Source organism: Helianthus annuus, chromosome 13, assembly GCF_002127325.2.
Source record: "Helianthus annuus cultivar XRQ/B chromosome 13, HanXRQr2.0-SUNRISE, whole genome shotgun sequence".
Taxonomy (NCBI): domain Eukaryota; kingdom Viridiplantae; phylum Streptophyta; class Magnoliopsida; order Asterales; family Asteraceae; genus Helianthus; species Helianthus annuus.
This window is the reverse complement of record NC_035445.2, coordinates 96,609,012-96,681,100: the sequence shown is the minus strand read 5'-3', so window position 1 is coordinate 96,681,100 and position 72,089 is coordinate 96,609,012. Positions and strand designations below refer to the sequence as shown.

Sequence of the window (72,089 nt, the reverse complement as noted above, 5' to 3'; positions counted from 1 at the left end):
TTGGTTTAATCTACAAACAATACATTTCTTTCAATTGAGTATTTCAATACATTATTACTTGTGTTTGATATGATTGGTGGCTCTTTGTTGGATCGTTGCACCTCCATTAGGGACATGCCCTAGGTGGTAATTTGGGGGTGTGACAAGTTCTGTTTTCATATCCATCAATTCTGGGATAGAAATCTGGAAAACGAAATTTTGAAAAACTTAATAATGTAACAGCTGTTTTCGAGTCATATAGAACTACTCGAAACCTCTGTTTCGAGGAAAAGAACTATTTTAAATGTCTCGAAATAAAAAATGGGTAAAATTATGACCGAACTCTGTTTAAAAGCCTTAAAAATTAAGGTTTCGGGTTCCAGAATTATTATTTTATTTTTTAGGGTTCATCATGTGTTCTTAGGAAAATTCGAAATTCCTTTATGTTTTGGAATATGATTTGGATTATTGAGTGTTTTTCCATGTTTTGATCTGTTTTAACTATTAAAAATTTTCGAAAAACTGTAATTAGATCAACAGATAAAATTTTCGAAATATTTGATGAAATTAGATCATCACTAAAACAGGAAACCATATCTCAAAATCCCTAAGAATTCGAATTTTCAGTTATGCTTTTACATTAACAGCTGTTAACAGGAGTTTCGAGATCACTTTTAACGACCCGAGACCAAGATCTCGACTCGAGACCACAAGGTCTCGACTCAAAATCATAAGTGTTCTCAAATCTTTACAACTCGAGACAACAATTTCGACTCGAGACCATAAGGTTTCGACTCGAGACCACTGATGTTTCGACTAAGGGCTTCAATCTTCACAACTCGAGACCATGGTTGCGACTTGAGACCTCATAAACGAGTCGAGATCTCATAAAACATAGTAGTCGAGACCATGATTACGACTCGAGACACTGAGGTTGCGACACGAGACCATTAATGAGTCGAGACCTCATAATGTTACAAGATGAGTCGAGACTTGACTCGAGTTCTCACTCGAGATCTCATAACTGAGTCGAGATCTCACTCGAAACCTCATTATTTTAAGCTATTTAATGTGAACTAAAATTTGGCTCAGGGGGTCCGCCCCGAACCACGTGCGGGGGCACGCTGTCCCCCTGCACCCCCAGCGAACTCACCGCGGAGTTCGATCCGCGCTGACAGGTGGTTTGCTATTAAATAATTGGTTTTGTAATTAGATAATTAACCAGAATCAAATAATGTTTTACAAAACCAAAATGGCTTAACTTGGGTGAGCTTCTAATGTATCACTTCTGTCCAAAGTTGATTTGATACATCTATTTATTGCTCAAGTATAATAAAAGCCATGTTGAGTATGCATTACAAACGTGAATGTCTTAATTTCTGGCCAAAGCTGATTTAGTTCATTCATGTATAGCATTCTTAACAAGTGCATAACTAAAGTGATTGTCTTTTTTCTGGCCAAAGCTGATTTGTCTTCATTTAAGTAGATTTTAATCAAGTCTATTATTTTGATGTTAGTAATAGACATATCACAACCTCTTCACATAACGATCCTTATATTAATGATCCTTCATTAAATTTATGATCATTTCGTCTGCCTTTTTTTTAAGTACCCATAACTTTTCTCACTATAACTTTCTTTTATAAATCAATATCTCATCCACTCTAATTCCTAAACCTAAAATGTTTTGCTTTATTTAAAGTTTGTATAAGAATTAGCTCTTAAATTAAATCATTGATTATCTCTTAAGACACGATAATCCTATTGCTCTCTTCTGATAAAGGTACTATAGAAGAAAAGTAGAGCATGATGAATAGGACAAATCGAACATGATGTCTCTTATGGTAATCAAGATCTCTCTAACATAAATGCTATCACTAAAAGGTTATTCCAGATGAAGTTTTTCCTATGACTAATCTATTATTGTGGAATAATCACAAGAATTCCTAAGATGCATGCCTTCATTTAAAACTATAAACTATAAAGCTAAGTGGTATATGTGGATACATAATAATGTATAATACGATGACCCGTAAAGTTAATGGTTTATGCATGGAAATAAGTACATTTTTTCAATACATTACATACTAAGATTTTCACTTGTACAATTTGATGCCTTATAAATCAACTATAACACTCAAAAGTACCAAAGTATAATGAGTGTGTTGATAAGCAACATATGTACAAAGAAATAAATGTTTAAAGCTGGAAAATAAGTTGTTACTCACCTTACAACCACTTAAAACTTTAAAAGAGGATTGTTTTAAGGTCCATAGACAAATTAGAAGTAAAAAAAAATTCCAACTATAAGGTTCTTCAAGGGAAAATGTCACTGCATACTGACTGTTTAGGGTCACGCACACGGTCCAACAAGTGGTATCAGAGCTCAGGACGAGGGTTCATATAAATATTTTTAGAAAATACAAAAACAGTAAAAAATTCAAAAATACAAAAACATGATAAAATTTTCAAAATCCAAAAACAATAGAAAAATGAAAAAGAGCTTGTGTAAAAAGGGAAAATGATAGTACATCAGTTTGACAGTTACGGTACGCTAAAGATTTGTAAAGATTAAAAGCGTTAAACAGTCTCACTGATGATGTGTCGATAGGTTTTTGCACAAATAGTAGATTTGTTCAGGATATAAACATAAAAATTCAAACTTATTCATTTCGTGGGGAACACTACTTGGATATATAGGTAACCCCTGAAATTTCGTTTGAAAGGTCCCTCTTTCTGAAATATTAGGTCTTTATACTCAGTGATATCTGGGGTATTATTCCGGGAGTTCTGCTGAATGGAAGTTCTGACCTAGTCCCCGAATAATACTTTCCGCATTGCTTGAAACATAGCACAACCCTCAGCAAATTGATGAAACAATAAAATTGATAGTCATTGCTGTTGAAACAAAAGATCCTCTAAAGGGGACACACCGAAAAGTCGAAGCCGTTATCTCTCTGCGTATACGGAAGTATCGACCTGAGCTCTCACGGCCCTCGCATCTTACCCCTTACAAATATTATCTGTGGTATACTCACCTGTAAGACTGAATATTGGGATTCTGGATACGGAAGTATATTCAAGAGGTGGGACACATGAATGAGTTAAAGTTCCTAAAACATCTAATTCGTATCCTGAATAGATTGAAAATTGTGTGAGAATTTAAGTGGACCAGTATATCGACAATCTAGGTGAATTGTTTAATTCTGAGTACGAAATTAAGCTTAACGATACTAGTGACTTGTCTGATAACTGATATGATTCCCTAACACGCTCACCAAAAACATGTTTGTAAATATTGCATTACAGTTTGCATTTAAGTTTCTGCATTTCATTCCTAGTTAGAAACTTTATTGAAAATTCAAAAAGATTTTTTCATTTCTGCTTTATTTTCCGACAAACCAAAGTGGAGAGTTGATCGTTAGAATCTCAAAGATGAAGCAGATGCAGGAAGTTTCTGGACTGAAGGATGAGGAGAGCTTATCTTGATTAAAAAGTTGATTGATGAAAAGTTAAAACAAGTTCATTAACTTGATACTTGTATTTTTCAGAAATTGTTTGAAAAATGTATGAACAAAAATCAGTTTGATTTGTCTAAAATCAACCAAGGTCATTAAGTTGGACTTGGTAGATTAATTGAGTATCAGGGTCATTAACTTGGACCTGACTACTTGAGTGGATTTCTAAAACTGATAGATAATGTGATTTATTGTTGAAAATCGATAGAGTGTAATGTTATATGTTTGAGAAACAAGTTGTGGATTTCAAAATCCCCACGGCATCAAATCGACAAAGTTTGAACCAGAAATTCAAGTTCCAGTTTATCGAGAGGGGGAGTCTGTGAAAGGGGGAGTCAGAATTTTGGATCAACAGTCAAAAGGGAGATTGAATATGGAGCTAGGTTGAAATCCTGAATCTGTGTAGAGAGAGTTTTTACAATGTGAAGACAAAGTTTGGAAAGACACCAAAGACTGAAGACTCAACGTCAAAGACTTCGTCAACATCCAAGGGGGAGTCTGTTGGTGCACTGAATGTCTGCTGACTACGTCTTAATCGAGTCTTAGGTCTAGATAGGTTAGATTGGAGTTTGGAAATAGAAAAGTGGATTTAATATTGTAATTCCGCTTGAAATGACATTTGTGTCATTTCAAGCGAAATCTGATCATTAGTGATTCCGCTCCAATTATACATGGTGATTCCGCTCGAGAATGAACATCATAGGGGTTCTGCTTGAGTTGTTTCATGTGGAATCAGGATACTATATATAGGTGATGTGTTCATTTCATTTGTAATCTTTGGAGCGAAATCAGAGCCGGGGTGCTGTCAAAATTCTGTCAGAAAACATTGTAAAAAGCTTTGATTTCAGCAATAGAGTAGAGATTAAGAGGAAACAAGCTGTTTGACTTTGTTTACTTTGATTCCGCCTCTGTAAACAATGATGAACTACCTTTACTGACTGTTTAGGGTCACGCACACGGTCCAACAATTATGCCATTAGACTAGACATAAGCAACGAGACTATCCATTATTCTAAAGAACAGTTGGATAAATTAATTAGATAGTCACTTACTAATGATATTTAAGTCTGCTAATTTTAATATTCCTATTAGCACATGATTAGTTGACTCTAGTTCTAAACGTTTCCTTGTCAGAAGTCAACAAATAACTAACATGAGAGTTAGTGACAAAATTAAAGGTTAAGGCTATAAGAACCATAATAAGCAGTCTTCTAACAACGCATTTCGATACCTTATATATTCTGAAGATTAATCAGAATATAGTGTCATAATTAAGCAATGTTATGAAGGTTGTGAGGTTTGCATAACCAACATAAAGTCACACTTATCTTAAACTCTCATTTTATTTGTTCTAAATATCTGGATAGAAACATTACTAAGATGAAACTAGATGATACCTTAAACTTTCACAACTTTTGTCATCATGCAAATGAGAATTTGACAAAAGGAGAATGAGACTTATAAATTTCATCCATTACAACCAAAATTCATGAGAAATCATGACATGGTTAATGAGGATGATTTTCATCTAACCTCATTCTAAGTGATTTTTAAATCATGACATTAAAGCCCTAAAATATGACTTGGCTTAAGGAATAAGTATGGGTCCATCATAAGTCATTCATTGACACTCGTGGAACTTATTCCAAATGGAATAATTCATTTATTATTTAAAGACTATCAACTTGTATCTAAATTTTGTCGCATATGGCCCACGGTCTTAGAAGAAATCTATTCATATATATACACTTAATAAGATTTCTATTAAATATGTCCCTAAGTTTCTTATGACATCTGGACATTAAAAAAATCAAATAAAGTTTAACATATATATAATAGGTTCCCACGTTACGTACCTCATTAAACCTTCTCTTGTAGCATTTCTAGAGATATTAAAGATCAGTGGGAGCATTAAGTGTCTTAATAATAACTTGCAAGAAGTGGGGAGTGAAAACTTCATAATACTTCAATTTACACCTCTTGTACAAGACATTGCTCCATCACGACATTGTTCTATTAAAAGTTGTCTCCTTAAAATCTAGTGCTACTCTTACAAAAGTTTCATTGTTGCTTAATTGTGGGCACACTTAGATTTCATACCTAAAGTAATATAATCCTCAACAAGAGAAACTACAACGACTAACGTCATTAATTTGTTTTTCTCTATTAGAATTTGTTGGTCATTAAATATTGACCCTAAACATGCTGAGTTCCTTAAGATTTCTAAGGTCAGTGGGAGCAGTCAAAGTCCTTATCATGATTTGTAAGGAATACAAGAGGCGGGGGGAAGAGTGTCATTAAATTTCACTCCGAATTAACTCCGATTACACCTCTTGTACACTATACTGCACCAACTCTTACAAACTTAGAATCCTGAAAATGATAGCAACCTAACCAAGAGCTAATCCATAAAACTGAAACTTCTAATAAACCCAATAATCAACTCAGGAGGTCATCTAGGTTTAAAAACCTACTAACTTTGATGATTGCATAACCTCCCTAACTAAAGTTGAAACGGATTTTGGAAAAGTTTATTGATCCTATCTATTCAAATTAAGCCATTAGTGTCAATTAATCTTCTAAATGGAATAAAACAGTTTTCTAGTAAAACTGATTTTATGTGTTCGTATAACATTTGGGATTTGATTGAATTACCTAAGAGTGTTCATAACTAAACCAAATCTTGAAATAAGCGTTAAGACACGAAGAGGCATGATTAATTGTCAAAGGTTATATTTAGGAAGAGATAAATTATCAAAGATTTCTTTGAGGATCCTCACTGTTCTAGTAGCTTATAATAGTTTAAAGCTACATTAAGATGAACATTAAAACAATTTTCCCTAACAAATGGCTGACATATTTACATGTTCATAAAACAACCTGAAAGTTTCAAATTAAAGGTTAAAGAACACTTTATTTGTAAGCCAATAAAATCCATGTATGGGTTAATGCAAACATCATAATGTGATGAAATCTTAACGTAATTATTTTCATCAAGAATCAAGTGGATTAATGTAACTACCTCAAGATGAGTGGGAGCAACTAAATAAAACTTGTCTATATAGATATATTCTTTTGACAGGTATATGTTTCATAAGTCAAAGCATTGTTAACACAAACTTTGATATAATATGTGGCACCCGAGGAAAATCCACAGTCATCTTGATCTAACACCTCGCCACTTTTGGATTACTTATCAAATTTCGGGAGGAAATTTCTTTTAAGTTGGGGATGATGTGACAACCCGAACTTTTAATGTTAGTAATTCTTGGTTCCTCGACTCCTAGTTGGCACGGTTACATTTTATGTTGCATTTATTTGCATTTTATGCTTCATCATTTATTAATCATATATGTGTTGCATTAAACATCTAATAGTCTATGGGGTTGCAGGTGTGGTTTTTTCTTGTAAGTTGTACATCCTACTTGTTGTTGTAATATATTAAACATACATGTTCATCTAGCCGTATATATTTCGGGTATAGGGACTCTCATTGGCCCAACTATTATATTAGCCCAGCCCGAGCCCAGATCCCCTTTAATTAGCGATATACATCATATGTATGACCTGATCCCCATTAGTTGTTAGCATATTCCAAATCTTAGAAACCCTATCCCTCATGCAATTGGCGGCAGTTTCCTCCTCCCCATCATCCCATCATCAATAGCAGCCATCAACAACAGTAATTTCTTCAAGCCCTTGGTCATGCTTTCTACCTTGCACTCTCCTATTACATGTTAACAACCTCGCCATGATCATCCACCCGTTACCGGAGTATTATCGGAGCAAGTGAAGTTGTCGGGAGACGCGGAGGATCACGACGGGAACCATTCTTCGACTCTTAAATATTTAATGACACCTGTATTCACGTCTGCAATGAAACATGACTCGCCGAAGACACGAAGGCGTTGCTGGAAGCACCCGAAGCTCTCCTCCTTTCGACTCGGCTCTCTCTCTCTCGCACGAACACTTGGTTAGTATAATCGTCACTGATTTGGTTTTCACTTTGTATGTATCCTGGCTTTGTGATTAGATGTTGTGTGGTGTTGATGTATATATATGCATGAGGACAAATTGTTAGCATAATCTCAAAGTGACCATGGAACTGGAATTCATGATCTCTGGTTGCATGTGTATTAGATTCTAATAGTGATCTTATGATATGCGACTACGGAATCGGTTATGATTGTTAGCGTGACGAACATGTTATGATACCCGGTTGACGGATTGTTAATATATATGTTCTTAGCAAACGCCAATCGGTAGGCTTGGACTGCATGATGTTAATGAATAATAATTTCGTGGACTTCAACATTGAATTGATGTGTTCGAATGTGGCTGTGTTATATGCTTGATTTCTTGTTAATAATAAAAAGCGATGATAGTGTTCTTGAATGTTGATGATATTTAATGCTATAGTGATAATGAGGGTTCACAACCTTGGGATTTTGTGACTGTTATTTATAATTGTGCAAGAGATTGATGTTAATTGGCAAGGGAGTGTGTGGGTTTCATATGGATTTTGGGAAGTTACGTATAGGAACCACTCTTGATTTCTATGATTAATTGCATAACTGAATTCCATAATTTAAGACCGGGTACCCAGTCAACCGCACACACACTCATCGAATGCACACCCACAATTGAATTGCACAGTGTATTGGGCCACTTACTGAACGGATTAAAGGGTGTTGGGCCGCACAACGTTTCTGGTCGCACAATGTTATATTAGTGACACACTTTTGTTGTGACTGCACAGCCCATTGGGCTTGAGGCGCCCTTGGGCTCCCATGCTGTTAGACAGCACACTTACTGGTTGGGCTATTGGAGATGGGTCGTATACGCACACTCTCGGATGAAGTACATGTTAATGGGCCGTTGGGCTGTGAAATTGTTACCCGAACCAGAGGCTTGTGTTAGGTTTGTTTTATAATGTGTTGAGTGATGTTCATGGTCTAAGACATGCAATAGGTCAAATGACATGAGCTGACAAATGTTTTTGTGAAACATGGACAACATTGATTAACTGATACAACTTGTACTATTTGTTTAATGCTAGTGCACTATTTGTGTAACATGTGAAACTGATTCTTACTGGTAACCACGCTAGGGTTTAGTTGACCAACGGGGAACGAGTAATCTTACGTAATATACCGAGCAAACCAAAGGTGAGTTCATTACTACTTGAGCATGCGTCCCGGTGGTTTGGGACAGTCAGTGGGTATCCCGGGGAGGGATAAATCTTTTGGGTAAAACTGGGATGTTGGATAATATTCTCACTCTCTATCTCTTAAGTCCCATCTTTTGCTATCGTGGGTGGTAGCGGGGTATTAGTTGGTAGCGCTACTTAGGTTTGGCACCCTCACCCCGTTCCTGAGAGAGGGCGGGTGTGAACTAATGACCCAGTCGGGCCCAGTGTTTTGATAGGAGCACTGGGAACGGGAAAAACATACATCAGGAGCCGTCTTGTTCAGTATCGAGATATTATCAACATTACTTTCGGATTTGTAATCAATGAACAGAACTAAACACTTGGTAACTAACGTTTTCATAAAACTATGAACTCACCAGCGTTGTCTGATACACGTGTGTGCATGCTTGCAGGTTATAGATTATGTGGATCATGGAACTTGCTGTCTGGGATGCTGGAGTGGTCATGGGTCGTAAAGCATGGGATCACGAGACAAGCCTAATGGTTTTGTTCATACGGTTTATGTAACACTTAACAAACGATTTATGCTTCCGCTGAATACGATGAGTTATGTTTTATTATGCTACATGTAATGTAATACTTTACCTTAATAAATGAAAGTTTTTATTTAAATCATGCATGAGTTCAATGTGATTGGTGGCTAGATCCTGGTACGTCACACGCCTCGCGGAGATTCCCGCATGTGGTATTTTGGGGGTGTGACATAATAGATCTCAGAGATATCTCTTACGTAATAAATATCATAACATGTTGAGATAGACCCAATGGGACATTCGTTTCGTTCCATAAGTTTAACCTAAAATGGGTCCTTACATATGTAACAAACAATACTGCTCTCCTTTAGAGGATAATAGGATAAATGAGATTATTTCCTTACGCTTCATTAATTAGAAGCCTTAATTAAGTTCAAGTCTATACTCATTTAGATATTACTCACATTGCAACACACTAGATATGCTTAGATTAATGTGAAGCATCTAATAGAGTATTACAATATCTTTAGAAGAAACGAGAGGCTATAATTTAAAGAAGAAGTGAGAACTCAAACCGGTTTATTACTTTAATTTTGTAATGTTCAAAGATGAAAAAATGTTATTTCGGGTATATCTTTATGTCAGCAGACAAAACCTATCTCATGGAGGAGTCATAATGGACTGATATCAACAACCTAAGTTATAACGACACAATATAGCCACTAAATGTTGTTGGAAATTTATCAGTGGACTCATAAGTTTATTAACTCCATATAATTAATGTTTTGAAGACTTAGTGTGATCAATTCAGCTACCATGACTCCGTGAACAGTAACAGTTCAAGAGGTGCTGCATTAAATTTCGATACGCAATTAATTATTCGTTTATGAACGAATTGAGGAAACTAAGTTTTGTATCGAATACATTCATGATATGCTTAAGGATCCTATAACTGAAGGGCTATTACCCATAAGTCTTATTAAGAGAGCTCATAGACGGGTATTAATTAATGGCTGTGCGCAATTGCATATCGTACTATGAATGACTAACTATTAGTTAAATTTTCCTCATCAGTTTAATTTTGTATGTCTCTAAGAATATGTTAAACCGGTATAATGGCATATAGACAAATAAAGTTACGAATCAAACAAAGGGCTTATGCATATTTTGATCATAATGATTAGGTTTTAAATTAAGGCTATAGTATGACTAATGGGGGTCCTGAGTCGCATAATGATTCAACGGTTGTATTTCTCTGCTATAGTTCTTGTTTAAGGCTAAAATGAGTGTTAACTCCTGATCAGGCTTATCTAATACTCATAGTAAATGATTACTCGGCTAAGTGGGAGAATGTAAGATTAAATATATATTATTTTATATTTAATCTAGTAGCCATTATAATCATTTACATTATATAGATCAAAATATATAGCAACCTATTAAATAATTAGTAGGTAATTGTTGATGGGCCTTATTACCATTATTAACTAATTAGGGTTTCCTCTTGGGTGCATATATAAGCAGACTTATGTAGAGGTTCTAGGGTTAGACACATAACCTAATTACTCTCATAACATCAAATCGCCTCCTCTCCTAACCGATTCCCCTTTATCAGTTTCTTCTTCACCATCAGTAAATTGTACCCTAAGGAGGAACCAGACCAAGCTGACAATCATGTCAAACGTGTTGTTGCGTACCAGACCAAGCTGACAATCATGTCAAATGTGACAATCCGAACTTTCAAAGGTTAGTAACGTTAGTCTTGTGATTCTAACTTTTCGTTACTTAATTCTCTTCAATGCGCTGCGTTGAACTTTCGGTGTAGCATTAACTTAGTTATTCTGGCATACTAGTATGTTGGGCCGACTACCATTATTTGTGTATAACGAGCCCACTTCTTATGGACCTTGCTTCTTAAACTTGTGTCATTTGTTGGCTCGGTCTCGCAAATCATACCAAACCAAGTCCACCTTAAAACATAAATTCGCACATGTGGGATCACAATAGGAACTTGGGGTCGGCCACCATGTGCTCTTATAGTTGTATGCGGCCTCTTATGTGTCACAGGCCCAAAACCGAGCCCACATTTTCTACCTATTATTCACGTACAATAATTTTAAGATACCACAACTCTTGCAAACCCTATTGTTCCTCAAAATCATCGGCGGCAGTAGACCTACACCCCCCCCACGTGTTAGCATCCTATTCGGATTAAATCAGGTTAGTAGTTCTCGTCTATGGGTATTCATAATTGCATGATCTCATTGATATGAGTTATTGAATTGGACCAATGATTATTCGTTGATATATGTGATCTTGATATGTGACAAACTTATGAAACTTGTTGTTGGGTGAATCACATGCTTGCATGATAGACTGTGTTTAGAATTATATTATAATAACCTTGATGAATACCTCTTAAATTATTAATGAAGTTGCCATAATATAAAATAGATGACACATGCTAGTTGCCAGAATGTTTGTCATTATGAGTTAAGAATTGTTTTACAATTTGATCAGATTGCATGTGAAAGATCATAAGAGGTCCAATAAGCTTTTAATCAATCAAATGTATGTCGGCCATATTGAATTGAATGATTAGAAATAATCAAAAGTATTTAGAACATTATCAGTTTTCATTCAAGTCTACTCAGAAGTAAACATGTGCTATCAACCAAAAATTGTTTTGTGCAATAGTTATTCATCTAGTAGTGGGTGTTGGGAGAAGTTATGGGAATTAACTAATGGATCAGACATATCTTACTAGGGCCGCCACTTTAGTTTGATTGGACCAACAACACTTATCAACTTGAATATTATTGAAACCATCAAACTGAATAATGTCTTATTGAACCTAATTATTGCATGTGACCTCTCTGACAAGTATGGATTATAATCGATTGAGTGTGCAGATTACCATGATTTTGTGAATTAATGAAACTGTGCGTTCTATTTCTGTGTCACATATGTACAGTTCAGTTGATAATTATACCTTAGCAATTCATTAGCAAGTAGGATATCCTGTTACATAATTTGGATTGCTAGATTTTACTAAATTGGATGACTGTTTAATATAAGGGATACTAGATAGTGGGAGTTGGGTCGATTAATTGGAAGTAATGAGCATGAAATTCATTGAGTTGTACATCATAACCTGGGCCGAATACTTGACCGGTTGCACACATGATTAACCGACTAAGGATTTGCGTAACCGATTCCGTGATTCCAGCGAATTGTAGACTAATCACACACTTTTTGCTATGCATAACTGGTTAATACATTGTATGGGTATTCCGCTTAACCGCACCCTCAACTGTGTGAGTCGCACGATGAGTGGTCACACAGTAATATACCGTACACAATTAGACTAGACTGAATGTTGTATATGATGTTGATACATGATCGCACACATACAAGGATGTCGCGCACCCATCCTATGTCGCACACTTGGGCCTGAGTCGCACACACCTTTCACACGGGTCGCACATTACAATGGATCGCACACTAGTTAACGGGTCACAAAAGTATATTGAGTCGCATACAAATAAAGGAATCACACACTTACTTTGGGCCATAGTTGATTGGGCCGCACATTTGCCTAAGGAAGGTTATTGACTGTTAAGTTACTTATTTGAATAATGGACTTTTAATGTGATTTAGTTTATGGCCCGAATGTGTATTATGTGATAATTGATGTTGTGTAAGATGTGAAACCTGTTGAATAACTGATTCATTAATATATAAAACTGATCATTGTTGTAACCATATTAGGATTCGGTTTGATCAACTTGAACAAGTAACTAGTCATACCGAGCAAATTCAAGGTGAGTTCACTACATTCGAGCATGCGTCCCAGTGGTTGGGGACAGTCAGTGGGTATTCTATGGGGGAATAAATCTTTGGGTAAAAACGGGTATATTGGTTAATATTCTCACCTATCATCTTTTGTAAGTCCCTCATCGGGTATTAGTTAGTAGCGCTACTTAGGTTTGGCACCCTCACCCCGTGCCTGTAGAGGACGGAGGTGAACTAATGACCCAGTCTGGCCCAGTACTAGATAGGAGTACGTGGGAAGGGCAGTCGTGTATTTCAGGAGCCGTCATTGTTCGGAATTGAGATATTAACAATATTACTTGCATTGGTTATTGAACTGTTTTACATACAACGGGTAACAAACATTTTCTAAAACTGTGAACTCGCCAGCTTTGTCTGATACACTTGTTACATGCTCGCAGGTCGTTGGGTATCTTGGAAACAGGAACTTGCTGGCTGGAGGGCGAGAGTGGTCATGGTTGCATTGATGGATTTATTTATCAAACATTTATTTACTATGGTTGTTTGGAAAGTATTTACATTATGATACATTAACGCTTCCGCTGAACTTGATGGTTTTCGAATTACTTATGTTTGGATTTTATTACTATTAAATGACGAAACTATATTTTAAACTTATGGATTCAATGTAATTGGTGGCTCATTACTAGGGGTCACACGCCTATCGGGGATACTCCCTAAGTGGTAATTTGAGGGTGTGACAGTTTGGTATCAGAGCCACTGGTTATAGAGAACTTGGTTTTAAAACGTTTTTATAAAACCAGACTATAACCGAACAGATCCGAAATCGACCATGACACTCCGCTCCAGACTGCAAGGTTCGTTTCTCGTTTACTATTGCATTGTATATCTAGTGTCTGCTTATAAATAACATCACACGTGAATGCACACTAAGCACTGCAGTATGAACTTCTATGCTACCAACCCATGTTACGTGTTTCAAGAGTGCGACTCTTCTTGAACTTTCATGATCTATGTTGAGGCGTCATCTGTCTTATTGCTCGAATTTGGGGAACCTTTTTGCGCGAGTTAAGAGGCACTGAGATAAGCATGCAAAATGCCTTATTATTATGGGTGCACACATAATAATAATGTGGGGGTGCATGTGAGTCCTAGTGAGGCTTAACGAGTGTGAGAAGGGTTCCGCTCTGTTAATTGATGTTATGTTAGAACTCAGCAGTCTATGGGAGTCATAGCAGTGATTGTCTCCTACTCGAACATGATCTTTTCACCCCTTCCTGAATCCTTACGAATCTCGATGCTATCGAATATTACCTGATCGCACATCTGAACGCCTAGCGAACGGTGTAGAATGTTAGGTGCTAGAACGAACGTCCCTGAGTTGGATGGCTCAGCGTCAAATGATTGGACTATACTTTCCTCACTTATCTTTGTTTGCTGGAACTTAGCGTGTTGACGCCTTAGATCCCGAAGTGCGATCACTTCTGCAACACTCTCGCGACAAATCGTGTATTACTCATACAACATGCAACATTGATGGGCAAGAGAAAGAGTGTAGTACCTTACCGACTTCAACGTTTGAACGACCCTAGTTATCGGCAATTAACAACAGCGATTTGACTCTGATTGAATCCTTAACGCCAGCCAGCGACTCACGGGAGTCGACTCATACGAACCAATCAGGATAAAATCAATGACGATTAACTGTAGAGTGGATTGTGTAACCGCCCGCACCATGAGTAGTGCCTTAGGACGTGGCACGAAATGTGAAAAGATGGACCTTGTTGGTGAAAGGACGCAGGACACCGTTACAGACAATAATATTAGAGGTAACAGCCGCGGCAACATCAAGGTACTCGTGATCGTAGCTTACAGTATGGAAATGAAGGCGCCTACGACATGGAGTGGCTGTTGTTAAATCAAACGACAACAGCCAAGGGAACGACGGTCGTACTAAAAATCCTCGCAACGAGTACAACAACACGGAAAATGATGCTCATGGAGAGACATTTAGGATCGGCGTGGGCAACGCCAGGATTATAACAACATGGTGGCTTACATGTTCTTGGTAACTAATCACTTCGTCACTGTTCTGCTTAACCCTGATGCTTCATAAAACCGAACCTGTTGTGGAATCAACTAAGGGTAAGTCAAAAGAAACCTTATGTGTCCGTTGGAATGTAAACTCAACCTTGTGGGACGAGTGTTCGACGTCGACCTTCCTTATACTACCGTTGAAAGTTTGATGCAATAGTTAGTACGGATTGGTTATCCATACATCGCAGAGATATTCTATGAGAAAAGAAAAACTTTGTGTACCCCTCTCCCTAGTGGGGAATCGTTAGCTGTTCCAGAATATCATAGTTGTGTAAAGACTAGCACCAATTCTGCAATGAAAGCCCAGAAGTGTCTACGGAGGAACTACCCCGCCAAGTTGGCAATCGTTGCTAATGTTAACGCTAAGGAAAACAGGATCGGGGATCCACCAATTATTCGTGACTCCTTTGGTGTGCTACTCGAGTAACTTTCAGGTTTACTTTCACAACTGTTAGTCGGAATCCCATTTGATCTCATGACAGAGGCAACCCTGAATACTCAAACATTGTACCATCTTGCACAGGAGGGTTGCAAGAACTGTTTAATCAACTACAGGAAATAATGGACATGAGCTTGTCGGACCTAGCTTTTCGCTTTGGGGAGCCCCAGTTATATCCGTGAAGATAAGCCTTTTCGTATGTGTACTGATTATCCAGAACCTAACAGGAGACAGTTAAGAGCCGGTTGCCTCGATCATGTATTGGCAACTTGTCTACCAGTGCGAGGGTCAAGCTTCCATTCGAGGAATGACCAACGAATGAACTATCATCAGATGGGAGTCCAGAGGGGAGAATGTACCCACAGTGGCATATTAGACGCTGGGCGGCCATTGAAACGTTGTATTCCAAAACCTCTGGGCTAATCATCACACCAGCAGCTTTATGAACCACATGAATTGACCGTATTTATGGATAACGTTCTGGACCGTTTCCAAGAGGAAGGAACATCATGGGCGGCATTCGTATCTTATTTTAGAGCTCCTGAGGGAGGAGTCTCTCCGCGCGAAGTCTTGTTAAAGCTAACTTCTGGATTCGAAAGATGCCTTTTTGGTCATACGATCAACGAAGTAGGAATACACGTGGATCTCGCTAAAGACCCATTCCGTTAGATATTGTTCGACACCAAAGATTCCTTCGAGGATGCAGCAATTTCTTGGTCTCACTAGATGCTACCGCAGATTCATCACAGGATTTCCGAAGATCGCGCATCACGTCTTTTCAGCTTTCAAATCCCAACTCTGCAATACACTGAGTATCTTCTCTACCCGAGGGTGCGGGTGATTTAGTGGTATATCACGATGGTTCGAATCAGAGTCCAAGTTACACGCCGATGCAACACGAGAAGGTGATAGCTTATGTAATAGACTTGCAAGGAGAATTGCACGACACACAATCTGCGGTAGAAACCGTGGTCTTTGGATGTAAGTTGGAGGCAGTACTTGGACGGTACCGAATGCACTACTTAGACCGATCACAAGGGCCTCCCGTGTACCCTGGTTTCGAAAGAGCTAAATCAGTTAATGGCGTCACTGGATGGAATTTTTTGGATGATTACGACTGCGAAATTTGAATATGCACGAGCTCTGCATCTCATTATTGACTCTAGCATACCTGATCAGACTCGCCTTGCTCAAATTAAAGGACTGAAGGAAGAGAGTTCTCAAGATTAACTTATGCGGGGCATGGGGGTAACCTTTGGCAGGTCGGACGATACTTGCTACTTCATGGAGCGAATATGAACCTCGCTATACAGTAACCTTAGGAAATGGGTGCAGGCGAAGCACACGGGTCTCAACAACCTATTCATCTGAGTTTTGATAGGATGTATTAAAACCTGAAGACCATGCATGGGTGACCGGGCCTGAAGGCCCATATAGCGACGCATAGGGCCTGAAGGCCCACATAACCAGAAAAACATGTATAGAAATGAGAACAGGCTGCCATGGATTTTGTTACTAGTTAACTTACAACTCGAAACGGAAATGTTATCACCTGGGTGAATATTGATGGACTCACAGTTGTGAATGTTCTTCTAAGAGAGGCAGTTTTTAGGTACGAGGTGCCAACTCCAGTTACCCCTGGATTTGAGCTATGCATGATTTATGTCAGGCAATACGCAACACCCTTGGCTCTTGTCAGGACTAGAGCATTGCTTATAGTCGTTGGGCAAACGATCATGGAAAATGAATTCTCTGGGCACTCAAAGACATGCTGCGAGCATGTGTGTGACTGGCTGTGGTACAAGTTGGAAGGACTTTTACCTATGGTTGAATACTACTGCGGCAGTTATCATCCTTGTAACCAGTCAGCTCTGTTGAGGCATTACTTAGACAATAATGCCAACCTTCTTGTTAGATTGCGATAGTTGACAACTTAATTACTGGTCCAGGACTGGTACTCGAAACTCTTGGGAAAGTTGTTGGATCAGGAGTCGATTGGCGGTAGCGCGTGGCCGTCAGGAAAGCTGCTAAACTTGGGAAATGCTGGAAGATCGCTGTAAGCGATCGTATCGCGTTGGAAGTCTCACCCTGGGAGGGTGTGGAATGCTTGGGAAACATGGCGAGCTTAACTGACGTCACGATGGACCATTCAATGGTCTGGGAAGAATCGGTAAAGTAACCTACAAACTTGAGTTACCTGCTGAGCTGGGTAACATTCATGATGTCTTTCATGTCTCGCAATTAAAGAAGTATTTCTCCGATGAAACACTTGTGGTTCCACTTCAAGAGCTAAAGATCGACGGCAAGGTGCAGGTGTCGAGAAATCCATAAAAAAAAAAAAAAAAAAAAAACCTAGTAGAATTTCAATCGTGAGAGTTCGTTTGGAACTCAATACGAGGACCGGAGTTCGTGTGGGAACGCGAAGATCAAATGAAACTCAAGTATCCTCAACTTCTTCCTGTCGATCAATTTGATATCACTGGTGAATTTCGGGACGAAATTCCTTTCAAGTTGGGGATGATGTGACACCCGGGGAAAGTCTACAGCAATCTTGATTTATCACTTCACTGCACTGTGCGTACTTGTCAAATTTCGGGACGAAATTGCCTTTCAAGTTGGGGATGATGTGACAATCCGAACTTTCAAAGGTTAGTAACGTTAGTCTTGTGATTCTAACTTTTCGTTACTTAATTCTCTTCAATGCGCTGCGTTGAACTTTCGGTGTAGCATTAACTTAGTTATTCTGGCATACTAGTATGTTGGGCCGACTACCATTATTTGTGTATAACGAGCCCACTTCTTATGGACCTTGCTTCTTAAACTTGTGTCATTTGTTGGCTCGGTCTCGCAAATCATACCAAACCAAGTCCACCTTAAAACATAAATTCGCACATGTGGGATCACAATAGGAACTTGGGGTCGGCCACCATGTGCTCTTATAGTTGTATGCGGCCTCTTATGTGTCACAGGCCCAAAACCGAGCCCACATTTTCTACCTATTATTCACGTACAATAATTTTAAGATACCACAACTCTTGCAAACCCTATTGTTCCTCAAAATCATCGGCGGCAGTAGACCTACACCCCCCCCCCCCCACGTGTTAGCATCCTATTCGGATTAAATCAGGTTAGTAGTTCTCGTCTATGGGTATTCATAATTGCATGATCTCATTGATATGAGTTATTGAATTGGACCAATGATTATTCGTTGATATATGTGATCTTGATATGTGACAAACTTATGAAACTTGTTGTTGGGTGAATCACATGCTTGCATGATAGACTGTGTTTAGAATTATATTATAATAACCTTGATGAATACCTCTTAAATTATTAATGAAGTTGCCATAATATAAAATAGATGACACATGCTAGTTGCCAGAATGTTTGTCATTATGAGTTAAGAATTGTTTTACAATTTGATCAGATTGCATGTGAAAGATCATAAGAGGTCCAATAAGCTTTTAATCAATCAAATGTATGTCGGCCATATTGAATTGAATGATTAGAAATAATCAAAAGTATTTAGAACATTATCAGTTTTCATTCAAGTCTACTCAGAAGTAAACATGTGCTATCAACCAAAAATTGTTTTGTGCAATAGTTATTCATCTAGTAGTGGGTGTTGGGAGAAGTTATGGGAATTAACTAATGGATCAGACATATCTTACTAGGGCCGCCACTTTAGTTTGATTGGACCAACAACACTTATCAACTTGAATATTATTGAAACCATCAAACTGAATAATGTCTTATTGAACCTAATTATTGCATGTGACCTCTCTGACAAGTATGGATTATAATCGATTGAGTGTGCAGATTACCATGATTTTGTGAATTAATGAAACTGTGCGTTCTATTTCTGTGTCACATATGTACAGTTCAGTTGATAATTATACCTTAGCAATTCATTAGCAAGTAGGATATCCTGTTACATAATTTGGATTGCTAGATTTTACTAAATTGGATGACTGTTTAATATAAGGGATACTAGATAGTGGGAGTTGGGTCGATTAATTGGAAGTAATGAGCATGAAATTCATTGAGTTGTACATCATAACCTGGGCCGAATACTTGACCGGTTGCACACATGATTAACCGACTAAGGATTTGCGTAACCGATTCCGTGATTCCAGCGAATTGTAGACTAATCACACACTTTTTGCTATGCATAACTGGTTAATACATTGTATGGGTATTCCGCTTAACCGCACCCTCAACTGTGTGAGTCGCACGATGAGTGGTCACACAGTAATATACCGTACACAATTAGACTAGACTGAATGTTGTATATGATGTTGATACATGATCGCACACATACAAGGATGTCGCGCACCCATCCTATGTCGCACACTTGGGCCTGAGTCGCACACACCTTTCACACGGGTCGCACATTACAATGGATCGCACACTAGTTAACGGGTCACAAAAGTATATTGAGTCGCATACAAATAAAGGAATCACACACTTACTTTGGGCCATAGTTGATTGGGCCGCACATTTGCCTAAGGAAGGTTATTGACTGTTAAGTTACTTATTTGAATAATGGACTTTTAATGTGATTTAGTTTATGGCCCGAATGTGTATTATGTGATAATTGATGTTGTGTAAGATGTGAAACCTGTTGAATAAGTGATTCATTAATATATAAAACTGATCATTGTTGTAACCATATTAGGATTCGGTTTGATCAACTTGAACAAGTAACTAGTCATACCGAGCAAATTCAAGGTGAGTTCACTACATTCGAGCATGCGTCCCAGTGGTTGGGGACAGTCAGTGGGTATTCTATGGGGGAATAAATCTTTGGGTAAAAACGGGTATATTGGTTAATATTCTCACCTATCATCTTTTGTAAGTCCCTCATCGGGTATTAGTTAGTAGCGCTACTTAGGTTTGGCACCCTCACCCCGTGCCTGTAGAGGACGGAGGTGAACTAATGACCCAGTCTGGCCCAGTACTAGATAGGAGTACGTGGGAAGGGCAGTCGTGTATTTCAGGAGCCGTCATTGTTCGGAATTGAGATATTAACAATATTACTTGCATTGGTTATTGAACTGTTTTACATACAACGGGTAACAAACATTTTCTAAAACTGTGAACTCGCCAGCTTTGTCTGATACACTTGTTACATGCTCGCAGGTCGTTGGGTATCTTGGAAACAGGAACTTGCTGGCTGGAGGGCGAGAGTGGTCATGGTTGCATTGATGGATTTATTTATCAAACATTTATTTACTATGGTTGTTTGGAAAGTATTTACATTATGATACATTAACGCTTCCGCTGAACTTGATGGTTTTCGAATTACTTATGTTTGGATTTTATTACTATTAAATGACGAAACTATATTTTAAACTTATGGATTCAATGTAATTGGTGGCTCATTACTAGGGGTCACACGCCTATCGGGGATACTCCCTAAGTGGTAATTTGAGGGTGTGACATCAAACCTGTTGTTGCGTCTCCTTCTGGATTCTCTGCTGGCCTGTACTAATGCAATCAGGTATGTTATTTATATGTTTTCCATTATGTATAAACAGAACTGATCAACAATGCATTCTTAGCATCTAAAACATAGACTGATAACACTCCTAGCCAATGACCAATATAACACAAAAACATACAAAAGCCGAGACCATAAGCAAAATAGGAAAAGTTTTCAAGCGTTGACTAAGTGCCTTTGTGTTAGTGTAACAGTAGCTTCCATAAATAACCCAAGTTTGGGACTTCATTTTGAACCCGAACATAGCCACACGAATGATATAGTTGGCCCACCTAATAGCCAGCATTAGTTATAGACTTATAGGCTTACAATTGGGCTTAAAACCCATCCAATGCAGCCAAGGCAAATCCACAGATTAAGAAGTAGAGAGACCCAAATCAGCAGACCACATCTTGATTGAATTGATGCAACCAGCTCTTGCACGTATCTAGCTCAAGTCGCCAGTTTTTGCAACCAAGACACATCTTTAAGATCCAAATGTTAAGTAACTATCAACGAACACAACCAGAAATCTCAAATACACAGCAAAATATCTCCATCATTAGATCTTTCAGTCCCTGATGTCCAAATGTACGCATAGGATGTCCAAATGTACGCATAGGTTTAAACAAATTTTGATTACTTCATTGACATGCCAAAAGAATCGATTTCAAACAAGTGGCAAATAAACGGGCAACAAGCTATGCCACAACCGTTTTTTGAGTAGCAAAACTAATCCAACCAAAGACGAAGCGAGTCTTAAGGGTCGAGAAATTATTATGCACGACCTGTTGGACCATGTTCAGGAAGTTCCCGGCTTCGGGGGCTAGGGAACCAAATTTATCAAACGCAAATTTGATAAACACGTGTTAATTCTCTAAACAAGCTTTCTCGTCTTTAACGACTTTGTTTGATTCCAACTTTAACGTTGCCTGGCCAGCAACAAACTCATTCACTTTAGCCACACTCCTGTAAAATCCAAACAAGCATGTTTTCCCCCGGTCCACCCAAATACAAGAATATCAATTGGCCGAAGAGTAGCCCTCCTATCGAGCAGATCTGCCCACCGACGGAGAAAGCCTAAAACATCATAGCAATAAAGTGCTTCACATTTGTTTTGTTTTCCCAGTGATATTGCTTTTCAACAAGAAGATGTTTTCCAAGTTCTTTAAGTACCTATTGTCTTTCAAATGTTTAAGATTTTTGTTAACATCTTTCCACGTCAACTATTGATGCTACTTAGATTGATCCAAAACTTAGAGTGTGGTTACTTTCTTACATTTTCAGTGTTTCCATAGGGTATGGTTTGGTGAGAACATAAGACACATTTAGTATTGTCGATCTATATGTTGTTTTCTATATCGAGATACTATGAGTTCATCAACTATAGCTAGTTCCTATGATGTTTTACACCATGTATGTTTCAAGATAATGATGATAAACGGCCTGGATGTTCGCAACAAAGATATATGGGGTTTTGATGGTGTTTTTGGGAGATTCAACTTCTCATATATGCTAGCATCATAGCATGTGACCTTCTCTCATTTAACAGACATTTTGTATAAAAAAAATCCAATTTATAAGTCGAGTTGTGGTCTTAAATAGAACCCTCACCACTTAGGAGAGGGACACCAATGTAAGACCTTGATAGTTGAAACCACTGGGTTACAAACCCTTTATTAAAGGAAATAACAAGAATAATGGTTACTTTGTGTTACTCATAAAAGTATGATATTCTTGTTGATGCACGTTTTATTTTTCATATTTACTATTGATCTCTGGTTGTTGCAAGCAATGTAGAGGAGTGGGTCTAACATGTTGGGTATGAGGTCAAACAGGTTTAGATTGAAACGGGTACGGTTGAGACAACTACCAAGTTGTCTGGAAAAAAAAACTTTTGTCCAATTTATAAGATTGTTTTTCAGATGACTACAAAACGAAATCTTAATCTACTTCTTCCCATTGGAACAATTCAGGATGTTAAAAAATAGACTCTTGGAGACTTTCGCATTTTCCCCTTCAGCTATAGTTTTTAAATTTACCTTTATGAGATAAACAGTCTTGGTTTGAAATCAGCAATTAGTCTGTTTGACCTAAAAAGTCAAAAGTGCAAGGAATTGCTGAAATATGAAAACCAAAGGGTCTGATCCCTTGAATTTCAATTCACATGCCAGACACCACAAAACAAGTGGTGGTAATGGATGTTGACAATTGACATACTGCTGAACTCAACAAAAATAGTCTTGATCATAAGGCTGCGGGGTGTGCAGGGGCTTGGGTTTGGGGTATTGCTCGACACGTGGCGAGGGTGGGATCCACAAGCTTATGGTGAAAAATCAGGGGTGTGGTGTGGCTTAGCTTGGCGTGGCCAACCATGTAATTTTTTTTAACTAAAGTAGCCAACCAAAGCTAACCATATTGGACCAGCCAACCAAAGCCGGCCAACTCACCGTGCCCCCCCCCCCCCGCCTCATGCCCAGCTGAATACCCACACTAAAAAGACAACGCCAACCCGGAGTAGAGCAGCTGGCGTTGAAGGACATCCCCAACCCCAACCAACACCCCACTCCCCACAGCCTAAACAGCACTCCTGACCTTTGTTATGTTCCTTGTAATCTGCAAAACATAATCATTAAGACTCTTACATCTGCAACTTGGTCTGAAGAATGAGCTTGCATTTAAGGACACATATGGGTCTTCACTAGTTGACTCCATCTTCTCGAGTCAAGTATTCATTTTTATCTAGAAAACATCAAATTTTTATTGTGATTTTAAAATAACCTATATATTTCAGTTTAAATGTTTTTATATACTTTTGGTTCTATTTACTTACAATCTGTTTTTTATTTTTTGTGAGGTTTGGGTTTATAACATTGCTAGGCTGCTTATTTCAACTGTTCGGCTTTATTGGTCTTGTTAGTGGGCTTATTTGTTAGGACCGGTTTGACTCCGAAACGATTGCGTAATCAAACGTGTGACGTGCGGAATCCGTACACGAACGCGAGCTAACACACGTGATGTAATATAAACTGTGATTCTATCGAATATATCTGAAAATGTACAGCACCTGAATCACGAACAATAAACTTTCTCTCTCTAGCTTCTAGCTCTCCAAGATGTGAAAATGGCAAAAGTTCTAAACCTAAGGCATAAGCCTCCTATTTATAGGCCAAGGCACTTAATGAGGAATCTCATTAATTACAGTTATGCCACCTTGCCTTTTTGACTAAGTAACACTAAATATAACACTATAAATCTCATTTTCTTCGGTTTTCTGCTACAGACTAGATTGACGGAGGCGATAGACAGATAACGCACTAACAGACTCCCCCTTGGATATTGCCGTAGTCAATCTGTAGTCAAGCTCGTAGCGATTTTTCTTTCTCTCTCTCTTCAAGTCTTCTTGAACCTTTAACGTCTTCAGCTACACAGAATCCCTTTGCTGTAGACTCTTTTCTTCGTCAGGCTCCCCCTTTCGTCAAGCTTCCGTGCTTTGGGATCGACACCTTGCTTTCCGGTTACAAGCTCTTCCAGGAATGATACCTGGCTCTTTGCACGCTTCCGTTTGCGTTGAGCTCGTCTTCAGACTCCCCCTTAGACTCGGCTTTCGGGATCGTAGTCTGGTATAACATCTGCAACTCTCAGACATTTATAAGTAACAATTTTTTGAAATTGTCAATCAAATCCTCTAATCAACTCCCCCTATCAACAAACTTTATAGATTTGGCAGTGTTAAAGAATCCAACTCCCTCACAATTAATCTTCCAAGTCCAAACTAATGACCTTGGAGATATCACAAACTGTTTTTGAAATTTTTTATTTTAATTCAAGTATCAAATTAATGAACTTGTTTTATTTTCAGAAACACAATCAGCTTACTTAGATTTTGAAACTCAGCAACTCAGACATCGGTTGTCGAAAATAAAGCAGAAATCAAAATCTTTTTGTATTTTCTGAAAATATAAAGCAGTAAAGAAATATATACAAACATATTTACAGACAATATTTTTGTTTGAGTATGCGTCAGAGGATCATATCAGTCTTTGACAAGTCACAAGTACCGTTGAGCTTAGTTACACATTAAGAATTAAACAATTCACTTAGATTGTCAATATACTGATCCACTTAAATTTTCATACAAATTTCAACTAATTCAGGATACGATTTAGATGTTTTAAGACTTAAACTCATTCATGTGTCCCACCTCTTGAATATACTCCCGTATCCAGAATCCCAATATTCAGTCTTACAGGTGATTAATACTACAATGATATCTGTACATAAATTAGGTATGCGAGGACTGAGGGATCTCAGGTCGATACTTCCGTATGCGCAGAGAGATATTAGTTTCGACTTTTTAGTATGTCCCCTTTAGAGGATCTTTTAGTTACAACAACAGCGACTATCAATTTTATTGTTTCATCTGCATGCTGAGGGTTTATGCTGTGTTTCAAGCATTCGGTGAAAGTATTATCCAAGGACTAGGTCAGAATTTCCATTCAGCAGAAGTCCCGGAATAATACCCCAGACATCATAGAGTATAAAAACCTAGTATATCAGAATACGAGACCTTTCAAACGAGATTTCAGGGGTTACCTATATATCCAAGTAGTGTTCCCCACGAAATAAGCAAGTGTTTGAATTTAGGTTTATATCCCGAAAAAGTTTACTAAGTGTATAAAAACCTATCGACATATCATCAGTGAGACTGTTTAACGCTATTTAATCATTACATTTCTTTAGCATACTGTAATTGTCTACTGATATACTATCATATCCTCTTTTTACGCAAAAACTCAATTTTTGAATTTTATCATGTTTTTGGCTTTTTCAAATTTTCTAATGTTTTTGTATTTTCTGACAATTTTTCTCCCCCTAAAATGCAAAACCATTAAAAAAAATTTTGATAACCGATGTAGATAGCTATGTCTCGCCATCCATTTTCTGCTTCTCGTGTACGGAATTACAGAAAAACTAATATAAAGTACCCCCATGATTTACAACACATTGATTTTTACAGTTTGAAAACCGTTTTTCAATTTGGTGAAAGTAATCATGTTTGTTCAGCCGTGAGGGTTTCGGCGTATTCAATCAACACATATTTTTGTAATTTTCTATTTTTGACAAAAATTAAAAACAAACATATTTTTGGTTTTTTTTCAAATTTTAACAAACTAAAAACATATTTTTGGTTTTTAATTTTTCAAATTTTTAGGGTTTTGAAATAATGTTTATTTATGTACAGAAAACACATAAACTCCCTGTTTCAACCAACACAGGGTCCAGCAGCTTCTGCTTCCTCTTCATGTGCCAGGCTGCTCCAACTTTCAATCTCACAATCTTCAGTTTCCTTGAGCACCTGCACATTCAACTAATTGAATTACTTGAACAATTTAGCCCAGGTCTGTTGAACCTTAGGCATTTCAACACAATAATTTTCATTCAATGCTGGAAATTCGTTGTCATTTTTCACAAAAACTTTCTCAATTTTAACTTCAACGTTCTCATCTTTTACCGAATCAACATGTTTCTTAACACTCCATGTTTGACCTTTCGGTGTACCACGTTTGTAAAAATGTGAATCTTTTTGAACACTTTGGTTTTGAACAACAACTTGTGGTTTCCAAAACTGTTGGGGTTTTGTCATATCAACTGAAGTTTTCCAACTTTGTGTTGTTCTGAATCTGGGTGTGGGAGAATTCCAGGTCTGTCTTGAATCGAACCTGTTCTGGTTTGATTTCCAATTTTGATTTGAAGCAAACTTGTTTGTGTTATACCTCCAAGTTTGTTTCGAATCAAATTTGGTTGACCTTTGTCTCACATTCTCAGATTTTTGTTTCTCAGCATCAATCTTCTTTTTATCAACATCCACAGGTTTTAAATTTGGACACTTGCGTGCAAGATGTCCTTTTTGATCACATTTAAAACATGTTCTCATGGACACATCTTTGACCTGTGGTTGTTGCTTTTTCTTTTGTGCCTCAAACTCAGCATTAGACTGTCGTCCAATTTTAAGTTCTTTTTCTTCATCCAAACTATTTCCTTGAACAAAACTCATTTTAGCCTGATAATTTGGCGTCTCATTTTTGTTCTGATGTTGTTTCTTCTTATAACCCAACCCAGCCTTCATGTTTTTCTTCTTGAAACCAGGTTTGTTATATGAACCTTTATGACTCTTACCGACAAACTTTGAAATCTCAGATTTCTCAATCTCAACCATTTTGAAAACTTTGTCAACTTTTTCTGAAATCACATTCTGAATCGGGAATACAACATCTTAGAATAATTTGTCCGATCCAATCATGGTATAAACCAATCCATTTGAATCATCATTCAATTTTTTCTCGGATTTTGTGTTTTTCAGATATGCATCATGAAGATTTCCTTCATCTTCATCCTGTGATTCAGATTTACCTGTATCAACCGACTCTTCTTTCAACACACTTTCAACGACTTTACCTACCACCTCTGAATCATGAGAATCATCAGATTTGGAATAGGTTATGTCAATGTTGTCTGGCAATTGGTCTACCATGTTGAAAGCTTTTTCGACCTTTTCCTCATCATAAAATGCAAACTTTTCCGGTGGTGGAACTTTATGAAACTCTGAGCCAATGCCTTTCTTGTTCTGCTCAGACTCACCATCACCCGGTTTTATATTGAAAATTCGTTCAAGCACATATGACGACACGTGGTAACTTTTTAACTTGTTGTTATCCTGTTCTAAATCAGCAATCTGTCGCTTTAGCTTAGCAACATCTTCAATATAGGAATTAACAACATCTTGTTTTATAGCATACATTCGTTTAAGCTCTTTGGTTGTTTCAGAAAGATAATTCATTCTAGATTGAGCATATTTCATTTCGTCTTTTATTTTATCATATGACTCTTTCATAACATGATGTGATAGTTTCATTGAGTCATATTCCTTTTTCATTTCTTGTACCACATTTTCTTTTTGTGAACATTCATTTGTCATTTTCAAAACGTTTTCTTTCAAAACTTCATTTTCTCTTTCTAACTTTGAACATTTTCCTGAAAGTTTTTCATCTTTTTCGTTAAAAACCTTTTCTTTTTCTAACATCTCTTTGCATTTTTCTTTGAAAATGTTTTCGATTTTTGTGAATTCAAGTTCTTTTGTTCTGAATTGCTCATCTTTTTCAGTACAAGCTCTGCATGGTTCCATGCACTTCTTGCACTGTTCAATTGGTTTTAAGATTTCAGAATCCGAATGTACCTCAGTGATAGGCACTTCGGTGTTTTCAGCTGCCTCTAGCTGCTTCATCTCAGCATCATCTTGCTTCACTTCAGTACTGACTTCATCACCATCATCACCATCTTTCTCATTCTCATTATTTTCTTCTGTCTTCACTTCTTCTTCAATTTGCTGTTCTTCTGTAACAGCTTCTTTCACAACTTCTGCTTCAACAGCTTCTGTTTCAACCTCTTCAGCAACCTTCTTTAGATTGTTCACCATCTCTTCAACACTTTTCTTCATTCTTTCCTCATCCTTTTTTCTCAAACATGACAGCATAGCATATCTGATATCTTTTTCATACTGTTTAACGTATGCATCATCTTTCATCACTCTTCTGTAGTATTCGGCTCTCAACGGGACAGCAAGAAGAACATCATCAAAAATGATGTCTTTCTTTGGAACAACCGGTTCTCCTTCTCTGTTGTAGTAACATTCTCTTTTCTTATCCCATCTTCTGTTACTGACAGCACTCTCATATTCTTCCTGCATGTCATCCATTCTGTTGTGAACCACGTTCCATTCTTTGTAAGTCTTCTCATTCAAAATCTCTTCTCGAGTTCTTTCTTTGATCTCAACTTTTTCTTCACGAATTTCAGCAGTGTCTTTGTCTTTGTTTTCATCTTGAATCTCAGAAACAAAGGCATAATAATCGTGTTTCTTTGAAATAGTTTTTGCATCATCCTTTGATCTAATCTTCCATCGATAATCAATCCGATCTTCTTCTGGACAAATCTGGCTCCAATCAAATCCTTCATCCTCATGGAAGACTGCACAAGCCCTTGACTTGGGTTTATCTTCAATCAGTTTCGGATCTTCTCTGCTTCGATGGTAGATCGCCTTTCGGTAGTAATCATCGTTGAAAGGACGTTCATTTCCTTCAGCAACTTCAGAATTTCTGCATTCTCTTTTGAAATGACCTTTTTGCTTGCATCTGAAGCAGGTCACTTTGGATTTGTCGAATCCAAGCTTTGTTGACGCACCTCCAAGCGATTGTTTTCTGGTAATCTCCATATACCTCTGAGCTCTGCGAATGCAACTAGCTAAACACCAGCGAATATCTATGAGTTCCATTTCTTCCGGATCAATTTGGTCGTAGTCTTCTTTGGTCAATTCGGAATTTCCAATTTTGCCAGCTACAAGACCTTCATATGACTCCAGAACCGATGCAAGGAAACTCATTTGCTGCTTTGCTGCACTGATGCTCATCGTAGGAGAATTCTTCAGTTTAAGAGCAATGTTGCAAAGAATCTCTTCAGATTCATCAGAATTTGACTGTGAAGATGAATGATATCCAGAATGATGACTTGTTGACGTTGTTTGTGGCTCTTTCATCTTTTCACCACTAAATGTTGTTTTTGGTGAACCAACGCCTTTATCAGAAGGTACACTGCCTTTGTAATACAAGCCCACATTCTGTTGATGTGAAGAACCAGTCATCTTGCTTTGCTTTTGTAACTCCAGATCATGACTTTCAATCTTTTCAAACAAAGAATCAAGAGAAATTTTGTCATAAGAAGCATCATTTTTTAAGATAAAAACAAATGTTTGCCACTGATCAGCTCGTGGTAACGCTTCAATGACTTTATCAATAAGTTCCTCTCTCATTTTATCAATTATAAAACCTTCAAGTTCTATTTTAAGATGACAGAATCTCTCAATCATTTGTCTCACTGTCTCTCCTTTTATATTATCAAACAGATCAAATTCTTTTTTTTAGTAAAGCAATTTTATTTTTTCTAATCTGTTTTCCCCCTTCTGCTTTAACTCTTAAAGCTTCCCAGACTGATTTTGAGGATCCATCATGAGTAAGCAAAGCAAATATATCATTTCTGATTGCTGTTGGATCAAAGCAACCATTCTTTGTTCTGCTGCAAACTCAGATCTTTCTTCTCTGGAAAGTTTCTTGAACGGTAGATCTTCGTTTTTGTCATCTTTTGGCCTTTCATATCCAAACTCCAGACAAAACCAGCTTTCATGGGCATACGCTTTCGCCCAGTTGATGAACCGTTCTTTCCACCAGGTATAATCCTCAATGCTTTCAAGAGTTGGTGGTTTTGATCGCGTTCCATAAAAGTTATCATGCTTGATGTTCTCGTTGATCGCCTTCGTGATGGTTTTTGGTGTAACATTTGTAACCTCAGACGATTCGGATGTGAACGCGTTGAAAAACGTGTTGTAGAATTCCTCACCCATGATGTGAATTTCTTCAATTACCTGAATCAAACAAAACAAACAAACACTTTATCAGTTCAAACACTATCAAACAACCGAAACAAAATACTCGAACTAGTGAATATTTTGTGCGAGATTGAAGGTTGACAGACTGAGCAGACTGAAGATTGACACACCGGGCGAACTGAACTTGATGCGAACTGAGATTCAGATTTTCAAACCGTACGAAAATGCTATGACCCGGCAAAACCACACGACCTGAAACGAGTTTGAATTTGAACGAACTGAACCTTTGAATGATCAAACTGTGCGAGTTGAACTTAAGTCCCAATGACCTGACAAGGTTCAAATGAACTAGACCTCCTCTTTTGAACTGATAAGCTTTGAACTTGGTGCTATCAAATAACAACAACGATTAATTGCTTCACAGGGCCCGACAAACAAAAATTCACTTACATATTAGTGGATCGGTAACATGTGGACAGTGATTGGATGATTGGGGCTGTTAAAAACTTCAAGTATATAGGCCCAACATATTAAATGGATCTAAACACGAGAAACATGATTGGCGGCAAACATGATTGGCCCAGCATATTAATTGGGCGGCTACTTTACTATAATTGGGTCAACCTTTGTATGGGGCTTCACGTCTTGAATGGGCGGCTACAAGAATATCAATTAGTGGGCTTCACATGCAAAAATTGACAACAATCTGTGGAGCTTGTGATTGGGCCGACAATTGAAGTTAATCGGTTTATCACATGCAAACAATTAAATGACCGACTTTAATCCTATAGGGCCGAACCTTCCACTTGCATCACAGTTAACTATTATGGGCAGCAATGAACATGCCGACAATGACAATAACCTTCCGACAACCTGTAATGATCAGACTCAATGATGATGACGATGACTTAAAAGCGAACCTATTGATATCCTAAAAGCGGACCACACAAGTGTCAAATAAGCGGACCAACAACTGACTTATAAGCGGACCTAAAATGCAATATGGAGTGAACCACAACAATTGCCCTATGAGCGAACCAACCTAGTTTGTTTGAGCGGACCATACACTTGTTCGTATAAGCGAACCATACAAGTATTTTGGAGCGGACCTGTTTGTATGACGCGAGTTCGAACCGAAAAACCTCGATTTCTCCTAAACGGTTAGGAGTTTCGATATGAAACTTGGTAGGGTTGTAGATGAGGTATATACGCACGACATATCCAAAAATCAGCTGAAACGGACCGTGAAAACCTGTTCGATTTGACGAAAAACAGTAAAAACCGTAAGAAATATGAAAAAGATGAAGAAGAAGATGAAATCGGATCTGAATCTGATGTAATCCTGTGCGAAATCGTGTGAAAGATCAGTGTAATCGAGCTCCTGCTCTGATACCACTTGTTAGGACCGGTTTGACTCCGTTCGAACGTGTGACGTGCGGAATCCGTACACGAACGCGAGCTAACACACGTGATGTAATATAAACTGTGATTCTATCGAATATATCTGAAAATGTACAGCACCTGAATCATGAACAATAAACTTTCTCTCTCTAGCTTCTCTCTCTAGCTTCTAGCTCTCCAAGATTGAAAATGGCAAAAGTTCTAAACCTAAGGCATAAGCCTCCTATTTATAGGCCAAGGCACTTAATGAGGAATCTCATTAATTACAGTTATGTCACCTTGCCTTTTTGACTAAGTAACACTAAATATAACACTATAAATCTCATTTTCTTCGGTTTTCTGCTACAGGCTAGATTGACGGAGGCGATAGACAGATAACACACTAACATTATTCTTTCTGCTGGATTACGTGGGCCTGTTGCTGGTGCATTTAGTCGCTGCTGTGTCTGATATAAGGCAGTCTTCCAGATATTTCTATTATCTTATCTTTTATGCATTATTGTTCTCTCTCTCTCTCATAAGTCAGATTCGTGAGTTAGGGTTTTCATCTTTCTGTAAAAGATCATCGTGTTGATGATCTTGTTCGTCTAGTATATCTGTCAATCTTTGTTGATTGATCAGCTTTGTAGTTGATCCCGCTGTAAAACTTTCAGTATAAAGTTGTTTTTCGTATTAATCTTAGAGTTCTGACATGGTATCAGAGCTCCAAGGTTGATCTGGGGCTCCGATTTTCTTCTGTTGTGTATTACAGGAGTCATGATTAACAGGCTTCGTTAATCTGCGAGATATGGTTCAGATCTAGGGTTTGGAAGCCGAATCTTGGGTTGGTATCTTCGAACCGGTGACATCTTGATTCTTGTGTTTTGGTGGCTTGGATCTAGGGTTTGGTGTTTTCGAATCGGTGTCTTCGACTTAGGCTCTTGTGGTCCTTGATTTAGTTCTTGTTTAAGAACTGGTTGTGTTCATCAAGAAGTGTTGTTTCTGGATTTTCTTTTATCACAGTCATATAACCCTAAGTGAAGGTTATAGGCTGTGATTTTATTCGGCGAACCCTAACTTGGGAACCCCTCTCGGTGAGATTGTTCTTTTTTGTGTCAATAGATTTAGGTGGCTTCTACACTAAGACCTGCGTTGGCACCTTGAGTGATGAACCAACGATCTGGAACACTGGTGTAGTTTCGCGGTGAGTATTCATTCATTATTTGTTGTTTTTTTAATTCGTGACTCTTGTTTGGTTTTGTTTGTTGGTTATCTGTTAAGTGATCTTATAGTTGTTATCTGATTTCTTGTTGAGTGATTTTGATTGTTCGATTGATTTTGGTTTTGCCTGATTGTGTTCCGTTCTTGTTTGTTTCTGCTTGACCATGACTGACAAAACTGAGTCGTTTGTTACTTTAATAAGTAAATTAGATGATAGTGATCCTTTGTATTTGCATGCTAGTGATTCTAGTAATCTGTCTATTGTTAATATCAAGTTAAAAGGCACTGAGAATTATGTGGTTTGGTCAAATGCTATGAAACTTGCTTTGATGGCTAAGAACAAATTAGGATTTGTTGATGGAACATGTGTTAAATCTGAGTCTAATGATGTCTTGGCAAGTCAATGGGAAAGATGCAACTCTATTGTTTTAACCTGGATTCTGAATTATGTTTCTGATGAGTTGTATGTTGGTCAAGTTTATTCCAAACTTGCTTCTGAAGTTTGGAATGATTTGAAGGAGACATATGATAAGGTTGATGGTTCTGTGGTATTTGGGTTATATCAGAAAATTAATTCTGTTAGTCAAAATGGTTCTAGTGTGTCTGAATATTATCATAGGATTAATACTATGTGGAAACAATTCGATGCTATGTTACAGTTACCATCTTGCACTTGTAATGCTTCTACCAAGTTCAATGAGTTTAGTCAGTTAATAAAACTTATGCAATTCTTGATGGGATTAGATGATGTTTACCAACCTGTTAGAACTAATCTATTAACCAGGGATCCTCTTCCTTCTGTTAAAACAACTTTTTCGATTATATCTAGGGAAGAGTCACATAGGAGTTCAAACAGTGGTTCTAAAGTACCTAATGTTAGTTTTGTTGCTAAAGCAAATCAGTTTAGTGATAACAAGAAAAAATTTAACAAAGGTCCTAATCCCAACTTGAAATGCACTCATTGTAACAAGATTGGTCATGTTATTGATAAGTGCTTTGAGATTCATGGATATCCACCAAATTATAGGTCTAAACCTAGTCAAAACAATAATCAGTGGTCTAAATCTAATAATTCTGTGAATAATTCTGTGAGTGACAAATCTGTTGGTACTTCATTGAATTCTTTGACTTCTGATCAGTTTACCAAGTTGTTAGGTTTGCTGGGTGAGAATAAGGTGAACGATCCTTCTAGTTCCAATGTTGGAGGTAAATGTTTTAGTGCTTTTTCTTCGTTAGGGTGGTATAAAAATTTGTATTGTTTTAATACTAGTGTGTTGTCTAAGTGGTATGAGCTGGATTGTTGACTCTGGTGCAAACCAGCATATGGTAATAACAAGTGAAAACATGTTTAATCTTGTTGATGTTTCTGATTACAACATCACAATAAAACATCCTAATGGTACAAATGCTAAAGTAACAAAAATAGGGTGTTATAAGTTGTCTGATTCTGTAGTTCTTAAAGATGTTTTTGTCGTTCCTGAATATTGTGTTAATCTTATACCTATTCATAAGTTAGCAAAGGATAATAAACTTAGAGTTGTATTTGATGAGGAAAATTGTTATATTCAGGATTTATGCTTAAAGAAAACCCTGGTGACTGGTAGTCAAACTGATGGTCTATACTTTTGTGGTAATTCTTTTAGGTCAGTTGTTGCATGTTTTAACAAAACTGAAAGTATAAAGCTCTGGCATTCCAGACTTGGACTCCCTGCAGACCAAGAGTTAAGTGTTTTAAATATAAATGCTGAAACTAACAAGACTGAACCTTGTGACATTTGTCATAAGGCCAAACAACATAGGGTTCCTTTCCCACTTAGTGAACATAAGTCCACTAAAGTTGGTGACCTTGTACATCTTGATGTATGGGGACCCTATAGGGTTTCTAGTCTTGAAGGTTACAAGTTTTTTTTAACTGTAGTTGATGACTACACTAGGTCTGTTTGGATATATTTGATGAAGTCCAAGTCTGAAGTTTTTGACAATATTCTAAGTTTTTATAATCTTCTTAAAACTTAGTTTGAGGTGAATGTTAAGATTTTCAGAAGTGATAATGGGTCGGAGTTTATTAATTCTGAAATGTCTAGTTTTGTTAAAACAAATGGTATAATTCATCAAACTTCATGCACTTATACACCCCAACAAAATGGTATTGTTGAAAGAAAACACAGGCATTTGCTAAATGTTGCGAGAGCTTTATTGTTTCAGTCAAATGTTCCTTTAAGTTTTTGGTCCGAATGTGTGCTTACTGCTTCATACTTGATTAACATGACCCCTTCATCTGTTCTTCGTGGTTGTTCTCCATATGAAATGCTTTTTGAGTTTAAACCTTCTCTTAGTCATTTGAGAGTTTTTGGGTGTTTGTGTTATTTTACGATTTTAAATAATTCTGATAAACTGGAAGAAAGGGCTAAAAGGTTGTTTTTTTAGGTTATTCCAATTTTAAAAAGGGCTATAAAGTCTGGAGTTTAGATCACAAGAAGTTTGTGTTTTCAAGAGATGTTAGTTTTCATGAAAATGTTTTTCCTTTTAAGTCTAATGCACACACTTCTTCTGATTTAGCACCTTCTCAGTCTTTGGATCATTTAAATATTTTCAACACCTTTGATTTCTCAAATGATGTAAATCCCGATGATGAAGAGAAGGTAGAAAATGATTCAACTGCTGTGTCTCAGCAGCACAGTGACACTGCTGAATCAGCAACTGTTAATGATACTCAGCAATCACTTGATTCAAGTGATATGGCTAGTAACCAACAATTGGATGATTTAGATACTGGTCCTGTGGAGGCTGAAACTAGTAGTGGAAATGATGAATCACACCTGTCTGAGGGTATTCCAAATGTTAGAAAATCTACTAGACATGTTTCAGTTCCTAAAAAGTTCAATGATTTCGTTGTTGGTAATGTTAAATATAGTTATGATAATGTCGTTAGTTATACTAATCTGTCTAGTGAAAATATGTGCTTTATTGTTAATCTAAATAAAATAGTTGAACTTGTTTTTATAAAGAGGCTTGTAAAGATAGACGATGGATAGATGCTATGAATGATGAATTATTTGCCTTATATAGAAATGACACATGGGACATAGTTGATCTTCCTCTAGGGAAGAAACCGACTGGATGTAAATGGGTATACAAAGTAAAGTATAAATCAAGTGGTGAAGTAGATAGGTTTAAAGCTAGACTTGTTGCCAAAGGTTTTAATCAAGTTGAGGGTATAGATTTTGAGGAAACTTTTTCTCCGGTCGTTAAGATGGTCACTGTAAGATGTGTTATTAGTTAATCGGTGCAGAATAACTGGCCTATTTATCAGCTTGATGTGAATAATGCTTTCCTCTATGGTAATCTTAGAGAGGAAGTATACATGAATTTGCCTGATGGTTTGAATGTTGATGATAAAAATAAAGTGTGTAAACTAAAAAGGTCATTATATGGTTTAAAACAAGCTCCTCGTATGTGGAATGAGAAACTCGTAAATGTTCTTGTTAAGATTGGTTTTGTGCAATCAAAATGTGATCATTCTATGTTTGTAAAGTCGGTTGAATCTGTGTTTGTGGTATTGTTAGTTTATGTGGATGATATAGTGTTGACTGGAAGTAGTTCTCTTGAAATTGATAAAGTAAGTCTCTATTAAAAAATGAATTTTTGATCAAAGATCTTGGTTTTTTGAAATATTTTCTTGGTATTGAAGTCATTAAAACTGATGATAGGGTTTGTCTTTCACAAAGGAAATATTGTATGGATTTGTTAAATGAGTATGGTATGAGTGGTTCTAAACCTGTCAGCTGTCCTATAGAGCAGAATTATGTTTTAACGTGTTTAAGTAAAAATAAAGATTTAAAGAGTGTTAGTGTTACTGAATATCAAAATCTGGTCGGTAAACTTATTTACCTATCTCATACCCGACTAGATATTGCGTACTCAGTTCATTATTTATCTCAGTATATGCATAAGCCAACTGAGGCTCATACTCAGATAGCTTTTAGATTACTAAGGTATTTGAAAGGTGCCCCTGGATCTGGTATCATGTTTAAACGAAGTGATTCTTTCCAGTTAACAGCATATGCTGATTCTGACTGGGCAAAGTGTGTGGACAGCAGGAGGTCTGTCACGGGGTTTTGTGTTTTCCTTGGAAACTCGTTAGTTTCTTGGAAAAGCAAGAAACAAAGTGTAGTTTCGCGATCATCTGCCGAGGCGAAGTACCGGTCTATGTGCAGTGCTTCTTGTGAAGTGTTGTGGTTGGTAAATATTTTAAGAGAGCTGGAAGTTACAATAGAGCTTCCTATTACTCTAATATGTGATAATAGTGCGGCTATTTCTATAGCTGCGAATCCTGTGTTCCATGATAAAACAAAGCATTTCGAGGTTGATTTGTTTTTCTTGCGAGAAAAAATAGCGTCCGGTGTTATTAAAACGGTTGGAATTAATTCTAAATCTCAGCTTGCGGACGTGTTTACCAAAGGTTTATTACCAAGAAGTCATGATGAAATGTGTAAGTCTTTAGGGCTTACAAACTTGTTTAAACATTTAAACTGAGGGGGGATGTTAAAATAACCTATATATTTTAGTTTAAATGTTTTCTATATACTTTTGGTTCTATTTACTTACAATTTGTTTTTTTTTATTTTTTGTGAGGTTTGGGCTTATAACGTTGTTGGGCTGCTTATTTCAACTGTTCGGCTTTATTGGTCTTGCTGGTGGGCTTATTCTTTCTGCTGGATTACGTGGGCCTGTTGCTAGTGCATTTAGTCGCTGCTGTGTCTGATATAAGGCAGTCTTCCAGATATTTCTATTATCTTATCTTTTTTTCATTATTGTTCTCTCTCTCTCTCATAAGTCAGATTCGTGAGTTGGGTTTTTCATCTTTCTGTAAAAGATCACCGTGTTGATGATCTTGTTCGTCTAGTGTATCTGTCAATCTTTGTTGATTGATCAGTTTTGTAGTTGATTCCCGCTGTAAAACTTTCGGTATAAAGTTGTTTTTCGTATTAATCTTAAAGTTCTGACAGTGATAATAACTGTTGTCATCATTTGTCTTGCTGCTTATATGTAAAAACTACAATAGATTTGTTTGGGGTCAATGTGTCTAGTTTTGATCGTATATATCATACAACCTCTAAATTTTAATAAAGTTATCATACAACTCCTAAGCTTCAATAAAGTTGTCGTTATAAATTCGACTTTATATACGTTTTACGTCACAGGACTCACTTGGTGTTAGAAATTCGTGATTTTGTTTAATGTTTTTCCCGATTATGGTCAGCGTTGGTTTGACATGCTTTTACACCTCCTGCCCCGCAACACGGAGAACTTAAGACTAGTTTTAGTCTAATTTCTATAATAACTATATCGAGTGAATGTCAATACATCACAAATGATAATTTATCACTATTTATCAAGTATGTTACTGCCAATATGTTATACCAAATTTAGATCGTTACTAAACAAAACTAAACTGTCATAGTATTTATTATTTCGTAATCCCAACATTCATTGTTTCTTTGTGGTATGACCATAGTCTTCCCAAGTTTTATAAACCAAAGAAAATAAGAGGAAATGTATTAAGGAGAAAAAAAAAGAGTGGAAAGAAAATATTTAATTAACTATGGTCCTTCATTTTCTCTTCATTTCCTTCCTTAAAAAGACTATAGAACGCGGCTTTTTTTTGACATTCTTCCAAATCTTTACTTTTCCTTTCGTTAAATGAAACTTAGGAAGATTGTTGATTGTATCTCACCGAAAATCGAATCGATGTTAATACGTTTGCCGTTAAAGATGAGATCATTTCTTGCTTTTCACAATACACAACAAATTGCCAAGTTTGAAGCACATTTATCTAATCAAATTAAAGTTTAGATAAGTTAAGTGAGTTAATATTTACACATCCCTTCTCTCTATCTCTTTTTACATGTGAGTCCATAGCTTTATAGCCTAGTGACATCTTGGGGGTATAATAAGACTTTGGGACCAATAGGTCATGGTTTCGATTCCCACAAGGGGTTTTTCCCATATTTATTGGATTTCCTCCTGAATTGGTGTATAGGGATTATGCCTAGTGGAGATAGATATGATCGGGTGATTCCACTGGTGGTACGATAATACTCCAGTAGTTCGTCAGTGATCCAAGTTTGCCGTTAAAAAAAGTAGGGATATAAGAATAGTGAGAGGCTAAGGCTACATGGTATGGTGATGGTCATTCCTTGGAGGATGATCCGCCACCTAGGCGACACATCATAGTTCTTGGGAGGATGGTCCATCCCACAAAAACAATGAAAATGAGAGGATGATCCTACTCCACTATTTTAATATATATTTTTTTAACAGTCAATAGGCATGGGACAACTCACCATTTTTGTCTTCATCAGCGTCGTCGCCAACGTCCAAACCTCGACGGTGAGGACGAGGACGGAGAGGGGCGGCACAGTGTGTGCTCCGGCGCCGGACCAGGACGAACCAGGGACGTCCCCCATACCGCATAACCTAAGGGGCTGTTTATTTACCTCTTTACGAGCTCTTAATGGTTCAGACCTCTTAATGGTTCAAACTGTTTGTTTTACGAGCAGATGTCTGAATGATTCAGACATTTGTCTTTGAATGGTTAAGCATTATATTAAATTCTGAATGGTTAAGACCTCTAATCTCAATTAATTAGACATTTATCTTTGAATGATCAAATGTTATACTGGCTCTTAATAGTTCAATCTTACTTATTAGCACTTAATAATTCACACATGCTACTTTAGCGATTAACCATTTGAAACATTGCCAAACACTACTTTATGAAAACAAAAGTGGGAACGTATTTAATTCATAAAATCATTGATTAAATGGATAAGGTTAACTTTTATACCTATAACGAATAGGACAAAAGAATGTTCTGAAAATATTTACTTTTTGTTTTATTAATAAACGAAAATGTATTTTGTTTTTAACTGTAAAATAAGACCCTTCTTCCCCAAGAAACTTCACACTGGTGATTCACTGGTTTTCAAAATTATCCAAAACAATGGCTTCCTCCTCCTGCCTGCTCCGCCTCGCAAGCTCCATCGTCGCCTCACTCCCAAACTGTAATACTTTTTTTTATTTATCTCTAATATCTTCTTCTACATTATGATCGATATATTTGTCTGATCTGAATATATGTTTTGTGTTTGGATTTCAGTTACATTCGATTTACAGTTTGTAATGGTTCAAGCGGAAACCGGAGTCCCATCAGCACTCTTCACCAAGGTTAAAGACGAAGAGCTGACCGTACAAATGCCGGGACTGAAGCAGACGGAGACCGAAGAAGGCGTATGGGTATCCTTTGAGATCAATGTACCTGCCGGCAACAATCAACGTCCCGGAATGAGGATAGGTTTCGAAGGCTTCAATTTCTTCTTCCAACTCCAAACGCCCGAAACAGTCTACCTCGCAAGCATCAAGCTCCCGGAGAAGTTTAACCCACACGCTGATTTGAAAATAACGATTGGAGATGGTGTTTGCTCTGTCTGCCTTCCCACTCAGAAAACCGTTGATCCCTTCTTGGCTAAGGCTAACATCAACCGCAACCTCATTCGCCCCACCCCCTACTGTGGTACATACATACGCTTATTATTATTTAGGGGTGTGCACGGTTTTCGGTTCGGTTTTTGGTATGGTTGTAGAACTCGTTAAGCACTAGTTGGTCGGTAGGGTAGGAACTAACGATTAATTGGTATTAATCGGACTTTTTATGTATAATTTTAAGTTTTATACATATATACACATATTTTTATACGTAATTTTTTTAAGTAGACAAGTTTTGACTGTAATCTGGTAGGTTTTCGCCGGAATCTATGATTTTTCCCGATTTTTGGCCAGCGGATTAGAGCTGTCTAGGGCCGACTAGCGATTAATGGACTGATTAACGGAAAATTAATCAGTAGAGGGCCGACTAGTGATTAATCGGCAACTAGTCGCTGATTAATCGGGATTTTTACAACACTAGTTTTTGGGTAAAACCGAAACCGTAACCGAAAGTTTGGTTTTCGGGTTTTAAAAACCATTAGTTTTCGGTTATTTTGATTTCGGTTATTTTGGTTTTAGCAATAATTCAGTTCGGTAATCTCAGTTTTATGCTCTCACCCCTATTATTATTATTATTTGTTAAACAAACCCCATTATATATTTCTATTGCATTCATTGTTTGTACTTTGTATGTTGATGAATGGTTACCATTCAGAGATGTTTGATCGGTCAGAGCTAGGACGGATGCTTTGCGAAGTGATAGCGCACCCGGGGGTGAAGAGTAAGTCGTTCACAGCGTATAAGAAGGATACGGGTGATAGTATCTACATGAAGGGGAATTTGGCTGGGGTGAAGATGCTGGTGATAAGGGAGGGACTCTGTGTGTGGTTAAGCATGCCCGGGTTTGAGTTAAAGGATGTGGAGGCCGGGTTTGAGTCGGACACGCTGATTGTTGAAGGGAAAAGAGAGGGGGAGCACTACATTGCGGGGGTGCGGGTGCCGGAGGGATTCTGTAAGGAGAAAGATGTGATGAAGAGAGAGATGCAAGATGGAGTGTTTAAGGCTACTCTTCCCCGTGTTGGTTAAAACCGGGCTGTGTTCAGTGTGTATCACTAGAGGATCGTTAGATGATTAACGGATTACATGTTAATGTTAGCTCTAAATCTGAGAAACTATGACTTAAGTAGCTTGGTAGGAATTAAATCAAAGTGGCCCTCCTTAACTTTTCTTGTGATTTGTAAGGGTTATTACTTAGTCTTTTGTTGCACTAACTAATGGATGATTGATTATATATGAATGAATGAAGTGGCTTATTATTTATGTATTTTGATCTTGTTTGAATCAACTGACTGACTATTGTAAGTTGAAAACTGCTTTGTAATCATTCATTGACTCTACATGCATACTTGATATGATGCAGGCTAGCTGGTGCTTTAAGACAAGTTGTATACACTCTCTGGATGTAATATAGATAAATATATTATTTGGTCCTGTAAACTTATCTGTTGAGCTTTACCACATGATTTGTCGGTCGATATTCATCCATGCCAAGTACATAGGGTTGATTTCGGCTAAGAATATGGCTATATTGTTATCACAAAACACTCTTGTTGCCTCTTTTTACTCCCGGGTGACATAAATTTGACCGGTTGACTAATCGGAGGTGACCTGTTGACTAATCTGAGATAACCTAAATTGACCCGTTGATGAATTTGAGGTGATCCAAATTGACCCATATATAATTGATTGGGTAAAGATAAATAAGTAGAAACATAATGGTCATATCATGATTGAAACCTGCTCTCTTGATATACAAAGTTGGCTCACTTTTACTTCTCTTATATCCTTGTAACTGAAAGTACGCATCTATTCGGCTATGAAACCAAAAAAAAATAAACGATGACTTAGAATTGGTTTGCGATTGTGCCATGCCTAAAATGGACCTTTGTCTAAAACTGCCTTTGTAGGGGACGCGTTTACTTTAACAAGTACACTGCGGTTGCTACTGCTTCCCAAGGACTAGCTGGTTTAACCCTTTCTCTTGAAGCAACCGCAGTTATGTTTTTACGTTTGGCCACTCCATTTTGTTCAGGCATGTAAGGTCATGTGAGATCACGATCAACACCATGTTCATGACAAAAGTCATTAAATGCCTTGGAGCTAAAAGATTGTTTCCATATTCTTTTTCAACCTTTACTTTGTAGATCTTAAACTTCTTAAAACTATCAAACATTCGATGACTCCAAACTCTTAATTTCATAGAATAAAAAAACAATATCGGCTTTTTATCTAATCCTTGATGATATCAAACATTCGATGACTCCAAACTCTTAATTTCGTGTAATTATATATATATATGTGTGTAACTTATATTTGCTTTAAACGAACACATACCCGAGTGCATATATATATATATACACACACACACACACACACTACTCTATTTTTTTTTTTTGAACGGTGACTTTCTTTTTGAGTGACCCAATGTCACACCGCCTAATCAGCGGCCCTAGCCAAGTCTGCCCAGACTTACGTTGTCTTAACCGGGCCCGCACTGGGTTAACCGGACTTGGTTACGGCGTTCCCCCGGAAACCGTACTGCCTCCACACGAGAAGCCTCGCTGAAGTAACAGCCGGATGAAAACCGGGGTGTGGCTCAGGATCGAACCCCCCTCGGTGGGTTTGTCACCATCATTGCCCAATATCCACCCCAATATGACACAAGTGGGAATTGAACTTGAGTCTCCATTGGAAAACCCAAGTCTCCTACCACTAGGCCAGAAGTAGGGGATACACACTACTCTATATAAATAGCTGAATTCAGTTCAATTTTGAACTATCGAATTTTCGGTTCGGTAATAAACTAACAAACCGAAAGCCAAATACTACTCTATAAAAAATAGAAGTGGGGATGTTTTTAGTATTAAAATAGGACACCAGTAAGTATATATATCTAGCTAACAAACATAACCGTTAATTATCTAGCGATATACACTGAACACGCGCCTCTTAACATCAACATGGGGAAGAGTTGCCTTAAGGCTTAAACACTCCATCCCGCATCTCCCTCTTAATCATATGATGCTCCCTATGAAATCCCTCTGGCACACGTATTCCCGCAATATAGTGCTCGTTTTCTCTTTTTCCCTCAATGACCAGAGCGTCGTACTCAAACCCCGAGTAAACATCCTCTAACTCAAGTCCAGGCATGTTTAAGAACACACACGAACCTTCCCTAGTTATCACCAGTCTCTCCACTCCAGGCAAATTCCTCTTCATGTATATACTTTCACAAGTGTCCTTCTTATACAACGTGAACGACTTACTCTTCACCCTCGGGTGACCTATCAATCCGCAAAGCCTCCGTCCTAGATCCAATCTATCAAACATAACTGAAACATTTCCCAAAATAAGTATATATATTATAACAGAGCATAACTTATCATGGTTGTAAAAATCCCGACTGGCCTCTGATTAGTCATCGATTAATCGCTAGTCCCAGCTTCACCGAGTATTTTAGTAGGCAGTTATCAGTGGTCAAATCCAGACCTAATTGGCCAAACATCGGTGGTGGTCTAGCGATTCCGGCCAAATTTAGATCAGATTCTTCTTGATCAAAACTATCAACTCCCGCAATTAATCCTATCTTATTTCGCCAAATTTAGGTTAGATTCTTGACCAAAACCTGTAAATTTCGACAATTAATCCTATCTATTTGAAAATATAGGTCGAATAAGTTGTTAAAACATATCTACTTAAAAAATACATAAAAAATGTGTGTACCAAAATTACATATAAAATCTCAATCGGATTCATCGCTAGTCGGTACCTCACCAGCCGACTAGCGCCTATCTATTTTTACAACCTTGTAACTTACTGTACCGGATTTGGCTCAGAATCAGTTTAACCGGGTGTACCGGACGGTTTAACCAGTTCTACCAGACTGTTCAACCGGCCGGTCTTTAAAACATTGCTTGTAAGTTATAATAAAACATATATAGAAAGTAGTACCACAATAAGGCGTAGGACGCGTGATCTTAACCGCGGTGTCGACAAAATCAGGCATGATGTTAGTGTTAAGGGTTAGCTTCAACATTTCACCAGCAAACACTGCCTTATAACAACCGTTTTTTATCGAAATTCTCTGGTAACTTCATGCCACCCAGGTAGATTTCTTCATCTGTTTTGACATGAATTAGCAAATTGTCGTCTGCAACAGCTGTCGCAAAGCCAACTGTCTGAATAAGTGAATATCCCCCTTTTGTACAGCAGGCGTATGTAACAACACGCACGGGCCTTCATCGGTCAGCATCTTCACCAGTCCGGGCACATTTACGGTCAGCTCTTCACCTTTGGCCATAGTGAATGATATTGAAGGGACTCCGGACATGATTTCCATTTGAGTTCTTAGATATGATAGATCAAATGGCACTGAAATCGTAAAATAAAAATGTTCAATTTATTTAACATGGATAACAATAACAGAGGATACGAAGAGAAGTAGTACTATTTGGCACCGGGTTATCCGCCGGAGAACAAAACGACCTCGTGTTGTTCACCGAGTGCTGACGGGTGCTGTGGAGACGATATGCAGAGAGAGGCGGTGGACGGAAGCGGAGGAGGGAGGTTGTGCGGCGGAGCAAGGAGGAAGCCATGAATTCCGGTGAATGTAAGAAATTTTGAGAAGCAAACAGTCACAGGTGTAAGGAGAAGAAGGGTTATATTTTAATGCTAAAAACAAAATTACATTTTCATTTTCCTTTAAAGCAAAAACAAAAGCACATGTCTCAAATATTTGAAAAACCCTATTATTTTGATACAATATTATTATGGGCTATATATCACATTTATAAGTGTTAGTGAATATATAATATATAATAATATTGAATGATATTTAAATATCATTGTATATTATTATGTTTTTATATATAGGCTATTAGAAACTTGCTTTTAGAAATGTGGTATATGTGACTTTTATCACCAATTTGTGTTAGTGAATGCATCTTGTATTTCATTTGTTATTATTTGCAAATACACGTTTTTTCTTTTGGACTTCAGATTTGCATTGACCACTTCAGGGGTCGATATATAATATGATGCATTTTTTTATGTTACCAGTCTTTCATTTTCTTGTCTCCCCCTAAGACTGGGAATATGATGTACATATCTCATTTTATATGTTATGGTGGTGCTATTGGTACATAGGCTGCACAACAAAATATATAAAAAAATGGAAACTTAGTTCTCTTCAGGAGACCAGTTGTAATAGGGAGTATTTGTGATAAACAGTTGGTTTTGAATTGATATGATCAATCAACGAATTCCGTCTCGACTACGTATGCCTCTCACTATATTTCACATTGTGCCCAACAATGGTCCCTACAATTGGGTTGTCAAAGAACAGTGTTAAACCATGTCAAAAAAAACAATGTTCCATAGTGTTGGGCATATGCTACATACGGGTAGCTAAAAACTCACATGTAATCATGTATGAATGCCACAATCCACACAACTGTACATTTCAATGGTCCCATATAAGATGGATTGTTTGTAGGAGTCTATTGTTTGGAAGGGCATAAAAATTTATTTGTCACAAAAAAAAAAAAAAAAAAAAAACCCTAACTAGACATATGATAAGGCATTTTGGGAGTAATGTTTTTAGATTACTTAGAGGTGCTAAGGTACCGGTTAGCATGTTTGATTGTTTAGCATATCATGATGCTATCTTGATGACCTATTTGGTCATGCCATGTGGTGAACGTATAAATATTCTAGTAACTTCTGGTTACTCACCATATTTGATTTAATGGAATATTGTTGAAAATTAGTATCATTTCTAGTAACTTCTAATATAGTCTTCTGGCCATATTTGCTATATGATATATTTTAGATGTTTAGTACATTTTCTTTTACACGATTCAAAGGTGATGACTTTTCATTCAAACAGAGTGGAAAATTAATAAATTTTTTCGGTATACATTAAAATATGATGCATTATGAATTACAAAATTTGACATCAGCGGGTAAACTATCGATGCTCTTCTGGAGCATTTAATATGCTATTAACACGTGAAATAGTATCAATATCGTCTCTACCACGTGAAATATTATAGTTTTAGCCTTTGTTTAGAGGGAAAACATGTACTATTCATAAGGTTTTCCTTCACTAGGCTATATGTTAGCCAAAAACGCCAAGTGCGATGAACTAAAGTTTGGGTTGAACTTGAAAAATCATTATTAAAAACAAACGGGACTTTGTATACTTTTGGGAGAACTTCGGGTTCTCATCATTGATTTAGGATTCATGTGAGCATCAACACTAACTCAAATGAATTATTATCTATCAATTTAGGTAACTTACATCAGAGTAGTTTACTTAAGCTAAAGTCCACTAATTATTTTCATAGCTATTTTTCATCATTTTCATGTGAGTGCACGTTTCTAATGACTATATCAATGTCTATTAATATTTGTTTAGCAACAACAAGCAATTAGAATAATAACCATACAATTAATTATGTTGATTATGCATAGCATTGTAACAAGCTGAAATATCAAATCACTAAAGCATAATAATGTTTATCTCAGCGTAGTTGTTTTGGTAACCGGCTACCAATGAAATTTGTATTAATTTATTTAGCATATTTAACTTGTCAAAAGGCAATACACATAACATATATGCTATCTAAAACAATGAGACCAACAGAAGTATTGCTAAACAAATGAAATCCGTAATATCTACCCATAAGCAAGTTATATGCATGTTAATTATTCACAATTTATATGCATATCAATTACATATATAAATCACACACAATCCTAGGACATTATACGTATACATATATATGTATGTGAGTGTTAAAGAGATTAAGCTCATATTAATTTGTTTGTCATGTCTAGAAAAAAAATATTAAAGATCATTTAAAGTAATAAGAATTAATCAAATTTCTAATTAAAAGATATTAATAAGAATGAATTAAAATTAATAAAGAATGAATTAAATGGGAAAAATGATATTTAATGCTTTTAATTTCTTAGCATTAACCAAAATCATATATATTAATATCCATGTTCATAACTCCATATAATTTAAAATTGTAATTAAATGGATATTAAAGATCATTTAAAGTGACGTACCCATTTGTTTATGACGTGTTGTGTAATTTATGTATAAATGTAACATGATATAGCCAATCACAAGTATATCATATATACACATATTTGTCACTATAGTTTAAAACATAAACAAATGTCACTATCAACTTTCTCGATCATATAATAACATATGAATCTTTATTACTCGTAAATGAGCTTTCTTATACTAATAAATTTTGTTGCTCAAGAAAATATAACAGGTCTTGAGAATTTTAGTGTTATGTTAATTTGCAAATAATATTTTTTACCACACAAATATTTCATAGAATCAAATCATATATTTAAAAATCAAATAGCAACAAAGGCTTATACAATTGCAATAACAATAATATACAACAAAATTAACTAAGTAGTTGTCATATTATAACATATTATCATATAAACATGTGCATTATTGTAAATTCATTAACAAAATTGCACTAATGATTATCTTCAAATATAACTATTAGACATCACCTTTTAATACAAATTGTATTTTGGTAATCAGCATAAATTGTATAAATACTAATAACAAAAACTAATTAATGGACCAATCAAAACTCATAACCATAATAATAAAAGCACATAATGATATCAAAACTCATAACCATAATAATAAAAGCACATAATGATATCAAAACTCATAACCATAATAATAAAAACACATAATGATATCAAAACTTATAACCATAATAATAAAAGCACATAATGATTTAGAATTTGTAATGTCTCTTTGAAACGTAATTTGTTGTATAAAATTTAGAACAACAATAAAAGGCTATTTAATTACTATTTACTAACCATAAAATATAATAAAAATAATTTATTAGAACAATAAAAGACTATTTAATTACTAATAGGTAAATATGCATCAACATGAATTAATGATGAGGAAATCGGAATTAATTTTATAATTAATAATATTCAATTCACACTCATCTATATATATATATATATATATATATATATATATATATATATATATATATATATATATACATATATATATAAATGAGATGGATTTGGGCTATGTGGCATTTGTATTTGGCCATCTTGGCTGATGTGGCAATGTAGTTTAGGAGGGAAATCACATTTTGGTTCTACAATCACAATTTGGACGCGGGATCCGGCTGTTGTCGGGTCGGATATATGGGTACTTTATATTCCTTTTTTCTTACTCTTCCTTTTATCTAATCCTTTATATCGAACTCATCTTCTTTCTCACGCTTCAATATTCTCTGCAAACCCTAGAAACTAAAGTTGTTCTTCCTGTCGCTTTCTTAATTCTATTCAATCAGAACTCATTCGTAGATTTAATCTCCCTGTAAACCCTATCTGTGCATACGCATTTTCTTCAGCAAAGCAACAATGGTGTCTCAAGTTAGCTTTTTACGATTGATTATGTAGATTTAATGTCGCAATTTCATCTGAACGTAGTGTTTTGAACATTTTCAACTCCTTCGGCTGCCGTCTCTAAGGATCAAAACCCTATTTTCAACTCCTCATTGAATAAAAAAATTCAAGTATAATCATCATCTTCTTTCATTCGGAATGTTCTGCAAATGTAAGCATTAGATTCGTTTTTTTATTTCTTCAATTAGGGCTTCATTTTCATATGATTAGATTCTTCAGACCTAATCATCTCGATTCACTGATTTGTTATCGTTGGAGACTGAAATGGTGGGTGCTAGGGTTTTAAACGAGTTCAGTTTCTCTCAGTCCTTTCTCTCTCAAAACCCTAGATCAAACGAGTGCAAGTTCCTGTACTTCGTTCTCATATTCATCAATCAATAACATAGGTATGTTTATTCCTTCTGATCTTTTATGTTTTTTGTTCTGTGATTCCAACCATAATAATCGTGTTTTTTTTTGTTTTTGATTGTGTAAACCCTAAATGCTCCATGTTTACAAACGGTGGTTAATTCGTTTGTGTTCGGGTCATACCATACTCGATCCATCCATTTTATTTGGATATCTGATTAGGGTTTCTTGGTCTCATCACAAACTCGATTTTTTTTCCGATCCCATCTGCTTTCTCTCTCTCTCTTTCTCCCTGGCGATTCAAAAAGACGAAGGCGATTCAAGTCGATTGGTGAAGATTTCGCGATATCAATGAAGAATCTAACCTGTCAGCCGGTATACAGGTTATTAGGATTTGATTTTTGAGTTATTATTAGTCTATATCTTTATAGTTTTAATCTGTTTTGACATTTTAGTGTGATTTATTGTAGGTATAATAAGGATATTAGGAGTTTAAGTCTTAGTTGTGTGTTTTGAGTCCATCACAAGCTGTCAATAGAGGTCCGCCGATAATCCTTACCACGGTTCTGGTCGATTATAGTGTTTGAGAACTTGAATTTGAGTTCGATAGTTACAGTTGAATACTGTCTGATTTAAATTCAGTTTGTTTATTCAAAGTTAAGTTACTTGTCCTAATTTATTACATGATTTGAGTTAATATTATGTATTTTTGTGTACCAAGCTGATGATCAACACTACATACCAAGGGCATTGCTAATGTATTTGGATCCCAGGGTGATTAATGGAATCCAAACCGGTGAATATAGAAATCTTTATAGTCACCAGAATATATTTAATTCAAAAGAAGGAGGGGGTGCAAGAAACAATTGGGCCAGTGGATATCATCAGGTTAGGAACTACCTTCATGTGACCAGCATTATTTTCTTTTAATTATTTAATAACGAACTATTATCATAATCCCAAAAGGCTTCATCACCGAATGATAACATCAAGTTGTTATAAAAACAAACTTAATCTGAATTTTTTAGTAGATCACATCATGTGCATACAACTTTATATTCACCAATATTTTTGTGATCTTTACAGCAAGAAACTTGATCAAACATACAGTGTGTTTCCTAATCAGAATGAGATAAGTGACGTGGTGGTCCAGCCATACAGACTCTTTTGACTCTCAAACGACTTACACTTAACGCTGATTGTGTTGTTGTTCTGGATAACACTGCATTAAATATCTTTCCCTGGTCGTTTCATCACTGCGATCCTGTACCCATATCTATGAGAGTTGAGGTAACAAATATATAAATTTTGTTCTTTGCTTGAATTACTTATGATATACCAAAAAGTTCATTTTTGTCATGATCTCTATATTTTCTTGATAAATAGGCCGGGCACCATCCGATTAAAAGATCCACACAAACAGAGTGATTGCCGGTTGTAGCGCTATTCTCTGCAGTTTGTACCATTTATCCAGGAGATCTTCATTTTAAGGCGGTGGATTTGAGATTTATATAAATGTACTTGATTCTTATAATTTTTTTATTCACCTCTTATGTATGAAGATTGTAAAGAGACCACTATTATGACCATATGTATATAATGTGGTTTTGATATGTGGAAATGTAGATTCACTTACGGTTGATGGGTTGGATAATGGGTTTAATGGGTTGGGTTGGGTTGACAACGTATATGGATATTGTGTCGTTTATTTCTTTTAACTATTTATTTATTTTCAGGCCTCCCATTGCAATCGATTTTTTTTGTAATTGTGTATATGAATTATAAAGCTGATTTGGTTGGAAATGGTTAAGTGTACACGTCGTTTTTTGTCTTTCTGACATGTATTTCCCTAACCATTTATTCAGATGTATTTTCTTAGAAATAGTTCTTTTATAAAGGCTCAACTAATTGTTTTGCTAATGCTTTTTAAAGAAACTTGGCTCACAACCTAAGGGTTGTGAAGTTCCAATGATACTATTTGGCTAGAGATGGGAAGATGGTTGGGTAATGGTTTAAAACAATGTCAGCTTGAAACGGGTTGGGTGGACTTGGACTTAAAATATGGTAATGTCATTCTATATTTTTAGTTATATAATGAAGTAAGATTTTTGTACTTGGTTTTTAATTTTAATGTTATTGGATAATCATTAATGTGTAAACAGATGTCAACGACAGTGAAAATCATGTTTCCGTCGGAACCACACATGTTAATTAAATTGTAAAATTATATTTTTTGAATGAAGATATTTTAACGTTTATAAAATCATAATATTTTTGTTAACGGTGTCTGTGCCATGTGCTTTGGGAGGGATGATTTAGTGGTTGCTGAAAAGTTGTTTAGGAATGCTCCAGTTAAATGTGTGGTTGAGTGGACTGCTATGGTTATGGGTTACATGAAGTCTAGAAAGGTTGATTTGGCGGAGAAGATGTTTGACGGAATGCCTGAGAGAAATCTTGTGACCCGTCAAGTGCGGCTGGTTACGTTCAACTCGCTAACGTCTATGCAGCCATGAGGAAACGGGACGGTGTATCTATAGTTAGAAGATCAATGAAAGAGAATAAATTCGTTAAATATCTAGGGTATAGTTGGATTGAAGTAATGAATCGTGTGCATGAGTTTCGATCAGGTGATAGAATCCACCCTGAACTGGTGTTGATTCATGAAAACTGAATAAATTGGAGACGAAGATGAAAGTGGCTGGGTATATTCCTGTACTTGAATTTGCGTTACATGATGTCGGTGATCACCAAAAGGAGAAGTTGTTATGGCGTAGTGAGAAACTGGCGATTGCATATGGTTTGATTAAAATGCCACGAGGGGTTCCGATTAGGGTTTTCAAGAATTTAAGGGTGTGTGGAGGTTGCCATGAGGCCACAAAGTTTATATCTGCAATAGAGAAAAGGGAAATCATTGTGGGAGATAATTCGCGGTTTCATCATTTTAAGGAAGGGAAATGCTCTTGTGGCGATTATTGGTGACCTTGAGGTCCATAATTGCAGCGAGATGTTAATATACAACTAAGACAAATGAACCGTCCAAACCGAAACAAGTCATCCGTAATACAGTAAGTTTTCATTGCCAATTTCTAGGTTTTTGATTTTTTCTTATTTGTATGGTTGTGGCTAAAAGAAATTAGGGGTTTTCAACAACAATTTCAATTCACTTCAATACATGTTCGTATGGCTGTTTGTTTGATTTTGATTCTGTTTTTTTTGTTTTTTAGTTGCAAATGTGATGATACCCTAATGGAATAGAGTGCCTTGGTAATGATTATGGTTTGATTTTTCTTTTGGCAGTTAAGTACTTCATTATGGGCATGTAGCAGCTCCAAATGACAGGGTATGAGAATTTTATATATTTTATTATACAGGATTGCTGAATTCTTTTTTTTCTTAATGAACCGAAGCTTATTTTAATCAAAAAACACAAGCCAGCCAGGGGCTAGCATAGAGTGCACCAAAACGAAACAGTACAGTGGTTACACCAAACGATCAAAGTTCACTACATACAAGAGACGAGTATTATTTTAGTCACGGTTTTTGGCATCTCTACATAGAGACGAGTATTATGACACCTTTAATAACACATTTAGATGGGTCATATGAATACTTGTATGTTACTCAATAACAAATAAAATTAAGGGTCGAGAGTATACTCGGAAATATGAGCAGGTTGGGTTTTGGTAACATGTCAAAACGAGTTTGGGTCAGACTGGGTTCGGATCATGATGGGTTTTGAGAAAAATATGTTTGGGTCAAAATGTCCTGTGTTAAAAAGTTTATCAATGCGGTTCGGGTGAAAGTGAGTTTGGTTGAAATTAGTAGTTTCATAAAAAAAAGAAAACAAAAACGGGTTATAATTATATTATCCCGGTTAGTGACTTAGTGGCGAGAGGGGAGGTGGCTGCAACGACAACGATGATGCTGGTTTCACATTATCCCGGTTAGTGGCGAGGGGGGAGGTGGCAGCAACGACAACGATGATGCTGGTTTCACAGTGGCGACGATGAGGTGGTGGTGCTGTTGTTGGAGGCGGCATTGGTTGTTTATGAGTAAGTGGTCATGGATGCATATTTTTTTGTCACCTGCCATTTTTTTTTCTGTCACCTACAAATTTTTTTTGCTCTCTCTACTTTTACCTAACAATAGCAGACTTAGAAGTATAGAGCTTTAGTGTAAAATAAGATGGTTGAAGTGTGAGAACAAAAATAACAGTGCAGGCTTCCAGCTACGGCGTTGTAATGCAGACATGTAGTTTTGATGTTTATGTTTGTTGTTTAACCCTTATTTAAATTCTCTGTTAATACTTTTCATTATGCAACTTACAATAACACAAAAGCTTCAAATTTGTTTATTTTTGTAGCCTCCTATATCTTTAAAAAATTGAAAATTATGTTTTCATAGATCTGGCTTGGGGGAACGCCAGCGCAAACTTCATTAGCCAAACCTTCATGAACAAGGTTAAAATACAGGACCTTGAAAAGGTTTTCGAACCTCTATTCTACAGCTGGAGATTGAAGAGGAAATCTAAAGAATCATTTGGCGACTTCACAAATCGCGAGGTCAGACACATATCTGAATAAATATTAGAGTGAAAATGGCAAAATGGGTGGGTTAACGGGTCATATTGGGTATTACACATATCGGGTTGACTTGAAACAGTTTTTATTCAAATATTTTTAGTTTTAATCACTTTACAAATTTAGATCTCTTAAATATATTTCAATGCTTTGGAATAATGTGACATAAGGGTTTGAATCATATAAAGTACGGTTTTGGCAACTTACGACCCGTTTCCTTTTACTAACGGGTCAAAACATAACTTGAAAAAGTCCATATTAATAGATGGATCTAATTTGCCACTTTCAATATTAAAAAAACTCTGAAATATTTTTGTTCGAAAAAAAAAGAATTTTTATTAGATTTCCAGGGGTTTGAAAAACTTGAAGAAATAGTTGGCAAGTGGGAGGGGGTACCAAAATCATCATCGCGATACTACTTGAAGCTTTTCACCGACAAGGAAACATATGAAGTTGGCGCACTTGCAAGGTTGAGAATAAGAGTGCTCATCAACTCGCAATCGAGGTTATTCGTAATTATGCTGCTTCCCAGCAAAATGGCAAGCACCAGTAATATTACCAAGCCGCAAGTCCGCAACTGGAATAAGAGTGTTTCGTGTTTCAATTAAGCCGTTGATTCAAACCTGTTAGAATAATATTTTTTTGTTGGTTTTATTTATTCTGTGGGAGTAATTTGATTTTTGAGTATGATCCAAATGAAATGAGGCATAGACAACAGGTTACATGATTTTGGGTCTAAGGGGCATGGTTTTGATATTATGGTCATGTAGTTCTGGTGTTCTATATCAATAAGTTTCTAGATGTCAAAGAGTGTTTCAGTATGTTAAAGTTATATGCGTTTTCTTTTTTTTTTAACAAATTAGACCACAAATGTTGTATACAAAGAAATTTTTTGAAATTTGTAGTCTTTTTTGTCTATTTATCATTTGTTAAGGAAACTTTTGCCTTTATTTTATCTAAACTGTTTTGAATGTAAAGTTATATGCGTTTTTTTTTACCGTTCAATCCATGTGACACACGGGTAATAAGCAACTATAAAACCGCCATACAAGTCATATACTGCAGCTGCATTGCCTTAGTATAAAACTGCAGCTGCATTGCCTTAGTATGTGCCGATAGTTTTAGATGGTATCAAAATTTTAAAAAAGTGTGCATTTTTATTTTGTTCTTACGATCCTTAGAAAAAGTATTTAAGTTGTGTCATGTTGTATGTAGGCGAACACAATTTGAGCTACAAGGTATCCTGGTCAATTCTCAATTCTCTGGATTCGAAGAATGTGTTCCCATGGTTATTACATTGATGCTCAAAATGGCCCGTCGTTGGTTAGTAAGCATCGTAGTTTGTGCTTTTCCTGAATATTTAAGTAATCAAATCAGGTTTATTTTCTTGATAAATGGACATGTTAGGTTACAATTTTTTCGTTTAAGAATCTCAATGAATGATGGCAGGTTTAACCCTCTTAAAGAATAGGCAGAGGCGGTGACCGGAGGGTCGCCACCGGCGGATTCAGTCCGTCTTGATGGCGGTGATTTCCAGACCCTGTTATGATGTTGGCTTACTACCTGGTATGGAAACTTTGGTTGCAACGGTAGCACCATTGAGCGGGTTGAATGACGATGATGATCTTTCAGATCCGAGTCAATTTGTTTTCATTTTTGGTTTGTTTCCTCTCTAAGATTGATTAGATGGTTGTGTTAGTAGTGGTGGTCATGCTGTTGTTGGTCGTGATATTGGTGGTTGTGTTAACAATAGCTGTTAAAAGGCGGGCTTTTTATGTTTGTGTTGAATAGTATAGATTGTGTATATGTTGCTTTAATGGGGATTTGAAACATTTCCCGGCGATGATGGCGGCTTGCTACTAGGCGTGGCAACTCCATTTGCAGCTGTAGCAGATTTGAGTCGTATTTTGTACGGTCGATTATGAAGTGCCATTCTGAGCATCTTCACTTTGTCACGAGTCGAATGGTTTTGTAACCTATATATATAGTTCTTAAAATGCAGTTTTGAAGGCGGCAAATGTGTACACAACACAAATGTGGTCTCCTTTTGTTTATCCAATTTTCTTTCTTTCTCCCACTTTTCTAAAGCTATTTTTTGGTTCCTGTTGGTTTTTGATGGTTATTGTAATCTTTGATTTTAGTCATGTGTACGTATTTAAGTAATCCTTTTTTGTCGGTGATGATGCGAGCCCTGAGTTCGTCATCCTTACATACATACCAACAGTTCAAAATTGATTACTCATAGCTAGCAAGAGAAATACGGCCAAACTCACTGAATGGAAGACGAATCGCTAACTACCCAAGAATATGGATTGCCAACTTTGGAAAGGGAAATCGACCAATCAAAGAAGGAATTTGCTTCCTGATTTGTTTGCTTATGTATTTATACAACTCATAATCTCTGTTGTTGACCATCCAGATATAGTCATTTCAATTTTGAAAAGGTTTCAGACGTTTCACTCTTGTGCGAACTGCGATTGAGGTATTACTACTCTACCTTTTTAACGTGGGTTCAGCCTTCAAGTATTCACTCTTTATTGGCTGATTATCTATTTTGGTTAGTTTTTGTTTCAATTGTGTACCAGTGTATTTTCTATTTTAATTATGTTACTTGAAGTCTAGAACAAATCGATTGCACATTTCTACTGCTGCTAATGTCGTCTCCGACAGAAGATATCCATGTCTGGCGACAAAGATAGATATCCATGTCTGGCGACAAAGATAATATATATGGGCTTTGTGATGATGGTGGTAAAGGATCACATCGGCAACGACAAGGAATGAAGGTAGCTTATGATTTCTTCACCCAGTCTTTGCTGGGCTTTGAGCCCTGATTTCAAAAGTTGAAGATATTCTGAACTTTGATTGCCTATGACTCAAGGTATCTAAATGAGTTTTTGTGATTCAGCTGTTGATTTGCTTTGGCGTCGATTACCAGAACCATGAATGGCGCTTTGGTGGAAGACGGTGGAGTTTAGTGATGGTAGTCATGAATCCGGCGGCTACTAAGGTTTTAATGTTGGTGGCGTTCGTTTCTTTTATCTGCGTCGGGAACAATACGGTCTTGAAGCATGGTTTGAGCATTTTAAACGACCCCAATAAACGCTCTGCTCTTGGTCTAGAAGGTATTTCGATTTACTTTAGCTGTTTTTTACCAGTTGTTTGTGGGTTTTGTAGATCATTGATTGGTTTGTTGGGAGGCTTAGTTAGTAGTATTGTAGTTACAAAGGCTTTGGCTTTGGAACTTTGCTTTATTGTAACATTGCTAGATAATAAACCTATGAATTTAGGGACAAAATTAAAATAATCATAACATTCTCAATATAGTAAAAGTTTATGAGGTTTTAGCATATACGACTACTCCATTTTAAACATATATTCGAATATAACTAAGATGAAACAAATGAAGTTTACTTATCAATTTATTTGTAGGATTTGTGATACTACGTTTGGAACTGTGATTTTGGTACACAGAATAGGACAGGAATTCTATAGGCCTACTGGTCACTCAAAATGCATGAATGAACATAGCATACTTTTATACAAGCTTTTCTCCGTGAGAAATTAGTGGCAACCTGAATGTTATTAACATGTTAAGTTAAAGGAGAGGTCAAAAGGCCAAAATCTGATGTTGATATACCTGGTAGGTTAAATGACACGTCCAAAGGTAGGAAGTCCCTTAAAAAACATCCGCAACACCAGCTGCAAAAACAAAACCTTCAACAAGGCCTCATAACAAGTCCAAAGGTAGGAAGCTTTCAGTTTTATAAAGCAATCTAATTTTACACATTCGCTAATTAGTAATACACACATGCATCATGCTTATACATGATTTACAAATATGAATACGTGAATGCTATATAGGGTTCTATAGATCAATGCTTATTCGGATGCAAACTATTGTGAAATGAGTGGCAAAAAACAACGGTTTAAAAGTAAACTTTTCTCATTCTATTTTATTTCTGGTAGCGAAAGAAGTCAGGCAAGTTCAAGTGAAGTTGACCGATCAATTCCCTTTTCAAATCCCGCTACTCACTTTTATACGGCTTGGTATCGCTATAGACTTAAGACTACTTTATATTTATGTAAATTTCAATTTTATTATTTCTTTTATTTTCTTAAAAGTAATATGTTGTTTACTTTTGTTTATTTTATTTTATTATATATTTTTATGTCTTATACAACTTAAATTGTTCAAACCGTATAACACACGGGTAGATAACTAGAACGTTGTATACAAGGAAATCTTTAGAGACTTATGATCATTTTGAATTATTTGAAAGTAAACTTAGTTGTTACTTTTAATCTTTTAATGTTTGGTGGATTATGCAATTTATTTATTTATTTATTTTTATTTATATATATGTGTGACTTATAGGTATTAAATACTTGAACCCGTGAGGTACACGGGTCTTATTTCCCCTTTTCTTTTATCATTCATACTCAGAAACCCTAATAATCATCAACGGCACCGTGAATCAAGACAGTGTCAATCTTTATGTTTTTAGTTATTCGTGACACTGTAAATCAATATAAGGCGAATCGTTTTGTTTTAGTTTGCAAAGATCCATGATAGTGCGGTCTTATAAAACTTAAAAACATATGTAGTTGTAACTATTATTTGACACTTAACACTTTTCGTTATCATGTGTAATACTTAATTTCAGTTACAATATACTTCTTTTTATTTTTGGTAGAATATAAATTTAGGCGAATACCTGGGTGCTCATAATGCATGGATTGATGTTATTTGTTTTACTAATATTGATGATGCACGGATGTATGTGGCGCTATCAAAAGTTAAACTACTAATATTAGATAGAAATAACAGAATAACAAATAAAATAGCAAATGGTTGTAGGTAAAGAAATATTTATACATTTATGAATTAATTGTGTACTTTTACATTTTAAGATTTTTTAATTTGAATTTAATTATTGTTGTTTTTTTTAATTTAGTGTCGTATGTAACTTTAACCAAAATTATAATTTAAAATATAATATGATACAATATAAAAATATTATAAAATTAAATGGTAACCGTTGTTTACATCATTTAAATTTCCAACCGGCGAATTTCGCGGGTAATAACCTAGTAAGTTATATATTAGAACTTTAATTGAATTTATGCTATATTAATTAAAACTAAATAATATATATAACTTTAAAATATATATAAATAATATAATCAACAAGTAAATGCAAGATCATGAATATCATAATACAACTTTTCTTTTCAAGGTTTATCTATTAAACATGCATAAAAAAATTTATCAAACTATATATCAATTTCTAAACCAAGGAATAAGCTTGCAATATAATTAGCAAATAGATAAGATTAGACTCAATAAATTAATAACAAGTATTTTCTCATCGGGTTTCTGTAACAAGTGTCCATGTATATATTAAACTTATATTTCCTATTTTTTTTTCAATACCGTGATGATCATTTATTCTAGAAAAGGTCATTGAAAATGAAAATGAAAATTATGAGTAGGATTTGAACATCCCCTGTTCAACCGACTTTCAAAAATCTCATTCTGGTTAACGATTATTCTTATCATGGTAAAATCAAGTTGAAAAGATAAGGCATATTCAACAAGAACAATATAGGTATAAGAGTAGTACCTTATGTAGATAAACATGTATGGTGAAAATAAAAACTTACCTTGAAATAACTAAAGGAAATAGTATCTCCATCATTTTTTAATCGCCATGTCTACGAAATCCAATCTTCGTTGGAAACACCTCGGGCCACCAAAACTTTTATCAACAAAACATCATCAACGACATGGGTCAACCGAGACTTTAATCAACGATTAAAACCAATGATGATTCGAGCACTTTCGTGCTGATAACGTGTTGTGTAATAACTAGAACCTATTAGCAATCTATAGAAGAGAATGGGAGAATGGAAGATGAATTTCTTATTGATATCTCATACAAAATACATAAGCCACTATATATAGGCTATAACATTAATACAAACATAAATGTGACATGAGAGTTAGAAATGTGGATAACTAGAACCTATTAGCAATGAATAGAAGAGAATGAGACTTGTTCGAATCAACATATATATTAGATTCATATATATAGGCTCTATTCATTAAATGATATTTAAATATCATTTTTTTAGTTTTTGGGGCTTCAAAGAGACATTACAAATTCTAATTAATGTACCAATCAAAACTCATAACCATAATAATAAAAGCACATAATGATATCAAAACTCATAACCATAATAATAAAAGCAAATAATGATTTAGAATTTGTAATGTCTCTTTAAAACCCCAAAAACTAAAAAAAATGATATTTAATGATTTTAATTTCTAAGCATTAACCAACATCATATATATTAATATTCATGTTCATAACTCCATATAATTTAAGATTGTAATTAAGTAACGTACCCATTTGTTTATGATGTGTTGTGTAATTTATGCATAAATGTGACATGGGGGTTAGAAATGTGGATAGTCACTAATAATGGATGCATTCATAACACTCCCCCTTGACTATCGACATGATGATATACTATTCTTTAATACGCTTGGTGATGCTGCCTCGTTAAAAACCTTGCTAGGAAAACCCAGTGGGACAAAACCTCAGCTAAGGGAAAAAGAGTGCAACGCGTATTGTCTCCCCCTGATACTTCTGGATCAGGTATGTTGCCTCATTAAGGAAAAAGAGTACATACACTGTGTATATTATGGGTACATTATTCCCCCTCAATTTTACTTGTATATCTTGATGATGTTGAATCCAATCTTCTGTGACAATTGCTTGACTTGATATTTGGCATAGTGTTCTTTGATTTAAGTGTTGTTGTCTACATTGTCTTCATACAGTATGGCTTGAGCTTCTCTTGATCAACTCTAATCTACATACTTCTTAAATATGCTGAAATCTTCGACCTTCATAACTTGTATCTGGATTGAGATCGAACTCTATGCAAGTCTAATATATATCAATCATAACCCAGGACGCCATATTGTTCTTGTGGAACTATCCCGTGTCTCGAGTTTGTAAATATGTCAAATAATTATTTAATGCGCTTTATAATTCTGCCTCGTTAAAAACCATGCCAGGAAAACCCAATGGGACAAAACCGTAGCTAAGGGAAAAGAGTGCACTACGCATTATACATAATTAACAACATGATTTATGATGATGTTAAATTAGTACTTCGGGACCTATAAGATAAACTGATACTACTGGATCAGTTATGTTGTCTCGTTAAAAACCTTACCAAGAAAAACCCAATCACTACTAGAAAAATTAAAATTTCTGACACCATTTTCCGTAGGAAATGCGTCACAACTCGCGTTTTTCTACGAATTTGTGACAAAATGCATATGTAGGAAAACCACTCGTAGGAAACTGGTTACTTACGCATTTTCTACGCATTTTCCTACCCATTTCTGACAGAAAAAGGGCTGTCACAAATTGCTACACATTTTCTACGCATTTTCCTACCCATTTAACAGAAGTTAATTTTTAATTTTTGCTACACAATTGTCACGAAATTTAATTTTTAATTTTTGCTACACAATTGTCACGAAAATCCATTGCTACACATTTTCTACGCATTTTCCTACTACATGTTTACTACGCATTTCTGACGAATTTGTAATAAAAAAAATGAAGAAATAAAAGGTTTTCACCAATGGATTTTGTGTCACAAACCCTTGAGTAAAAATATGCTTTGATTAAAAAAAATATTCTTTTCTAGTTTTATTCTATACAAAAGCAAATAAAACTAAAAACTATACAAATTCAATAACATTAATCATAAATTTATACAAATTTACGAACAAAAAATATATAAAATCTACAAACATAAAGAAAATAAAATTACATATTCATCCTAAGCTTGTTTTGTCATCATCTTTTCTCTAAATTTATGTGATGCCTTCACTATCTCAACGTATGTGAACCGAACAGTGACCCGAGCCGAAACAAAACCCGAACCATCATGAAGCTAGAAACACACTTCCTCCGCCACTGGACTCAGACGTGAAGATCCCCACACCATCGCCTGAAATGACAACCACAACAGACCGGAGAAGATAGATCTTAAAGAAAAGAGAAGAAGATGATTGTTACCTACTGTCCGTACACCACCGAGGCACCGCCGCCGCTGTAGACGCTGAAACCACTGGAGAAATCTAAATAAAAGTCGTCGGCTGTTTACCGTCAAAACCTGTCGCCGTCGATTCTTATCAGCAATTACGGCGTCGGTCAGCCGGAACGGCGGCTGAAACCACCGGTTAAATCTCAATAAAACCTGCCGCTGTAGATGCTGAAACCACCGATCTCAATAGAAATCTCAATTACGGCGTCGGTCAGCCGGAACGGCAGCTCCGCTCACCGGCTACAGAGGAGATGGAGTAAGTGTGAGAGTGTGTTTGGCTTTTCCCTTGTGTCTGCAAGTGGTGATCGAAAGGAGGGGGTAGAAGACAGTTTCTTCTTGTGGGGATAAGCAATAGAGAAAAGAAGTGGAAGGGATGGATCTTGAGGATGGTGTGCGCAGATGTTGTTAACATAAATGAGAGGTTTTAGGGTTTTTTTACTATTTATACATAGGGTTTAAAGTGTGTTTGGGCCCCAGGCCCACAAGCCCGTTTCACGCGGCCAGTAACAATTTTGAAGCCCGTTTATCAAATCCGAACTTTGTAAAACATTGTAAATTATAATGTTAAGTCGAAGCACGCAAAACCACGTCGAAAATCGATATTTTGACGCGTATTTCATAGATTGTGTCATAACCAGTAAATGCCCCGTTTGGCGTTTCTGATGCGTTTCTGATCCGTTTTCAACTACAGATAATATAATTTAAAAAGAAACTAAATATGTCATAATATTTCAGTTTTGAAAGCCACATGCTAGTCTGATGCTTCCGCTTCGTTGTTGGTGCGTTCCTACAGTCGCGTTTTCGTTCACATTTGCGCTTTGTGATGTTTGAAAGCGTGTTATTTCCGCAAAGCCGCATTCATATGTATAAGTTATACGTATAAGCTTCGTATTTGTCGGCGTTATCAGTGTTTTGTCCGGTGTCAGTTTGTTACCGCTTATCGTTCCGCTGTTTTTCCGTATATCACCATACGCGCACTGTAAAACCAGATAGACGTTCCTAGGCACTTCATAAGGCCTAATTAAGTTAATCTCTCTCTCTCTCTCTCTCTACTTCGTCTCTCTCCTCTCTCTACTCTGTGTTTTCGCCGCCGTACACCACCACCAGATGGTGGTGGCCGGCTGTTTCCGTTGTCGGAGTTGCAGGAAGTCACTAGCTAGGGGAGTGGGGGTGTGCGAGGGTTGCAGTACATCAAGAGAGAAAGGGGTGTTTACCGATGAACGGGACCATACTCGTGTCTAATGCTTCCATTTCGTTGTCGGTGCGTTCCTATAGTCAGTATTTTGTACGGTGTCAGTTCGTTAAGGTTTAACGTTCAGCAGCTTTCCCGTAAACCACCATTCGCGCACTATGAAGCCGGTTAGACGTTCCTGGACACTCCAAGGGTCTAATTAAGTTTATCTACGTCTAATTACACTACTTTTAATCGTCCTAATGTTTTTTTACGCGTAATTAAGAGCCGTAAATTACCGGTTGAAAATTGGACATAAATTATCAATATATTTTTATAAAACATTTTTTAAACTGTAAATTTCAAAAATTGTATTCTATACTATATAAATAGACGAAGTAATTTTTTTAAATCTTATATTTATTATACATTTAAATATGTTTTCAATTCAAGTTTAAATTTAGAAGGTTAAAGTATGGGTTGTTAGGCCATGTGTAAGGGCACTATTTGGGCGTAAAGAAGCTTGATAACACCCCAACACTGTCCTCTTGTGCTTTATAAAGCCATTTATATTATGATGCCAAACGAGGAGCAAATGAATTGGATAGTAATGATTGAAAGGGCATTAAGAGATGTATGGTAATAATAAAATATGGGTAATAATAAAACTAGTTAAATATTTAAATATGGTAATAAATTTTTCATCACAAATGCGTAGCAAGTTGCTACACATTTCCTACGCAATAAATTTTCCATCACAAATACGCAGCAAGTTGCTACACATTTCCTACGCAATAATTAATAATAATGCTGATTAAACATTAAAATATAATCTAAGTATAATAATAAATATTTCGTCATAAATGCGTAGCAAGTTGCTACGCATTTCTGACGCAACAATTTTCCATCACAAATGTGTAGCAAGTTGCTACACATTTCCTACGCAATAATTAATATTAATGCTGATTAAACATTAAAATTTAATTTAAGTATAATAATAAATATTTCGTCATAAATGCATAGCAAGTTGCTACGCTTTTCTGACGCAACAATTTTCCATCACAAATGCGTAGCAAGTTGCTACGCATTTCCGACACAATACTTAGAATTAGTATTTTTGTCACTATTGTGTCGCAAATTGCCCAAGAAAATCAAGGTCTTTTTTCCGTAGGAAATGCGTAGTAAATGTGTCAAAATTTGCGACGCATTTTTTTGCGTAGGAAATTTCCGTAGCAAAATAACCACTTTTCTAGTAGTGAATGGGAAAAACTTAGTGAAGGGAAAAAGAGTGCAACATTTGAGATTAGAACTGTAATCTTACCAATACAACGTAATATCAGATGTCGTCTTGTTTGCAAGATACGTCAATGCTCTGATCGCAATTAAGTATGGTACTTCTTGACTAAGTAGTTCAACATCCTTTTCTTGGGGTTGATAAGAATAATTTTTCTATGTCAATCGATCAGACAATCGTTCATGTTCTCAACGAATGAGCTTTTTCTATATAACATCTTCTAGATGTAGTGAGATTGATGAGCAAAAATAGTACATATATACTCGAAACTACAGGTCGAGGATAACTACACTTTGTAAAGGTCATTCAAAATTTTCCTCTTTAGTTTGAGAGTTCCCTCTCGATAATGTTTACATTATCACTGTAAGAGTGAAATCTTGTTAAATAGATCTAGCTCATTTTATCAAAATTATACCTCTCTTTTCAGAGTATAGTCGAATGTACCACATACGAGTAGTTTCCTTTAGATTCATATATATAACACATATGGGGTTATTGTTTCATAATGCTTTGAGCATTTTTAATCCTTCAGGGGTTTTCATACAGATGCCATTTGCAATTGTCTCGTACATGTATACGGTGATGACATCCATAAGTTGTTTTATCTGAAGTCATTCTGAGATTGCGAGGCCGCTTAAACATCTAAAGATTATCGCATCCACTACAGGGGTATACGTTTCCTCATAATCAACTGCTGGGATTTGGGAAAAATCTTTATGTTAAAATGCGTGCCTTACATCGCAAAAACTCATTATTTACGTTTCCTTTTATTTAAAGACACCCATTTATAACCTACTGGTTTGACGTCTATGGGTGTTCGAACTGCTGGTTCGAAAACGTTTAGTTTGTCGAGCAAATTTAGTTCAACCTTAAGTCATGTAGCCATTTTGACTATTTGTGTGCGTACACTCTTGCACACTTTCTATATATGTAATCCTTTTCTTCATCGATTACATCTATTGCTATAGCATAATCAAATATATCATTTTACACGTGTTTCATTACGGTTCCATAGTGTACTTATTTTGTACATAATTCATCGCGATCTCATATTTGTTTGGTACTAGAATTTCTTTTAGAACTCCATTAGCCTCTTTGGGGGTTTTGACAACAACCTTCTTTAAGGTTTAGTATGCAACCACTTCTGGGGTTTTGTATGCAACCACTTATGGTGTTTTGTGTGCCACCCCTTTTGGGGTTACACCAACTGCGTTACTCTGCTCTTTTTGTGTTTGTGGGTTTTATCTTTTTGGAACCGATTTATCTCTCACAATTTATTAATATGATGATCATTTTGTGAGTACTTCCATTCGAGCAGATAAGTTTAAGCTGGTATATGTGACTTTGTCACCTTATTTGTGTTAGTGAATGCATCTTGTATTTCATTTGTTATTATTTGCAAATACACGCTCTTTCTTTTGGACTTCAGATTTGTATTGACCACTTCAGGGGTCGATATATAATATGATGCATTTTTTTATGTTACCAGTCTTTCATTTTCTTGTCTCCCCCTAAGACTGGGAATACGATGTACATATCCCATTTATATGTTATGGTGGTGCTATTGGTACATAGGTTGCACAACAAAATATATAAAAAAAATGGAAACTTGGTTCTCTTCAGGAGACCAGTTGTAATGGGGAGTATTTGTGATAAGCAGTTGGTTTTGAATTGATATAATCAATCGACGAATTCCGTCTCGACTACGTATGCCTCTCATTATATTTCACATTGTGCCCAACAATGGTCCCTACAATTGGGTTGTCAAAGAACAGTGTTAAACCATGTAAAAAAACAACGTTCCATAGTGTTGGGCATATTCTACATACGGGTAGCTAAAAACTCACATGTAACCATGTATGAATGCCACAATCCACACAACTGTACATTTCAATGGTCCCATATAAGAGGGATTGTTTGTAGGAGTCTATTGTTTGGAAGGGCATAAAAATTTATTTGCCACAAAAAAAAAACTAACTACACATATGATAAGGCATTTTGGGAGCAATGTTTTTACTTAGAGGTGCTAAGGTACCGGTTAGCATGTTTGATTGTTTAGCATATCATGATGCTATCTTGATGACCTATTTGGGCATGCCATGTGGTGAACGTATAAATATTCTAGTAACTTCTGGTTACTCACCATATTTGATTTAATGGAATATTGTGAAAAATTAGTATCATTTCTAGTAACTTCTAATATAGTCTTCTGGCCATATTTGCTATATGATATATTTTAGATATTTAATACATTTTCTTTTACACCATTCCAAGGTGATGACTTTTCATTCAAACATAGTGGAAACTTAATAAATTTCTTCGGTATACATTAGAATATGATGCATTATGAATTACAAAATTCGATATCAGCGGGTAAACTATCGATGCTCTTCTGGAGCATTTAATATGCTATTAACACGTGAAATAATATTAATAACGTTTCTACCACGTGAAATATTATAGTTTTAGCCTTTGTTTAGAGGGAAAACATGTACTATTCATAAGGTTTTCCATCACTAGGCTATATGTTAGCCAAAAACGCCAAGTACGATGAACTAAAATTTGGGTTAAACTTGAAAAATCATTATTAAAAACAAACGGGACTTTGTATACTTTTGGGAGAACTTCGGGTTCTCATCATTGATTTAGGATTCACGTGAGCATCAACACTAACTCAAATGAATTATTATCTATCAATTTAAGTAACTAGCATCAGAGTAGTTTACTTAAGCTAAAGTCCATTAATTATTTTCATAGCTATTTTTCATCATTTTCATATGAGGGTTCATTTCTAATGACTATATCAATGTCTATTAATATTTGTTTAGCAACAACAAACAATTAGAAGAATAACCATACAATTAATTATGATGACTATGCATAGCATTGTAACAAGCTGAAATATCAAATCACTAAAGCATAACAATGTTTATCTCAGCGTAGTTGTTTTGGTAACCAGCTACCAATGAGATTTGTATTAATTTATTTAGCACATTTAACTTGTCAAAAGGCAATACATATAACATATATGCTATCTAAAACAATGAGACCAACAGAAGTATTGCTAAACAAATGAAATCCGTAATATCTACCCATAAGCAAGTTATATGCATGTTAATTATTCACAATTTATATGCATATCAATTACATATATAAATCACACACAATCCTAGGACATTATACGTATACATATATATGTGTATGAGTGTTAAAAGATTAAGTTCATATTAATTTGCTTGTCATGTCTAGAAAAAAATATTAAAGATCATTTAAAGTAATAAGAATTAATCAAATTTCTAATTAAAAGATATTAATAAGAATGAATTAAAATTAATAAAGAATGAATTAAATGGAAAAAATGATATTTAATGATTTTAATTTCTAAGTATTAGCCAACATCATATATATTAATATCCATGTTCATAACTCCATATAATTTAAGATTGTAATTAAGTAACGTACCCATTTGTTTATGATGTGTTGTGTAATTTATGCATAAATGTAACATGATATAGCCAATCACAAGTATATCATATATACACATATTTGTCACTACAGTTTAAAACATAAACAAATGTCACTATCAACTTTCTCGATCATATAATAACATATGAATCTTTATTACTCGTAAATGAGCTTTCTTATACTAATAAATTTTGTTGCTCAAGAAAATATAACAGACATCTTGAGAATTTCTGTGTCATGTTAATTTGCAAAGAATATCTTTTACCACACAAATATTTTATAGAATCAACTTACATATTTAAATATCTAATAGCAACTAAAGGACTTATACAATTGCAATAACAATGATATACAACAAAGTTGACTAAGTAGTTGTCATATTATAACATATTATCATATAAACATGTGCATTATTGTAATACCAATTGTATTTTGGTAGTTCATCATAAATTGTCTAAATACTAATAACAAAAACTAATTAATGGACTAATCAAAACTCATAACCATAATAATAAAAGCACATAATGATTTAGAATTTGTAATGTCTCTTTGAAACCCCAAAATCTAATTAATGGAACAATCAAAACTCATAACCATAATAATAAAAGCACATAATGATATCAAAACTCATAACCATAATAATAAAAGCAAATAATGATTTAGAATTTGTAATGTCTCTTTGAAACCCCAAAAACTAATTAATTGACCAATCAAAACTTATAACCATAATAATAAAAGCATATAATGATTTAGAATTTGTAATATCTCTTTGAAACCCCAAAAACTAATTAATGGACCAATCAAAACTCATAACCATAATAATAAAAGCACATAATGATATCAAAACTCATAACCATAATAATAAAAGCAATTTATCCCACAAGTAATAAGTTGATTACAATTCAAAAACCAAAACTAAATCTTCCAAGAGTTAGTTGACATACAAGTAGAATTATATTATTAAAATCTTTAGAGTAGTTTCAAAATGAACAATTTTGGAGATTTAAATATATATTGCATATTTGGGACAACTAAATTAACACATAAATTCACTAGATACTTCAACTTTTCAAACCGTTAATGAAACATACCTATTCAGTTTAGTGTACCAAAACTTCTCTTGAAATCCAATAAAATATTTAACGATAAAAGGGAGATAACCAAGAGGTGTAAGAAATTAGTTACAATACTGTAAATAATCAATTAGATAAACTAGAAAAACCATTGTGTTTCTGGTTTACCTTTGCTTTCTTTTCTTTACATCTCAATGTTTTTCGTAGGTGTTTGTTTGTGAAAAGAAAACTATTCAGATATGTTAACACATAGTAAAGTAAACAAAGAAGTAAAAACATTATGATCCTGGTTAAATAAGGATGATATCAATGCTGTTCATGATAATTTTAATCTTAAATCATAACCAATAAAAAAGATCAAGAAAAGCGTAAGTTAATAACAATCGATGAGAAAAGAAGAAATAAAATTAAAACAATTAAGGGTTTTCATACCAGATCAACAATTTTGTCTTTTATCTCTTTCGCCAACGTTGATACGATATGGTGTCTTGTGTTGATACAATCCAACTTCAAAAGCAATTCGTGATGATAACGTGTTGTGTAATAACTAGAACCTGTTAGCAATGTATAGAAGAGAATGAGAGTACAAGAGATGAATTTCTTATTGATATCACATACAAAATACATGAGCCACTATATATAGGCTATAACATTAATACAAACATAAATGTGACATGGGGGTTAGAAATGTGGATAGTCACTAATAATGGATGCATTCATAACAAAAAACCCTATTATTTTGATACAATATTTTTGGCTCGAGAGGTAATTAATTAAAGAGTTAAATGTCATTTTAGTCCCTGTGTTTTGAGTTATTTTGTCAGTTTAGTATAAAGGTTTCATTTTTCATCCGTGAGTCCAAAAAAGGTATCTCCGTTGCCATTTTATTAAATTGGGTTAACTTAATCCATTTTTTTTTTGTTAACGAGAAGGCCAATTCGGTCATTTTATATGGGCGAATTGCCTCTCTAGTTAATAGTATTACATATAAAATGACCGAATTGGCTAAACTGGGAACAGTGAAAACTTTTTGGACCCACATGTGAAAAACGAAACCGTTGAGCTAAACTGCCAAAATAGCCCAAACCATGGGGAGTAAAATGACATTTAATTCTTAATAAGTTTCATGATGAAAAAAAAAATCTTAATTAAATCACTATTAAAAGCTAAGAAAATGATACAAAAGTTTTGACCGGTTAATTCATAAATATAATGATTGAACTACTAGGACTTGGTGACCTCAGCAGAGACACTAAACGCTCACGGATAACTAAGGTCTCACTATGATCCAGACCAACAACCTCATCAGTGACAATCACTTGGCGGTGACTAAACCAATGTTAGAAACCATATATTTGGGTCTTTTTCGTTCAATTTCAGTTGGAGAATGGTTTTAGTTGGAGACAAAGAGCATGTGGTGGTAAACCACGTAAATATTTGAAGATGATGCTTTCGTTCCAAACCTAGAGGATGCTTTCGTTCCAAAGAAGCGGGATGGCGCAGGGAATTTGTTCGGATTCATAAGATTGTCAGGAGTCAATGATTTAGAGGAATGGGAGAGGAGGCTGCAAGGAGTGACTATGGATGGTGCAGTGCTCGGAGTTAACATTGCTAGGTACACAAGGGGCGGTGGGATTATGAAAAATCAGCTGCCACAAAGGAAGACGTCTGTTTTTAACAGAATTAAGTTCATTAAACAAACCTATCCAATAGAGAAGAGTGAGACCAGTACCAACAAAACAAATCTCTCAAAAACCTTCGCTGAAGCTGTTACAGGAAGTGTAGAAGCAACCCCAAACAAGATTGTGGTGGACCTTCCACCTATGAACACTGAAGCAAAGAAGACATGGGAGCTCAAGTCTCTGATCGCTGAAGTAAAAGATTTAGAGTGTTTGGAAAATTTGACCGAATTACTTACGGACGAAGCAAGTTTGGGGCTGGGTTCCAGGTACTTGGGAGGTCTCAAAATTATGCTCACGTTTAACTCTAACGAGGAGGCTGATATCTTCCTAAGGGAGCGTGTTGACCTTTGGTCTGAATGGTTCTCCAGATTGTACGTCTGGGAAGGAATCCCACCCGTTTTCGAAAGGTTAGCATGGATAAAAGTTACCGGAGTCCCGCCATGTCTATGGGATCGACATGTTATGAACAGAATCGGGGAGAGATGTGGTAGACTTATTAAACGGTCCGAGGCTTCAGTCTACGATTCAAACATATCGGAGGATAAGATGGCCATCGTGATCCAGTCTGGTAAACGTTTCTCGAGCGAGGTTTTATTGACCTGGAAAGAACACGTTATCAGGGCATGGGTGGAAGAGTGTGAGAATAATTGGTCGCCGGAGTTTTTGAACTTCCTACCGGACTCTGAAGCACCTGCCACGCCGCCGATCAAGTCCCAGGTGGTGAAGGTGAACGGACGGGAAGAGGAAGAGGAAGATGTGAGGGTGGATAACGTTGGAAATTGCATGGGAGGTGTGCATGGGGAACAAGGTTCACACGTGTCAGATACTCCCCAAGGCTCGAGGTGTAATGACGTGTCGCAAGCAGGGGACCCAACTCCCAACAGTTCTCCAAGATATCCCCAAAATTTTAATGGACCTTTTAATTCCCCAAATGAAGCCCATTATGATCACCTGGGTAATGGGCTCGCTTATGTCACGGTGAGGCCCAAAGACAAATTAAAAAAAAGAAGAAAGGTAGTGCAGTTAACGGCCCTTTATTCAGAACGCCCGATTTAAATATTCAAGATAATTCTGACCCGTTCAATCTAGAAGAAATCATTCAACAAGAAGCCAACAGGATTCGAGTAGACACAGAAACTTGTAGCAGGAACATGGTGTTGGAAATTTCGTGTAACTTTTAGAAAATAATTTTAGTCAATTTGCCAAACAAACTGAACGCAGCGGAAAACATGTACACAAGGTTCGGTTCTAAACCGTTTCCACCAGTGATCTC

The 72,089-nt window shown here is 36.0% G+C and overlaps 2 protein-coding genes and 3 long non-coding RNA genes across 20 annotated transcripts; 3 read left to right on the top strand and 2 right to left on the bottom strand.

Moving 5' to 3' along the window:
• Nucleotides 1-39,959: 39,959 nt before the first annotated feature.
• Nucleotides 39,960-41,844, top strand: LOC110898755. Its single transcript, XM_022145590.2, has 3 exons — nt 39,960-40,099; nt 40,195-40,608; nt 41,236-41,844. Exons 1-3 carry the CDS (start codon nt 40,039-40,041, stop codon nt 41,604-41,606), a joined length of 846 nt encoding a protein of 281 aa, XP_022001282.1. The 5' UTR covers nt 39,960-40,038; the 3' UTR covers nt 41,607-41,844.
• Nucleotides 41,845-43,395: 1,551 nt separating this feature from the next.
• LOC110898756 lies at nt 43,396-45,361 on the bottom strand. The gene is made up of 3 exons (XM_022145591.2): nt 45,028-45,361; nt 44,532-44,951; nt 43,396-43,912 (listed from the first exon to the last, which is right to left on the bottom strand). The coding sequence occupies exons 2-3, from the start codon at nt 44,614-44,616 to the stop codon at nt 43,557-43,559; spliced, it is 441 nt and encodes a 146-aa protein (XP_022001283.1). The 5' UTR covers nt 44,617-44,951; nt 45,028-45,361; the 3' UTR covers nt 43,396-43,556.
• A 3,480-nt stretch (nt 45,362-48,841) lies between these two features.
• Nucleotides 48,842-51,063, top strand: LOC110898757. Of its 12 annotated transcripts, none has more exons than XR_004877559.1 (5): nt 48,852-49,790; nt 49,886-49,955; nt 50,137-50,303; nt 50,502-50,705; nt 50,802-51,063. It is a non-coding gene; the product is annotated as an uncharacterized LOC110898757 (long non-coding RNA). The 12 variants fall into 12 exon arrangements; XR_004877556.1 differs by having other exon boundaries at nt 48,852-49,798; XR_004877555.1 differs by having other exon boundaries at nt 48,852-49,218; nt 49,346-50,303.
• Nucleotides 51,064-52,389: 1,326 nt separating this feature from the next.
• LOC110898759 lies at nt 52,390-57,812 on the top strand. 5 transcript variants are annotated; one of them, XR_004877564.1, is made up of 10 exons: nt 52,390-52,480; nt 52,713-52,755; nt 53,294-53,467; nt 53,820-53,977; nt 54,346-54,620; nt 55,211-55,318; nt 55,445-56,477; nt 56,666-56,781; nt 56,904-57,120; nt 57,643-57,809. It is a non-coding gene; the product is annotated as an uncharacterized LOC110898759 (long non-coding RNA). The 5 variants fall into 5 exon arrangements; XR_004877563.1 differs by having other exon boundaries at nt 55,211-55,322; nt 55,445-56,781; nt 57,643-57,812; XR_004877562.1 differs by having other exon boundaries at nt 53,302-53,467; nt 55,445-56,781; nt 57,643-57,811.
• A 3,981-nt stretch (nt 57,813-61,793) lies between these two features.
• LOC118485700 lies at nt 61,794-62,525 on the bottom strand. Its single transcript, XR_004877547.1, has 2 exons — nt 62,104-62,525; nt 61,794-62,035 (listed from the first exon to the last, which is right to left on the bottom strand). It is a non-coding gene; the product is annotated as an uncharacterized LOC118485700 (long non-coding RNA).
• Between the last annotated feature and the right edge of the window lie 9,564 nt (nt 62,526-72,089).

Excerpts from the sequence above, each read along its gene's own strand:
- LOC110898755 (XM_022145590.2), top strand. The coding sequence starts at position 40,039 with ATGGCTTCCTCCTCCTGCCTGCTCCGCCTCGCAAGCTCCATCGTCGCC. Across the intron at positions 40,100-40,194 it reads CGTCGCCTCACTCCCAAACT|TTACATTCGATTTACAGTTT; the intron begins GTAATACTTTTT and ends TTTGGATTTCAG. Across the intron at positions 40,609-41,235 it reads TCGCCCCACCCCCTACTGTG|AGATGTTTGATCGGTCAGAG; the intron begins GTACATACATAC and ends GTTACCATTCAG.
- LOC110898756 (XM_022145591.2), bottom strand. The coding sequence starts at position 44,616 with ATGTTGAAGCTAACCCTTAACACTAACATCATGCCTGATTTTGTCGAC. Across the intron at positions 43,913-44,531 it reads GCGTCCTACGCCTTATTGTG|TTATGTTTGATAGATTGGAT; the intron begins GTACTACTTTCT and ends GAAATGTTTCAG.